At 37.4% G+C, this 60,948-nt stretch overlaps 4 protein-coding genes and 1 long non-coding RNA gene across 6 annotated transcripts; 4 read left to right on the top strand and 1 right to left on the bottom strand.

The window, feature by feature from the left end:
* The first annotated feature begins 3,560 nt into the window (after nucleotides 1-3,560).
* On the top strand, nucleotides 3,561-5,635 carry LOC147548605 (CBL-interacting protein kinase 5-like). The gene has a single exon (XM_086666765.1). The coding sequence runs from the start codon at nucleotides 4,006-4,008 to the stop codon at nucleotides 5,368-5,370; it is 1,365 nt and encodes a 454-aa protein (XP_086522891.1). The 5' UTR covers nucleotides 3,561-4,005; the 3' UTR covers nucleotides 5,371-5,635.
* Nucleotides 5,636-12,941: 7,306 nt separating this feature from the next.
* Nucleotides 12,942-13,751, bottom strand: LOC147548606 (uncharacterized). The gene has a single exon (XM_086668084.1). The coding sequence runs from the start codon at nucleotides 13,749-13,751 to the stop codon at nucleotides 12,942-12,944; it is 810 nt and encodes a 269-aa protein (XP_086524210.1).
* Nucleotides 13,752-36,457: 22,706 nt separating this feature from the next.
* LOC147548607 (shaggy-related protein kinase iota-like) lies at nucleotides 36,458-40,601 on the top strand. 2 transcript variants are annotated; one of them, XM_086666766.1, is made up of 12 exons: nucleotides 36,607-36,761; nucleotides 37,799-37,882; nucleotides 37,957-38,016; nucleotides 38,098-38,311; nucleotides 38,393-38,467; nucleotides 38,548-38,604; nucleotides 38,903-39,043; nucleotides 39,136-39,183; nucleotides 39,267-39,362; nucleotides 39,646-39,729; nucleotides 39,840-39,941; nucleotides 40,188-40,601. In XM_086666766.1, exons 4-12 carry the CDS (start codon nucleotides 38,120-38,122, stop codon nucleotides 40,281-40,283), a joined length of 891 nt encoding a protein of 296 aa, XP_086522892.1. In that variant the 5' UTR covers nucleotides 36,607-36,761; nucleotides 37,799-37,882; nucleotides 37,957-38,016; nucleotides 38,098-38,119; the 3' UTR covers nucleotides 40,284-40,601. The 2 variants fall into 2 exon arrangements, with proteins under 2 accessions (XP_086522893.1, XP_086522892.1); XM_086666767.1 differs by having other exon boundaries at nucleotides 36,458-36,761; nucleotides 37,957-38,311.
* A 785-nt stretch (nucleotides 40,602-41,386) lies between these two features.
* Nucleotides 41,387-50,317, top strand: LOC147548608 (uncharacterized). Its single transcript, XR_015238323.1, has 4 exons — nucleotides 41,387-41,682; nucleotides 41,863-42,230; nucleotides 47,698-49,603; nucleotides 49,725-50,317. It is a non-coding gene; the product is annotated as an uncharacterized LOC147548608 (long non-coding RNA).
* A 5,004-nt stretch (nucleotides 50,318-55,321) lies between these two features.
* Nucleotides 55,322-58,839, top strand: LOC147548609 (uncharacterized). Its single transcript, XM_086669939.1, has 8 exons — nucleotides 55,322-55,502; nucleotides 55,648-55,764; nucleotides 56,655-56,848; nucleotides 56,939-57,044; nucleotides 57,169-57,316; nucleotides 57,432-57,571; nucleotides 57,782-57,948; nucleotides 58,320-58,839. The coding sequence occupies exons 1-8, from the start codon at nucleotides 55,433-55,435 to the stop codon at nucleotides 58,611-58,613; spliced, it is 1,236 nt and encodes a 411-aa protein (XP_086526065.1). The 5' UTR covers nucleotides 55,322-55,432; the 3' UTR covers nucleotides 58,614-58,839.
* Nucleotides 58,840-60,948: the final 2,109 nt, after the last annotated feature.

The raw sequence follows: 60,948 nt of genomic DNA on the forward strand, positions 1-60,948 counted from the left end.
TTAAGGCAATAGTAGTAGAATTCAGAGAAGGAGAGATATGACCTGATTGAAAAACTGATTGAATATATGCCACCACCTCCGACCCTATTGTGTCCCAGTTGTGTTGAAAAAAGAAATGTGGCAGCCCATCAGGTCCCGGGCTCTTAATTGAAGCCATGTCCATAACTACTTGCTTTATTTCCTCCTCAGACGGAACCCTTGAGATGTAGCCCAACTGTTCGACTGTTAGTATCTTGTAAGAGTTGAGAATCTCAATTGGTGGCGGTTCAACTAATTCTGCCTTAAACAAATTCTGAAAATAGCCAATAAATTCTCCTTCAATCTCTTCTTGAGAAACTGTTCTATTACCATTTGCTAGAGTAAGATGCTGTATTTTATTTTTGTGCCTCCTAGTTGACATTGCCAAATGGAATGCCTTGGTATTCCGATCTCCATTGTGTACCCACTTTGACCTAGCTCTCTGTTCTGCTCTTATTCTCTGAATTTCCTCCAAGTGAATAATTTGTTCTTGTATCTCACTTTCAGTAGTTAAAGAGGCTTCTGTTGGGGTAATTGTCTGGATATCAGTAAGCCTTTTCTTAAGTATGATAAGCCTGTTTTTGATGATACCAAAAGCTTTCTTGCTCCATCTATGAATTTTTGAGTTAACTTGGTCCAGTTTCTCTAAAAGCGACCCCGAACTATTGTCCCAAGAGGTCTTGAAAGTGTCCTCATATTCTTCATGTTTTGTCCAAAAGTTTTCAAACTTTGCAATTGTTTTTATAATTTGGCCCTGGACTTTGAATTTTAGTAGGATTGGGGCATGGTCACTATTATAACGAGGCAAATGAAAAACCCCGGAATCCGGAAATTAAATCAGCCAATCCGAGTTGCATAGTACTCTGTCCAAACGTTCCTTTGTAAGGTGATGTGTTGACTGGTTATTTGTCCATGTGTATCCGGGACCATTGAACCCTAGATCAATCTAATTAGCATTCCGGATGAATAACTGAAATTGGGACAAGAAAGGAATATTAGTAGTACCTCCCCACTTGTCAACCCGTGAGGATAGGGCATTGAGATCACCAATGCAAATAAAAGGACGATTAATATGTTGGATTCTATGTAGAATATTATTCCAAAAAGGGGGTCTATCTTGCACCCTAGGTGGTCCATAGATACAAAGGATATCCCAATAATCTATATCGGTCTGTCTCTTGATAGAAGCATGAATCAAATTACTGTTAGAGAAATTAATAGTAACATCAATAGAGGTAGACCAATGAAGGAGAAGACCTCCACTTCTACCAATGGCAGGGACATGGTGGTAATGATCAAGATTAAATTTATTAAATAAATGAGAAAAATCATAACTAATAATACGAGTTTCAGAGAGGAAAACCAAGTCTGGTTTAGTGGAAATGAGGAACTGTTTTAGAGTTTCTTTTGTCGGGGTGTTCCTAATTCCCCGACAATTCCACGCCAAGAAACTCATGTGGTGGGCGGCATTTGGGTTGCCGGGACCCTTTCATCATTGTTGTGCAAAAGACTCTGTTTGACTGATCTCTTGTAATGGCGTTTTGGACGACCTTCTCTGTCATCGGTCATGGTGTGATCCCCATCGAATTGCTCCCCTATGATAGTGTTTGCAGATTGAGTGTCCTGTTGAGTGATCTTTATACATCCTGTGTTAACCGTCTTTGTAGTGCCATCCAAACTTGTAACTTTACTTCGTTTTGCCTGTGTCAAACTGGTTAGTAAAATACCAAAATTTGTTGAGATAGGATGCTTACCCGGATTCTTCCCTACAAATGTGGACTGATCTTGTTCATTATCAACTGCAATTCCAAAAGAAATTGTTCTATCTAGCCCAAAAGAATTGACTTCCCGGCCTTGATTTCGGAGATTGATGGGAACCTTGTAGTGTTCCTTGTAGTTTGGCGTCATAGCCTTAATGACCTTGAATCGTTGAGCATCGGATAGGTGATGCTTTAGTAGATCTCCCAGCGCCAACATTGCAGGACAAAATTTGACCGTGTGCCCCAAGAATCCACAATTTATGCAAAACCGTGGTAGTTTCTCAACCCTAACCTCGATAGTAATGAGTTGTGTATTCGAAAGTTTAAGGTTGACTCTAGGGGTCATACGTTCGAGAAGGGAATGTTCAACCCTAACCCTACCGTAAGTGCTCCATTTCATTGAGTCTTCTAATGTAGTTGGTACGTAATTGCCAATTGAAGCCGCTAACCTGTTAACCACGACATTGTTCATGTGACTAAGTGGGATACCATGGAATTGGGTCCAAAACCATGCCTTGTCGAATTTATGATCAGCGGGAGATATATCCCTCTGACATGATTGAAGAACGACCAATTCTTCTTGGATAACCCACGGTTGGCTTTCCATAGCCAAATCCAACTCGGTAGAAGTCATAAATTTGATAAGAAAAACATTATCTTGAACTTCTGTCAACGTGAATCGATTAGGACCGTGTATAACACGTGATAAGCGAAGCATGGCTTGACCAATCTCTATTTTCTTTGAACTCTGAATCCATGCCACCCCTGTCTTTATCACTTCATTACCCCACGGTTGTAAGTCCTCTCCTTCCACAGTGATGGGCGTTTGATCTTCGGTGGTAAGGGAGGCAAATTGTTGCAAAAAGCTATCGTCAGATGAATCCATATGAACAGCGAAAGAAATAATACTGAAGAAGAGATAAAACTCTTGACGTAAGGAATCCCTAAAGGAAAGAGAAGGGAGATAACAGCCTATACAAAGGCTTTATCTGAGTAAAAAAATGAAAAATAGGGAAGGGTTGTGATTTACAATAGAAAATTGGACGACCGAGATTTTTAAACCAAAGTTATGACATGGCACCAAAACCTATGTCATTTGTTATATAGATTTATTTATTTGTGTATTTATTTTGTATAATGTTTTGTGACTGTCCACAAGAAACATTCAATAAATTTAGCTTCTATAAAAAAATATTTCATCTAGGATTAACGTTAACAATTCTTGTATAAAAGAAAGATCCGCAAATCACTTAACACAAGATTTATTGTATAAAATACAAACATTACGTATTAAAATTTTCTTCAAATGCGTGTAACCTTTCCTTAGTAGGCTTTTTGGAGAAAAAGATTGAAAATTATGAACAGCTACAAAATATTGTGTCCACCACGACTTTTTTTTCTACATGGACAATATAAATTCATTGTCTGCTAAAGTTTGGTTGGCAATAAGTTATAATTGTTTGGTTGTATAGGTAACTGATTCCTAAATAGATAAATAAATAAATAATTTATAAGTAAAAGATAAATAGTTTTCAATTGAAAAATAATTTATAACAATACTAAATGAATAAATATTCTTAGAAATTATTAGGAACACAAAATTTAGATTGTGGCCTACCCAGTGGAGAAACCCACATAAACATAATGTTACCACCTTATTAAAGTGGGGTTCACAATTTTTTAAGTTATTATGATTTTTTTAATATTAAATTTATTAATATAATTTTGTCTACAAAAATTGTTATTTATAATAAATATAAACATCCATACAAAATTGTGTTAAAGCTGATCTGTTCAAATTGGAAGTGCAACTAACTTTTGCATATCTGGTAAACTTCACACCAGATCTTCACTATTTTTAGGGCACTTTCATCTCACAATTGGTAAGGACTTGGTTTTCTGTTAAGAAATAACTCATCAGAGAACCATAGATTCTTGAATTTTACTACATACTCTCTTAATCAATTTCATCTTCTTTCAGGAGAGATTTTCTTGATAAAACCTGCCTCACCAAAGGCAAGGTTGGAAAAAAAAAAACATTATATTTCTTTCTCTGTCTCTTCTCCTTATTCTCAATTCTCAAACCAACAATGTTTTCTAGTTTTCTTTCAAATCCATTAATGAAGACAAGAAGAATCAAGAAGAGGGAATTAAGTGGAGTTGTTCAATAACAACTTTGAGGTAAATTTGATCTTGGGTTTTTTTGCTTAGAAGGAAAAGACTTATAATGGAGAAAAAAGGGTCAATTTTGATGCAGAGGTATGAAATAGGTAGAGCTCTTGGTCAAGGTACCTTCGCTAAGGTCTACCATGGAAGAAACTTGAAGACGGGGCAAAGTGTCGCGATTAAAATGATTGATAAAGAGAAGATTATGAAAGTAGGAATGATAGACCAAATTAAGAGAGAGATCTCTGTAATGAAACTCGTTCGACACCCAAACGTCGTTCAATTATACGAAGTTATGGCTAGCAAAACCAAGATCTATTTTGCTATGGAGTATGTTAAAGGTGGGGAACTTTTTAACAAAATTGTTAAAGGTAAACTTAAAGAAGATGTAGCTAGAAAATATTTTCAACAATTAATCGGTGCTATCGACTTTTGTCATAGTCGTGGTGTATATCATCGAGATCTTAAGCCCGAAAATCTCCTTCTTGATGAGAATGGTAACCTAAAAATTTCTGATTTTGGGTTAAGTGCTCTTTGGGATTCAAGAAGACAAGATGGACTACTTCATACAACTTGTGGAACACCAGCTTATGTAGCACCAGAAGTTATTCATAAGAAAGGATATGATGGAGCTAAAGCTGATATTTGGTCTTGTGGAGTTGTTCTTTTTGTTTTAATGGCTGGTTTTCTACCTTTTCAAGATTCAAATATCATGGAGATGTATAAGAAGATAAGTAAAGGAGAATTCAAGTGTCCACAATGGTTCTCACCCGAAGTCCGAAAGCTTCTTTCAAAGATTCTTGACCCCAATCCAAACTCGCGAATCACTTTAGCTAAGATCATGGAAAACCCATGGTTCAGAAAGAATTTTAAACCCGTAGAAAGGATTCGAGAAGAAATGAGAATTGCAAGTTTTGGAGATATAAATGCTGCTTTTGGAAATGGTGGTACTTCAGAGGATGAAGGTGATTCAGAGACGAAAAAAGAAGAAACTACCAATCCTAATCCAATGAAACCCACTTGTTTTAATGCGTTCGATATCATATCTTTATCTCAAGGATTTGATTTATCGCGTTTATTTGAAAAAGAAAATGATACAAAATCGGAGTCTAGATTTACGACAACAAAACCAGCATCAACAATTGTATCAAAGTTGGAAGAAATAGCAGAAATTGAGAGGTTTAAGGTGAAGAAAAAAGATGGAATGGTAAAACTTCAAGGTGTCAAAGAAGGAAGAAAAGGGTGTCTAGCCATTAATGCAGAAATATTCGAAGTAACACCTTCGTTTCATGTTGTGGAAGTGAAAAAAGAAGCCGGCGATACTTTGGAATATCAGAATTTCTGCAACCAAGAATTAAGGCCTTCTCTCAAAGACATAGTTTGGACTTGGCAAGGAGATAAGCAACCACAGCCATTACCTGCTTAGGGTCAAGTACAAGTTTGGACTAAAACTAAGTTTTAGCGCCAATTAAGATCGTTTTACCTTAACGTAAGTTCTAGTTCCGTTCTTACATATATTCTTACCACCCGATTTCTTCTGTTCTTTGTCATTTTGTAATTTGGTTTTAATCTCATATATTCTGCAAAATGTAGAGCTGGAAATTTCTTGTAATTGGAAATTCAGCTTAAAATATTAGCAGGAATTATGTCTAGAGGTGATGATGATAAAGTAATTACCGACTTGCGAAGGTTATCATGTTTTGTTAATTAAATGATAGCACTGTAACACCCGCGCCTAAAAAAGCAGATATGAGAGAACTAATTTTTAAATCGAACCGGTTGTGCAATAAGATGTGCTGCTCCTCCTTCTCTTGAGAGGTCCCTTTTCAAAAAGAAATCCATGGATGACTTTTCCATCATTCAGCTCCGGTTAGCCTTCCATCATAGCTGTAATTTCTGTGTGAAACCTTCGTCACCGGCAAGGATGTATCCTTGCTTGCCAGGGTTCCAAGTGGAATTTGGGCGTGACAGCATGGAGGGGGTGCTGTGCGTAGTATGGTGGACTCTAGGGGTACTACTAATTGAGTAATCGAATTGTATCAATTGTTTATTAGATCGTTCTGCGAATCGTTTTGTAATAATAAGATCTCCATTACAAAATTCGATTAATGGAATGAGTGAAGTATCTGTAGAATGAGTGGTAGATGGTAGATGCTTTTCAATCCCAAAAAATCGATTCCTTTTCTTTTGACCGGCCTACCCAGCAACTTATTGGAAAATAGGTACCGAACGGGTCTATTAGATTAGGTCCTTTTCATTACCGTTCCGAGGTTGTACTGCTTTCTAGAAGGATGCCGTCCCCCAGCCCCGGTTGAAGATCGTGCAAGTTAGGTTGTATTGGCGACTTCTTTTTCGCCAGGTTTCATTCGATTTGTTGTGGATTGGATGATGGAAAAACCAGCAAGCGCTGACGGAACGGAACCATAAAGCCAAGCTTAACAGCAGCGAGCTCCGCTTTCAGAGCGAAGCGAGCCGCGCTAGCCATCCTCAATTCAGTGGTTCCTGGCACCGGCTAGTTGGGGCCGGGGATGGAATAGCCAACCGGGGAACCTGATATTGCATCCGATCCTAGCGATCTCAATTCATCAAATCCATCTTCGGGATCCGATCCATCAGCATCTCATGCACCTGCGAATGATTTTTCTTACATCTCCGCTCCCATGCCAGATGAAGCAATGCTATGTAGCAGCGCCCCACTTGAAAAAAATAAAGCAATCACTCTAGCACGTTGCACCCTTTTTCGCTCTGATCACTTGGTCAGTACCAATCCTAAGACCAAATGCTATCTCAAAGGAGTACATGCTGGTGCTCTAACACGGTGCAGTTCGAGCCAAATCATGTCCCGGAAGGCTATCCTAATTTCGGACGAGTCATTCCAGGTCCCCTTCCACTCATTCTCTTTGTTCCCATCCTAGCGATGGCAGGTAAGAACCTCCCAACTCTGGTTGTCCTGGTCTGACTTACAAGAGGAGAGACTATGCCGGATTTTAGTCTCAAATGTGAATTGCCAGGACGTCTCATGTGCCTAACACATTTTGGGTCATCTGGTTTTACTCTATTGGTTTCCATGAAAATAGAAGGATGAAGAGAGCAAAGGGAGGCTGAAGAGACAAAACCAATACACCAAGAAGGAAACGCTCGCTAACTTTAGCCCATATCTGATCTCCACAGTGAGCGAAGTTTCAAATTAACTCGGATGGTAGTAAGGTCTTTCTTCAGCTCTCGCAAGCGAGTGGCAGAATGGCATACCGAAGCACCACTACTTTCCATGAACTTTAGGGTGTGAAAGTAGCACTCCTTTAGCTATGTCTCTCCAGCTGACAAAGGTTCAAATTGATTCGGTTGGATGGAAATAAAGTGTTTCTTTCCCTTTAGCCGAGCCACCACCTCTTTGCAATGTTTGGGCCCTTTGGGGGACGATATTAAAACTCATAACTGCTCTACGATGTTTTGAAATTGATCACTTATATCGTCAGAGTAACAGGGTACTAGATACTTCAGCTAGTCCGTCAAACAACCTCACCGTTTAATGTGATTCAGTATACGAGATACACGGAGGGACTCAAATATAATCCTGCAAGAGAACAAGGAAGAGAAGTTATATATTCAAGAAAATTAGAGTATTTCATATGTACGTTTTCTTTTTGTGCTTATGGGTCTGAGCCTTGAGCCTTCTCCAAGCGTATATGAAGTGAACGTATATGAAGAGTCAAAAATTCAATAACCAAGCATCACCACATCATACACTAATGGAGAACAGAGAAAACTACTATAAAAGTAGCCACCAAAGTAGACCATAACCCTTTTAAACCATGGTCTGGTGGTGGGTGGTGGGGGTTAATGAGATAGCCAGATAAGTGAATCACGTAACAGATTTAGAAGACGATGATCCGACGTTCAACAAAAATTCAAGGTATATCAAGATATTCCACGGTTTCTGAAGATCAAGAAGATTGAGTTTCATTTATTTAGGATATCTCTTGTAATTATTAATAATGGTGATTGGTGAACTGGCTCCACCCAAGAAAATATATGACATAAGAGACTTGAGGATCAAGTTAACCCGACTCCACCAATTCTTTGCGGGCATCGGATTCACCGTTATTAATTATTAATAGGCGGTGGCAGATTGTGCCAAAAACATATTAATTGCCAAACAAAAGTATTTTTTCGTAATTCCATTTTGGCCCCCCTAAAGATGACCACCTCACCAAAATGGCCCTCTAAAGATGTCCAGCTTCTAATTTGACCCCCTTTTTTATTTTTTCGTTCACTTTTCAGTTAGACGCTAGTGACTCATAATTTTTTACCCAATCTACCCTTCTGACTATAGAATCTTGTTAGCCTCAAATCTTAAAGTCCCAATGATATTTATTATTAGTCAAATCTTGTCTTCAAATCAAACTAAATTTTTTAAAATTTTTAAAATATTTTCTTAACTTTTCTTCTCTCCATTCACATCAACTCCATTAATATGCAAAAAAAACCATCTCCTATCTCCATCAACAACTCTCCATTAAAATTCTAAAAGGCTTAAAAACACTAACTGTACAAAAAATCTAGAGGGAGAGAAAAATACTCCATTAAAATCCCATATTTCTTCATGCCTCTATTAATGAACACCTCCATTAAATCTAGAGAGAGAAAAACACCAATTTTATAGCCCAAGAATGAAGTAGTTGTTCATCATCATGAAGGAAAGGTTTCATCAGTTGGAAAGAAAAACAGTTCCACCATTAATAACATTGATAAGAGATCTAAAACACTTCCAGCATCAGAATGGCTTGATAAAAATGAAAGTGTGGGTGGTTATATCTTTGTCTGCAACAATGATACCATGCAAGAAAACTTGCAAAGACAACTCTTTGGTACTAACAAACCAGTACTCAATCGTTCAGTATTAATTAGTTATACCAGCTGCATGATTCACTCATTGTGAAGTGAGTAATCTCACGATTGTAATGGAGAAACCGAGAGGGGAGAGGCTAGAGAAATCGGTTTAACAGAGAAGAGTTTAGAGATTTAAATTTAATTATTATTTCTCTGTATATTTAGGGTTACATAATGATGTATATATATAGGTATACATTAGATAAGCACAAGGTGAAGATACATAAAGATACATCAAATCTAAGATAGCTAAGGTTGTTGTGATCTTTGGTGAGGCCGGTTGAGATCTTGCATGCGTGCATGGGTCGACTATAATGGTGCTCGGTTGACCGGTTGATCATATGGGTCGGATACCCATAATACTCCCCCTCAAGTTGGAGCGGAGAGACAAAGAACGCCCAACTTGCCAACTGTCTTCGAAAAAGCGTCAGCGCCTAAAGGTTTAGTAAAGATGTCCGCCAGCTGTTCCGTTGTTGGTGTATATTTTGTTGCAATGAGATTTGATTTAAGCTTTTCACGAACGAGATGACAGTCTATCTCTATATGTTTTGTTCGTTCATGAAAAACAGGGTTGTCGGCAGTATGAAGAGCCGCGCGGTTGTCACAGTGAACTGTCATAGGAGAAGGGTGATCAACTCCTAGATCCTTAAGGAGATATTTAAGCCACTGTAGCTCACAAGTTAAAGTGGCTAGAGCGCGGTATTCTGCTTCAGCAGAAGAACGAGCAACGGTGTGCTGTTTTTTGGACTTCCAAGATAACGGACTGGAACCTAACATGGTGAAATAACCCGTCGTAGAACGACGAGAGGATGGACAACCAGCCCAGTCAGAGTCACAATAACCAGAGATGTGAAGGGAACTGGATGATGAAAGGAAGATACCATTGTCCAACGTACCCTTGATGTAACGAAGGACACGATGGGCCGCATCCAAGTGGACGGAGGTGGGATTCTGCATGAACTGACTAAGATTATTAACGGCGAAGGTGATATCAGGCCGGGTAACGGTTAGATAGATTAAGCGACCCAGTAATCTGCGATAAATGGTAGGATCAGTAAGAGGGGTGCCATCAGCGGAAGTGAGACGAAGTTTCTGCTCCATTGGAAAAGGCGAAGGATGAGCAGCAGTAAGACCCGAGTCTTGAAGAATATCAAGAGCGTATTTACGTTGACATAAAAAAATGCCAGAAGAAGAACGGGAGACCTCGATGCCTAAAAAATAATTTAGGTTACCTAGATCTTTGATGGAAAAGACATTGCCTAAAAAAGATTTTAGCTCTGAAATTGCTAAGTCATTATTTCCGGTAATGATGATGTCGTCAACATATACAAGAACATGAATAATGACATTGGATTTGAAGTAAGAAAACAGCGAATAATCGGAAAGTGATTGAATAAATCCTTTTTGAACTAGGGCGGAGGAAAATTTCGAAAACCATTGTCTGGAAGCCTGTTTAAGACCATAAATGGACTTATTTAGCCGACAGACACGATTCTCCCCCTGAACGGAATAACCAGGTGGTAATTTCATAAAGACCTCTTCGTCGAGGTCACCTTGTAGAAATGCGTTATTCACATCAAGTTGATGGAGAGGCCAATGTTTAATAGCCGCAAGAGATAGTAGGACACGAACGGTTACAAGTTTAGCAACCGGAGAAAATGTGTCATGATAGTCAAGACCTTCGACTTGCGTATAGCCCTTCGCAACAAGACGGGCTTTGTAGCGATCAATTGACCCATCAGGTTTAAATTTGATCTTATATACCCACTTGCAACCAATCGGTCGCTTGTCATGTGGAAGGGTGACTAGGGACCATGTGTTATTAGATTCCAAAGCATGAATTTCTTTGGTCATTGCGTCTCTCCAATGGGGAAATTTCATTGCTTGAGAAAATGAGGATGGTTCATTTTTGGACAAGACGGAGGTCAAAAAAATCTTGTGGGTCGTGGATAGATTAGTGGCCGAGAGTGATTGGGATAATGGATAACGTACATGTGAAGATGTACTAGAAAACGGGAATACATTGGTATTGCAAATGTAGTCATCCAAGTGAGAGGGTGGACGACGAAGTCTCTGAGGCCGTGATGGGGTTTCAGGAAGATCGAGTGGAGGAGAGGGCTCCACGTCATCATGTTGGATCGGAACAACTGGAGAATCATCCAAGTTGGCGGGAGAAGCTACTGCTGAAGAAGAAGAGGTGCCTGCAGAAATGGGCGTGCCTGCAGAATCGAGGGTGCCTGCAGAATCGGGTGATGCAGCAAGCGACCCTGGTGACGTATGAGAGGGGGTGCCCAAAGAGGGTCCAACAGTGTTATCTGTGGGCGCCGCTTCAGAGGTCCCAACGGTGTTGTCTGTCTGGTCTGTAGGCACACCCGACTGGTCAGAGACCATGGTCGTTCCAGTCGTACGAGTAACCGAAGGGGCTTGTTTAGGAAAGATAAAGGAACCATCGTCCTCAATTGATATAAAAGGTGTCGGGTTAGAAAGTTGAAGAGGATTAGATGGTTGTGAAGTCATCGGAAAGGTTGATTCATGGAAAGTGACATCACGAGAAATGATGATACGATGTGATCGTAAATCAAAAAGTTTATAACCTTTCTGCCCATGTGGATATCCCACGAAAATAGCCGGATTGGCTCGAGGATCCAACTTCGTAGAAGGGGAAGGTATGCGGGCAAAGCATAAGCAACCAAATACACGAATGTGGGAGAAGGAAGGCGGGGTACCAAGTAACTTTTCATGGGGAGAATACCATGAAGAATTGGTGTTGGGAGTTTATTAATCAAATAGACCGCCGTTAAAACACATTCTCCCCAAAAAGAGAGTGGGAGATTGGCTTGAATTCGAAGAGAATGAGCGACCTCTAAGATATGACGGTGCTTACGTTCAACAACCCCGTTTTGTTGAGGGGTGTAAGTACAACTCCGTTGGTGGATAATCCCATGTTCGGAAAACCAACGTTGTAGATCATTGCTCATAAATTCATCAGTCCCAGTATCGGAATGGAATTTTTGGAGGAGAGGAAAAACTAATGTACCATTTCCCGAGTTAATTGTTTTGATTTTTGTTTGAAATTGAGTAACAACATAATTAAAAAAATGAGTAATCCAAGTCTTAGTCTCGGATTTGTTATGCATGAGAAATACCCATGTTGATCGAGAAAAGTCATCGATGAGTGTTAAGAAATATCGGCAACCGGAAGTAGAGGGTACCGAAAAGGGTCCCCATACATCCGCATGGATGAGTTGGAAAGGGTGAGAAGACGTAGAAGTGCTAATTGGAAAAGGTAAACGCGTTTGTTTTGATTGAGGACAAATAACACACGAAACATTATTTTTATTAATAATAATAGATCGCATAAAAGGAATACGGGAAGCAAAATATTTATAACGAGAAAGAGATGGGTGGCCTAGGCGCCAATGCCATAAATCAAAAGAACTAACACAACGACTACTACTAGAACAAGAAATAGAAAATATCCTAGGTTCCGTGTGGAGAAAATATAGGCCTTCATGACAATCACCAAGTCCAATCGTCCTTGTCGTTGCTAGGTCCTGAAAGACACAAGAAGAAGATCCAAATGTTACTACACAATTAAGTGATTTAGTAATTTCAGAAACAGAAATTAGATTAAATTTGAATGATGGAATGTGAAAAACATTACGAAGAAATAAAGTAGGAGTAAAACGAATTGATCCTATGTGACAAACTCGAACTCGAGTGCCATCCGGAAGTCTCACAAAATAATTTGGAGGGGCCAACGAAAAGTCGGAAAAACGAGAAAGATCAAAGCAAATACTTTTGGCCGCTCCGGAGTCAACGACCCATGGAGCGAAGAAAGACGACTTACCTGTCAAGTTGACTGCTGGATCGGTTTTGGCGGAGGTGCCTGTAGCCGGTTGCGATGAGCTGGGTTGTGCACGCTGCTGTTCAATGAGATTAAGGAGGTACTGGTACTGGTCCAGGGACATAGAAGTGGCTGAAGGCACCACCGAGCTTGGGGTGTCGTTAGAGACAGAACCCGCTAATGGGCTTGTTCTCTGTTTGGTCGGGTAACAGTGTAGCTTATAGCATGTCGACTGAAGGTGACCATGCAACTTACAAAAGTCACAAAACGGCCGGGGGTCTCTTCACCCTTTGTTTGTCAAACCGATCGGTACGAGACCCATGACGGCCATCATTGTGACCGACGGCGAAGGAAGCAGCCTCAACAGTGGTGGGAGAAGTGTTAACAATGGTTTGTTGTATCTCCTCTTGCTTGACTAACGAGTGCATCTTTAAAAGAGATGGGAAGGGATCCATCAATAGGATTTGACTCCTAATGTTCGAGAAACGGTCATGAAGACCTTGGAGAAATTCCATTGATCGATCTTGATTAGATCGATCAATGATTGACTTTCCATGTCCGCAAATACACGGATCAATGGTCATTAGAGAAAGCAATTCGTCTTGGAGGGATTTGAGACGAGTGAAATACGAGGAGACATCGGAACCCTCCTGTTTTAAAGAAGCAATCGCCCTTTTGAGTTGGAAAACTTTAGGGGCGTTGGTTTGGTGAAAGCGATCATGGAGGTTCTTCCATATATCCGCTGCAACATCATCATAGAGGACGGAATCACGAAGATTGGGATCAATAGAGTTAGTGATCCAACTTACTACCAAATCATTACAACGCTCCCAAGAATGGAGGTCGGTTGGATTGGTAGGTTTTGGAATAGTCCCATTGACAAAACCGAGCTTGTCTTTGGCTCGTAATGCTTTAGTCATCCCTCTAGACCATGAATGGTAGTTATCTCCACTAAGTAGAGGCATTATCATCACCGTAGTAGGTGAGTCAGAAGGATGAACGGCAAAAGGAGAAGATGTCGTTGAAATCGACATAGTTGTTTCAGAAGTGAATTCTTCAGGAGTCGTCATTGATTAAAAAAAATAAGGAATGGCTCTTATACTATGTGAAGTGAGTAATCTCACGATTGTAATGGAGAAACCGAGAGGGAAGAGGCTAGAGAAATCGGTTTAACAGAGAAGAGTTTAGAGATTTAAATTTAATTATTATTTCTCTGTATATTTAGGGTTACATAATGATGTATATATATAGGTATACATTAGATAAGCACAAGGTGAAGATACATAAAGATACATCAAATCTAAGATAGCTAAGGTTGTTGTGATCTTTGGTGAGGCCGGTTGAGATCTTGCATGCGTGCATGGGTCGACTTGGGTCGACTATAATGGTGCTCGGTTGACCGGTTGATCATATGGGTCGGATACCCATAATACTCATCTGTAAAATTAATTGATTTTTTTCATGTCTTCCTCCAAGGTACATAGATTCAGTGAGAGCAATAACACCAGGATTGCCTCTTTTCCTCTACAACTACTCCACCCACCAACTCCATGGAATTTCTTAGGCTTCAACCTTTGGAGGCACTAACATCGATCCTACTGCTTGGGAAGACAAAAAATGTCCAGGGGAATCCCTGCTCATATAATAATATTATACATACCCTAAGGGTAGATGTTATCATGCTACATTCAAATCCCAATTTATTGGGACTACATAATGCAAGAGTGGCGCATGATTTTCTCCATGTCATCACAACTGAATCTTGGCGAACGGATGGGATGAAGATTGTATCTAAACTGTTATAATTGTATTTCATTATTTGACTTATTCAAATTAAATTAGGTTAGATTAGTTTTGGTTATCTTATGTAACAATACAGAGAGATATTAGGTTAGATTAGTTTTGGTTTAAGAGGAGTCGGCCATAGGGAAAGAAATAGGAATTGAGTGATAACAGGTCTTAGGCTCTGATACCATATAAAATTCTTCCTCAAGTTGAGAGAAGATTGATTAATTCATTGAGTATATATAGATACATTGAGTGCAGAGATCTCTCTGTATTGTTACATAAGATAACTTAAAATCTAAACCAAAACTAATCTAACCTAATATCTCTTTGTATTGTTACATAAGATAACCAAAACTAATCTAACCTAATTTAATTTGAATAAGTCAAATAATGAAATACAATTATAACAGTTTAGATACAAACTTCATCCCATCCGTTCGCCAAGATTCAGTTGTGATGACATGGAGAAAATCATGCGCCACTCTTGCATTATGTAGTCCCAATACAATTATCAAGAAATAGGTACAAGTTTGACGTGCTAACTCTTCCTGGATGTACGGATGTACGGATTCCTTTCTTATTTGTGCCTATCTAACTCATTAGTAAATAACTCAATATCCTAATTAAGGATATGACCTTGGCTAGTTAGTGAAATCCACGACCTTCAAATTAAGGTTCTTATTTGCTTCATCAGATTCATTATTTATGAGGTTCTTCTGATTACGTTTTTCTAGATCTTATATTACTTTGACTATAAATTAGTATTTAATATTTTTCTCTCTCTAGATAGATTTTAATGGAAGTGCTCACTAATGAAGGCATGAAGAAATATGAGATTTTAATGGAGTGTTTTTCTCTCCCTCTCTCTAGATTTTTTTGTACAGTTAGTGTTTTTAAGATTTTAGGATTTTAATGAAGAGTTGTTGATGGGGATGGGGAGATGTTTTTTTTTGCATATTACTGGAGTTGATGTGAATGGATAGAAGAAAAGTTAAGAAAATATTTTAAAAATTAAAAAAAGTTAGTTTGATTTGAAAACAAGATTTAACTAATAATAAATAGCAATGGGACTTTAAGATTTGGGGCTAACAAGATTCTTTAGTCAAAAGGGTAGATTGGGTAACAAATGATGAGTCACTAACGCCTGACTGAAAAGTGGACGGAAAAATAAAAAAGGGGGCTAAATTAGAAGTTGGACACTTTAGGGGGCCATCTTGGTGAGTTGGTCATCTTTAGGGGGCCAGAATGGAATTAACCTTAATAAATATCATTGGGAGTTTAAGATTTGAGGCTAACAAGATTCTATAGTCAGAAGGGTAGATTGGGTAAAAAATGATGAGTCACTAACGTCTAACTGAAAAGTGGGGGGTCAAATTAGATGCTGGAAGTGTTTTAGATCTCTTATCAATGTTATTAATGGTGGAATTGTTTTTCTTTCCAACTGATGAAACCTTTCCTTCATGATGATGAACAACTACTTCATTCTTGGGCTATAAAATTGGTGTTTTTCTCTCTCTAGATTTAATGGAGGTGTTCATTAATAGAGGCATGAAGAAATATGGGATTTGTTATGCAGAATTGTTATTAATAGAGGCATTAACCTTTCCTATCCCTAAATCGTCTGGACTAGTAAACTATTAAGACTCATACTTTGTTATGCAGACGTATAAGTTTACTTGCAGAAGCTAACAAAAGCTACTTCAATATGTACTCTGACAACTTCATGAATTACGGAAACGTACAAGTCATAAAGTGTAAGTTGGAATGTTTAAAAAGTTCAAACAAAGTACAAACCGAAGTAAATTATCACCTTGACAAGAAAATATAAGCCATCCCATTCGAATGATGAAAATTTGAGTCAAGAATTTGATAACAATCAAAGAGTTGAAAAATGGTTTCTCAACTCAATCCATGGAACACATCTGATGGATGGCGGGTCCAGTGGGAGTAATCGAACACTGCTATGCATGATTCAATCAACGATGGGTTTAGGTCAGTCTTCCGAATGTTTTGGGATATATTCTAGAATCGGTCGTTTTCTCACTTCACCTACTCCGTCTAAAGCTAAGCCTGTGTGAAAAGTTTTACAAGGATACAAAATTAGCTAAGTCTGACACAATTTCTTGAAAAGAAATTTGGGCTTTTCCACAACCGATCAGAGAACAAAGTGTTTGTTGCTCGTGATGGTATTCTTCTAGTAATTAGCTTAACAATGTACTACAAGAATAAGTGGGAGAAAAATATAAGTCGAATTAGCTCAACCATGAGAAAAATCATGAGGAAGTCATGAGAAATGTACAGGCCGAATAAGTTCGACCAAGAGCAACAAAACTGTTAAGATCAGTTAATCGCGGTTCCTTGGAAAATGAAATAAAAGGTATAGATAGATTAACTCTAATTACCTACCGCACAAAATGAATGTGATTCGTAGGAGAACTCTCAAGAAGTTGAAAGTTCCTCAAAATGTGAATATCTCCAAGGTTTTTTTTTTTGTTGAGAAAAGAAACTAACAACAGGAGCCTAAGAGCAACATTGGTACAAACAGGCTGGAAGGTCATTTAGAGACAGCCACACCCAGGATCCCACATGCATACGACTCCATTTGGCTAATTGATCTGCTTTGTAGTTCCCTTCCCTGTGAATGTGAGTGTAGAGAACTTTGGAGAAATGTGCTTCTAGCTGATGTACTTTGTCTATGATTTTGTTTGTTTGCCAGGATATATCTGATGTCTCGTTGTTTAGACGTTGAACCATATTGTTGTTGTCACTTTCGATTTGTAAATACGGAATGTTCTTTTTCATGGACCACTGGAGAGCTTTAATGACCGCCCAACATTCGCTTTCTTCAGCATTTTGTCCTCGAACATTGCATGCCATAGCCGCAAGGAAATTTGCTTGGTCATCATACATAATACAGCCAATCCCTACTAATTCCTGTTCAGTTAAAAAAGAGGCATCCACATTAATTTTAATATAAGGCGGTATTGGTGGCGACCATGATATAATTCTATCAATTTTCCTATTTATGTTGTGGATATTTGGCACATAAGGAGAAAATTTGATCTGATCAATGATTTTCATGGGTACTATCTGAGTGTTGGAGAAGCATTTATTGTAGGGTTTTGTGTATCCTATACACTAACTAGTGTTGGAAGCGGAATCTCAAACATATCATGTTTAACACTAGATTGCCCAAGATCGTTATGCATAAACTAATCAATTAACTAGAGAGGGATAAATACCTTAACGCGTTTTTCCCTCGAACCATTCCAATAGCATGCAAAGATCAAGAGCTTCAACTGTAGCTCCTCTACTTGAGACACCGAGTGAATAGACTTGATCTCCCTTCCTTTCAGACGGCTAGGACTTACTAGAAGGTTGAGAAGAACTCTTCTTCTTGACTAGATTGATAGAACGGGAGCTTTTTCTCTATATTCCTCTCTCTCCAATAGCTGTATATTCAGAGAGAGAGAGAGAGAGCTGTATATTTTTCCTTAGAGAAAAATCCACACCTTTTCAGTTCTCAACTGACCCAATATATAGACAACCCCTAATTAGAATCTCATTTAGATTAGGTTTTCTATTTTCTGGGTCACAGAAAAGATAATTACCAAAATACCCCTTTTGGGGTATTTTGATAATCCCCTTAAGTGTGGCCGGCCAGGGCAGCCCACCATGGGCCTTATGTGGATGGCCCACTTACTCTGGTCGGCCATCTCATGGCCGGCCCAAAGAGCCTTCCTTCTATCTTGTCCCGAATCTCCATTCGGACCCTTTCGGCCTTTCCAGTTGAATCCCATCCAACTTTAGCCAGTTCCCGTCTAGTCAATTCTCTCCGATCAAGCTACCACTCTTATGTGTAACCCGTTGTAGGATTCGGTCTATGTTAGCTGCGAATCAACTCCTTGATCCGCCGATCGTAGTTGGCTTCTAGCAAAGCATTACGACCCCTAATTGGACCGGACTGGATGATCTTTACGTGTGGTCATCGTTATCCTAACTGAAAAATTGATCGCATTGCCACCTTGGTCGAACGACACTCCTTCGAAAGGACATCTCCTTCAGACCGAACAGATAAATCCTTCAGTCTCCCACTTGTACTTAGAACAAGTGCAATGCTCGATTCCCATGTCGCTTAGTATCTCATCTGATACGTCACACCGTTCAGACTTTCTTGATCCAGAGAACAACTGTCAATTCAAATGATTAACTCTTAATCCATTTGAGTGTGGCCACACATTTTCCAGTTGCTTCTCCTCAAGTGGCCCGGAGATACTTATTCCTAACTTAATAGGAGGACATCATCCAGTCTTGTACTCCCACTTAACTTCATGTCTATCCTGTCTCCCCCAGTATGCTGCCTTTATAACCTCCTTTTACGGCGCGGCGTTTGACAGTACCAAAGTTCGACATTCCTTACATAAGATGAGTGGAGCACTCATGTTTACGGAATCTCTCCAATCTTGCCTATGAGAGTTTGTGACGCCTTTTTCAACTCCTTGAAAAAACTCTCATCTTTGGGTTATCCAATGTAGATTCCCCAATCTACATCCATGTAATTGACTTAAATACCATATTCCTATAGCCCATGGAACTGCGCTATCAGTCAATTCCCATGCTAGTCTTCTTGAGTCATTGTTGTCCATGCAATGACCTGGACTAGGGACTCTATAATGAATCTATTCCATGTTCACTTAGTAGGGTTCCATTTACCAGATCACGTATCTGATAAACCTACCTGGAATTCCTCATTATTTTGGACCGTCATTAAATACTAAACCATTATTTAACGACAGAAATAACTCGTTTATTTCTTTTTATTGAATGTAGCTAATTGATTACATGAAAACCCCTTTTCATTAATCCAATTACAACTTAAAGCCATTCATCGATGCGCTTTATACCTATGCCCCTTCTATGACTCTCATACTTGGGCTGAGGCAGTGGTTTAGTTAACGGATCGGCAACGTTGTCGTCCGTATCGACTTTGCAAATGACCACATCCTTTCGCTCAGTGATTTCCCTAATCACGTGGTACTTCCTTAGGATATGTTTGGATTTCTGATGTGCCCTTGGTTCCTTAGCCTGGGCGATAGCTCCATTGTTGTCACAATACAGAGTAACCCCATTCTCTATGCTAGGAACTACACCAAGTTCGGAGATAAACTTCTTTATCCAAACTCCTTCCTTAGCTGCTTCCGAAGCGGCAAGGTATTCTGCTTCTCTGGTAGAGTCTGCTACAGTAGTCTGCTTTGAGCTCTTCCAGCTTACTGCTCCTCCGTTTAGACAAAAGACATATCCCGACTGCGATCGGAAATCATCTCTGTCTGTTTGGAAGCTCGCATCCACATGGCCTTCCGCGATTAGTTCGTCTTTCCCGCCATAAACCAAGAAGTGATCCTTAGTCCTTCTCAAGTACTTCAGGATATTTTTGGCTGCGGTCCAGTGTTTCTCACCTGGATTAGATTGGTAACGACTACACATGCTCAGAGCATATGAGACGTCTGGGCGAGTGCAGACCATGGCGTACATGATAGATCCTATTGCCGAAGCATAAGGCACCTTCTTCATGTGTGCTAGCTCATCAGGATCTCGGGGACACTGAGTCTTGCTAAGCGTCGTACCATGTGTCATGGGTAGGAATCCTCTCTTAGAGTCTTCCATCTTGAACCTCCCAAGAACCTTATCTATATAAGTCTCTTGACTAAGTCCAATCATCCTCCTCGATCTATCTCTATAGATCTTGATGCCCAATATGTATTCTGCATCTCCTAGGTCTTTCATTGAAAAGCACTTCCTAAGCCACTCTTTCACGGAGTCAAGCATAGGAATGTCATTTCCAACGATCAGTATGTCATCCACATACAGGACCAAGAAAACTAGGTTGCTCCCACTAACCTTATTGTATACACAAGATTCCTCTTCATTCTTCAGAAAACCAAACTCTTTGATTTTCTCGTCGAATCGAAGATTCCAGCTCCGACTTGCTTGCTTCAACCCGTAGATGGACCTTTGAAGCTTGCATACCTTTCCAGCATTCCCGGAATCCTCAAAACCCTCAGGCTGTGTCATGTACACATCCTCTTCCAGTTTACCGTTCAGGAAGGTGGTTTTGACATCCATTTGCCAAATCTCATAATCGTAATGAGCTGCAATTGCTAGAATAATCCTAATGGACTTAAGCATCGCGACAGGGGAAAAGGTTTCTTCGTAGTCTATACCCTGGACTTGTCTGTAACCTTTTGCCACGAGTCTAGCTTTGAAAACGCTCACGTTTCCATCCTTGTCTGTTTTCATCTTGAAAATCCATTTGCATCCTATGGGTTTTACCCCATCGGGCAAATCAACCAAGTTCCAAACTTGATTCTCAGACATGGATTCCATTTCGGATTTCATGGCTCCCAGCCATTTTTCGGAGTCTGGGCTCGTCATAGCTTCTGTGTAGGTGCTGGGTTCATTATCCTCTACCAACAACAACTCTTGTCGTTGAGATAACTCAATCAGCCTTGCGGACCTACGCGGGGCTTGAACAACAGGTGAGACACTCTCAACTCCTTGAGGGTTCTCCTGCAAATCACATTCGCTCTGTGCGGGAGGATCTCCGAGATCTACCATCTCATCCTCTCTTTCCTTTTCTATCGGCTCATAATAGTTAGGAATCGCGACTTCTGACATCGGTACTACGGTGTCAGTTTGTTACTCAGATCGAACCTCTTCGATCTCTATATTTCTCCCACTTGTCTTCTTGGAAAGGAACTCCTTTTCAAGGAAGACACCATCACGAGCAACAAACACTTTGTTCTCTGATGGGTTGTAGAAGTAATACCCCTTTGTCTCTTTCGGATAACCGACGAAGAGACACTTGTCTGATCTTGGTGCTAGTTTATCTCCTTGTAAACGCTTTACATAAACATCGCAACCCCAGACTTTGAGAAAAGACAACTTTGGAACCTTTCCAGTCCATATCTCATATGACGTCTTTTCTACAGCTTTTGACGGAGCTCGGTTAAGTGTGAAAGCAGCCGTTTCTAGAGCATACCCCCAGAAAGTGTTAGGAAGATCGGCTAAGTTCATCATCGATCAAACCATGTCCATCAATGTTCGATTTCTCCTCTCGGACACACCGTTCATCTGAGGTGTTCCTGGAGGAGTGAGTTGTGAAACTATTCCACAACTCCGAAGATGATCCTCAAACTCTTGACTCAAATATTCACCACCTCGATCCGATCGAATGGCTTTTATTTTCTTGCCAAGCTGATTCTCTACTTCATTCTGGAATTGTTTGAACACTTCAAACGATTCCGACTTATGCCTCATTAGATATACGTAACCATATCTAGTGAAGTCATCTGTGAATGTTATGAAGTAGTCATAGTTACCTCTCGCAAGTGTACTCATAGGTCCGCATACATCTGTATGTATCAGTCCTAAAGGTTCACTCACCCGATCTCCTTTCCCCTTGAAGGACGATCTTGTCATCTTGCCCACTAAGCATGGCTCACATGTATCGTACGATTCCAAATCACACGACCCCAGAAGTCCATCTGAATGAAGCTTCTGCATGCGTTTCATGTTAATGTGACCCAAACGACAATGCTAGAGATAACTTTGGTTAGAATCATGAGTACGAAGCCGTTTTGTGTCTATGTTCAGGATTTCGTCTTCTATGTTCACAACATAAAGACCATTACGCAGCTTAGCACTGGTATAGAACATCTCACCTTTGTATAAAGAACAACTCTTGTCCTTTATTATAGCGTGATATCCCTCTTTGTCTAACACCGACGCAGAGATGATGTTCCTTGATATAGTGGGTACATAATAGCAATTACGTAGCACTAATATCAATCCAGTCTCTAAACTGAGCTCGAAAGTTCCTACAGCCACAGCAGCAACTCTTGCCTTATTTGCGACTCGTAGAACCATCTCACTCTTTGTCATATACCTGACCTCCTTGAGCTCATCTAATTCTGAAATTATATGTGCTCCACATCCGGTATCATATACCCATGAGGGAGAGTCAGCCATATCTGCCAAATTGACCTCTATAACATAGGCACCGACTTCCACTTCCCTTTCTTGTAGCTCTATTACGCTTTCTTTCTTTGAAGCATCGAGAACTCTTCTCTGATCTTCCTCCCAATCTAGAAAGTCGTATAGATCTCTATCTAAACGTGAACTAATACTATTTTCCATCTCTACTCTACAGAAACAAAATAAGGATTTTGCTAAGTACTACATTCAATGTTTATGCTAAAACACTTTTTGCCATATTATTCAATGAAAACCCGTCCCCCTATGAATAATACGATTCCAAGATCCCATTCCTGTGAAGCTAAGCGTACTTTGGCACTGCCCTTAACTTCACCCTCCTGGGTAAGTAACTCCTTACTGATCATATCTCATATGACTCTTGGTTGATGAATAACACTTATGTGTTAAATTCATCCTTTTGCCTCGAAGTCCAAAACCCTTTTGCTGACTCGTTGAGAATAACCATTTAGACATGTAGACCTCTTCATAGGTCTACCCGTATTGTCCCGAGGTAAAAGATGGCACCCTGCTTTGGCATGACCCACCATCGATGAACAAGGGCGCAACAGGTGTCTTAATCTGGGTAGGCATTACTCAAAATTCTTTTTGGGGACTCTTACGTTTTTGTTTGCATGCATTACTGTGAACTCTAACATAATCATACACCACACAAAACGTAAATAAGTAAATGCGCGCGAGAAAATAAATCAAGCAGACATGATCCTAGTATGGCCCCTAACCTAAAAGATCTAATCTTCTTAGGTTCTTTGCTTGTTTAGCCTCCGTTCGCCTGGATCTCCATCCTCGAACATCCATTGAATTCTCCCACTCGAACCACGATCTCATCCTTTGGCTCTTCAATGGACTCAATTGTACCCTTAACTCTAATTACAAGACTCAACGATTCGCAGATCGTATAAAACTTGAAATTAAATTAATTACATCGGGCACCCATCCGTGCTTAAAAACAAGATAGAACAATTCTATGGCCATACTAGAACCCGCATTCACATCCATACATACATAATAATATGACATTCATAAAACACCCAAGTATGTATGAGATTCGCTTCCTTAGGTCGAATCTAGGTTTGCTGTGTTCTAGATAGCTTTTCGGGAGATACTACCGACATCTCTATGTCTAACGTGCCTTAAGTCTAACTAATGGCTCGTTTGGTTTTATCCTAAAAGATTTTGAAATCGTTTTGGAAAAACTCCGATTCAGGCTTTGGTTGGCCCGGGTCGCTTTCGGAAAAAAATATGGTTAAAGTCGGAAGAAGAAAACAGAAACCTCCCACTTAAGTCAAAGCCCAAAAGACCCGAGTCTAACTCCAAAGACTTAAGTCAAACTTGGTCAAGGGACCCTTTGACTAGACCCAGTCAAGTCTCGGTCAAGGTCCGAACCAAGGTCGAACCCGGATTGGCACGTTCCAGACCGTGCCAAGTCCCTCGGGTGGACGCGTCCTGGCCCTAGGCCAGACGCTTCCTAGCCCCGCAGACGCGTCCTAGACGCTCTGCCCAAGCCTATGCTTCTCGGACTCCCAGTCCGAGACAGCTTCTGGTCTCACCAGACGCGTCCCAGACGCGTTCTGGAAGGTCTAGTCCTGGTCGCGTCCGGATTCTCAATCTGAGACGCGTCCGGACTTCTCTGTGGTCGCGTCTGGAAGACGCGGCCTCAGGTGCCAGACGCTGATCCTTCGGGATCCCTGTCCGAGACGCTCTCGGACTCCCAGTCCGAGACGCTCTCGGACGCGTCTTTCTGTCCGAGAAAAGCTCGGACACGTCCTTATCCGAGACGCTCTCGGATTCCCAGTCCGGGAAGGACTGGGACGCGTCCTGAGCGTCCGCGACTGGCCAGACGTGTCCTGGGACGCGTCCTGGTCAGTCCGGCTCCTGGACAGCACCATCTTTTCTTCCAATTTTCAAAATTTTCCAACTTTTTGCTGCTGTTTTGATGAATCTTCATCCAAAACTCAGCAATTTGAAAACTCTTTTCAAAAAACCATCATCTTTAAAATTTTCATTTGAAAACTCTTTTCAAAAACACCAAATTTTAAAGTCCTCCCATTGAAACTCTTTCAATTTTCTATCCGATTAAGTCTAAATCTAATTTAAACTAATCAATTTCATGTCTAAATCCCTATTTAAACATAAAATCATCTAATCAATCAAGCTCGAATCTAATTCGACTAGTCAGAGATAGTTTCATGCAACCGGCTCGTGATGCCACTGTAGGGTTTTGTGTATCCTATACACTAACTAGTGTTGTAAGCGGAATCTCAAACATCTCATGTTTAACACTAGATTGCCCAGGATCGTTATGCATAAACTAATCAATGAACTAGAGAGGGATAAATACCTTAACGCGTTTTTCCCTCGAACCATTCCAATCGCATGCAAAGATCAAGAGCTTCAACTGTAGCTCCTCTACTTGAGACACCGAGTGAATAGACTTGATCTCCCTTCCTTTCAGACTGCTAGGACTTACTAGAAGGTTGAGAAGAACTCTTCTTCTTGACTAGATTGATAGAACGGGAGCTTTTCTCTATATTCATCTCTCTCCAATAGCTTTATATTCAGAGAGAGAGAGAGAGAGCTGTATATTTTTCTCTAACACCTTTTCAGTTCTCAACTGACCCAATATATAGACAAACCCTAATTAGAATCTCATTCAGATTAGGTTTTCTATTTTCTGGGTCACAGAAAAGATAATTACCAAAATACCCTTTTGATAATCCCCTTAAGTGTGGCCGGCCAGGGCAGCCCACCATGGGCCTTATGTGGACGGCCCACTTACTCTGGTCGGCCATCTCATGGCCGGCCCAAAGAGCCTTCCTTCTATCTTGTCCCGAATCTCCATTCGGACCCTTTCGGCCTTTCCAGTTGAATCCCATCCAACTTTAGCCAGTTCCCGTCTAGTCAATTCTCTCCGATCAAGCTACCACTCTTATGTGTAACCCGTTGTAGGATCCGGTCTATGTTAGCTGCGAATCAACTCCTTGATCCGCCGATCGTAGTTGGCTTCTAGCAAAGCATTACGACCCCTAATTGGACCGGACTGGATGATCTTTACGTGTGGTCATCGTTATCCTAACTGACAAATTGATCGCATTGCCACCTTGTTCGAAGGATACTCCTTCGGAAGGACATCTCCTTCAGACCGAACAGATAAATCTTTCATTTATCACATCTTGCTTTCCATATCTGCCAAAGAGTGTGAGCAAAAAGACCACTAATTTGTTCATCAAGTGCTTTCCAGGATATAATCTAGTCCAGAAGGTTAGTAATCTTGATAGAAATGATATTAAAATGGAACCAAATCACCTTTGCCAAGTCGCAATATAGAAGGATATGTATCATAGTTTCGTTTTCCTGACAAAATTCACAGTTAAATTTATGGCCCACATACTTGCCAATTTTCTCTCTTACCGGTAGGCTGTTAGTACAACATTTACAGAGGAATAGTTTGATTTTAGGCTGTATATGCATATCCCATATGAAGGCCCATTCCTTTTGTTCAATAGGATAGTGTTCAGTACGAAGATAGTAGTACATTGATTTAATAGAGAATTTACCTGATTTTGTAAGTGACCATTTTGGTATATCCTCCATCTGTTCCTGTAAATTAATGCTCAAAATAGAATTGCAGATATCACTGGTAAAACATTGAGTTAAAATCGTCAAGTTCCACGTATTATTACTAATCAGCTGAGAAACTACAGTGAGAGTACTATTAGTGGGATTACTAATGGGAGGTGGGTAATTAGGGATCCAGTAATCATGCCAGATACTAATCTTCGTACCTTTGTTAATATCCCAAAAGGTAAGTTTGGTCACTTTATCAATCTGTTTGGAGAGGGATTTCCAGAGCCACGAGTGGTGATTTTTTGCAGATTTAGGTTGATGCTCCTTGGTGAAGTACTTAGCTTTGAGAATCTCCGCCCACGGGGAGCCAGGATCTTTAAGAAGACGCCAGACCAGTTTACTAAGAAAGGCTTGGTTGTCCAGGTATGGGAAACGAAAACCTAGACCTCCAAGCTTTTTAGGGAGGTAGATAGCCGACCAGTTAATCGTATGAATGGAACGGGTTTTTCCCCACCAGAAAGCTCTTTGAAGAACTTCGATGCGATTGCTTATACCTTTTGGGATGGCAAAGCATTGCATTTGGTATCGGGGAACGGCCGCTGCTATTGTGTTGGTAACAACAGAGCGGCCAGCTGGAGAGAGGAGGGAAGAATGCCATTTAGAAAGTTTATTCTGGATTTGAGTAGTAAGGGACGAAAAATCTTTTCTTTTATTTGCACCAATGAAAAGATGAGCGCCAAGGTACTTATCGAGATTTGAGGACTGATGCACTTTAAAGTTACGAATAATCATACGTTTGAATTTCGGGTGGGTGTTTTTAGAAAAGAAGATCGTAGACTTATTGAAGTTAATCATCTGCCCAGACGCCTGACAAAAAATATCAAGAATGTGTTGAAGCGAGGAGATATTGACCAGAGAATTATGCCCAAAGATAATACAGTCGTCTGCAAAGAGAAGATGCTTGAGGTTTATGTTGGTGCCTGGGATAGGAAAGCCCTGAAAAGGCATGTTTAGTCTATTGGTTTCTAGAAGGCGACTCAAGCCTTCCATAGCAATTGTAAACAAGAAAGGAGAGAGGGGATCCCCTTGCCTAATCCCTCTACTGACGTTAAAGGTAGGACCCGGACGACCATTAATAAGGACGGCCATGGTCGAAGTCGAGAGGCAAGTGTGAATAAGACTGATCCACTTAGAGTCAAAGCCCATCCGCCTCATGATAGTAGTAAGGAATGTCCACTCAACACGGTCGAAAGCTTTAGACATATCAAGTTTGAGAGCAAAAAAACTTTTCGAACCCTTGCAGAGTTTGAAAGAGTGAACCACTTCTTGGCTAATGATAATGTTGTCCGAGATCTGTCTACCTGGAACATAAGCCGCTTGAAACGGGGAGATGATATTAGGAAGAACCAGTTTGAGGCGGTTAGCCAGAATCTTAGTAATGATTTTATAGGTGGTATTCAGAAGACTGATGGGTCGATAGTCCGCCGTTGATTGAGGGGTTTTGGTTTTGGGAATAAGGCAGATGTGAGTGTGATTGACTTGCTCAGGTAGGTGATTATGAAGAAAAAACTCAGAGACTAGCGTGATGATATCTGGTTTCACAGTATTCCAGTTAGACTGGTAAAAAAACTGAGGGAAACCATCAGCGCCTGGAGCTGAATCGGATTTAAGAGACTTGACGGAGTTATAAATTTCCGTCTCAGTAGGAACACAAGTGAGGACAAAATTTTGGTTATCAGTAACCTGATCAGTAAAAAGATCTAGAAGCTCATGAGAGAAACTAGGGTCAACAGTAGTGGAGATGTTACGCAGATTGGCAGAGAAGATGTTGGCTATATCAGAGGCCTCCTGGATCCAACAGCCATTGTTATCCTTGATGGCCGTAATACGGTTCTTTCTATTGCGATTAATGGCTTTAGCATGGAAGAACTTAGTATTTTGGTCACCTAGCTGGATTTGATCATTTCTGAATATCTCAAAGGTTGAGAATGTTCCAAATTGTTGTTCTTAAACCCTTAAGGTCAAAATAGTTTATCTTACAAGCTCAGAAGATTAAACTCTTACTAATAAAAGATAAAAGACCTGCGCAGAGACGGAAACCAACTCTAAATTTGGACTTGTAACCAAAATAAATCATGGAATCCACAACTCATCAAGTTTTGGAACTTGATAATTTGTCAATAGAGTAAAACCCAATCGACAAAAACATTAGTTTTCCAGAGAAGAAAACTGAGAAGGATGGAAACACTGAAGTTTCCCAAAACTAGACAAAGAAGAAAAGGTTCATACCAAGAGACAATGAACGAGATCCTTTTCGGTCTAATTTTGTCCACGCTGACATAGTAAAGTAAAAAATCATCCTTTTTAATGAGATTATGGAAGCAAGATGTTAACGACTTTAGGTGTTAAAACACACATGCTTCGAGAATCCGTCGATGGATTGAAGCGGACAAGAGTTGGAATCTTCGGTTCACACGAGGTAATCAAAGATGTTTGATTCCTGAAGAATGAAGAGAATCTTGAACCTCGTGATTTCAAGAAGTTAAGTGGGACTAACAGGCTTTATAGGTCTGGTATGCAGAGTACATACCAGAAATTGAGAACAACATAACGATGTTGAAACTAGTTAAGAACTGACTCAATAAAGGACCACATGCAAAAGGATGAAATGCTTTTGGACATCAAAGATCTAAAAGCATACATCTAGAGGATGATAGGATAATGTTAAGAAACTTGGTACGCTAAAATTCTTAAAATCCGAACACGAAAAACTCTGTAAGAGAAATTCGACCCGAAACTCATGACAAAGAGCAAAGCAAGACTCAGAGTCTAATAGGCACTGATGAGCAAGCACACATGAGAAAGATATTTATGCCCGAAACATAAAATCGGTCGTGTAGGATATGATTAGCATTAAGACATCTCAAACAATGAAAAGTAAATGAGACGTCGACATCCGAGTTCAGAAGAGATAGTCTGAACCGCTAATTAAGAACATCCTAAAAGGCTGTAAGACAAAGTAGTATAAAAGTTGAACAAGTCACACACTGCAAACTTCCAAACATGGAAGGAAAGTAGGCCTGAAAGTGTTTCAAGCCGGGAACTGTTGCAGACTCTACAAACGAAATAATGAAATTAAAGCCTTAATACTAGAAAGAGGTTACTAGAAATTATCAAAATTGATTGGTAATTAGCAAAGATTGACTGAGGTATATCCATAGTCAACTAGACTGTCACCTAAGACAAAGTATGAGAGTCATACATAAGCCTAAGGCATAAGGTATATTTGAGAATAACCTTGACTGTGTAAATTGAGTGGGTAAAAGGAGTTTTACGGAAGAGACTCAGATTTACAAACTCGCGTTATCGGAAATAAATTAGTTATTTCGTCGTCGTCTAAATTTGGTTTAGTATTTAAGCAACAATCCAAGGATAATGAAACATTCCAAATAGGTTTGTCAGATACGTGACCTAATGAATGAAACCCTATTAAGTCAACTTGGAATATTTCATTATCATCTCCCTAGTCCAGGTCATTGCATGGACAACAATGACTAACGAAGACTAGCACGTTAAGTCGATGAGATAGTGTTGTTTTATGGTCTATAGGAATAGTGTATTTAACTCGACTGTGTGGGTGTATTATTAGGAATATACACTGGATAGCCCACAAATAAGAAGTACATCAATCGCGATGAACGTCAAACGCTTCTCACTGACAAGATTGGAGAGATTCCTCAGAACATGAGTGCTTCACTCATCTTATGTAAGGAATATCTGACTTTGGGTCCGCCAAATGTCGCATTATAAAAGGAGGTTATAAAAGCGAATACTGGGAAAGACAAGATAGACACGAAGCAGAGTGGGAGTACAAGAATGGATTGTGTCGTCCTAATTAAATTAAGAAAAAGTATCTCAGGGCCACTTGATGAGTAGCAACTGAAAATGCATGGCTGCGCTCAAATGGATTAAAAGTTAGGGTCCGTTTGATACATGAGAAAGAAAATGGCTCTTTTCTGATAGGAAAGAAAGTGACTTTCTTTCTCATGTGAAATTCATATTCTAATGTTTGATTGGTTGTGGGAAAATCTAGGGTGCCTTTAAAAATTCAATCCACCTCCCTTTAATTTCGTGTATTTCCCCCAAAATGGCCCAAATAATTGTTTTCCCCAACACCCTAACTCCCAAATCATATTAACAGAGAGGGAGAGAGACAGGGTTCTAAAAAAAAGTGGAGAGGGAGATTAGGGTTTCCATCTATTAAATTTTCAAAGACACATTTTATCACCTTCATGGCTGTATCTATTAAATTGATAAACCCTAAAAGCATTAGCTTCTTCAACAAAGCTATAAAAAAACCCTAAAAATTTAGGTTTTTCATCAGTCAAATTTGAAAAAGAAGTACAGAAATGTTTCCATCTATTTACATAATAACAAGAAAAGATTTCATGGTTCATCAGTATCATTCATCATCCATTAATTGCTTTGACTCTTCATAAAACTAAAGTACCTACAGATTAAAGATGAAGCTTAAAGGAGAAGAAGATGAAGATTCAAGAACAACACCAAAAAGGAAAAGAAGAAGAAGAAGAAGAAATGTTGTTATTGTTGTTAATTCTTCATCATCTTCTTAAATTCTTCAAAATTAACACTACCATCACCATTAACATAACTAATCATTCTAGAACAATCACGAAGATCAATTTCATCATCTAGGGTTTAACCAATTTGGGGTTTTTTCCTGAGTCAAGAGAGAGAGTTAATAGATCAAAATCTCTAACCTTTCCATCAACTGTTGATGTAGTTTGAGAATAAGGTAAAAGAGGGATCTCAGAAATCTCTAACCTCTAAGCTTCCATCATCAACTGCGAAGATCCGTGAGATTAAGGTCAATGAAGGACATAAATCTGGATTTCTTGCTTGAGGAAGAAAGAGATGGAGTCAGAGAGTGAGAGTGAATGAGAGTTTCAGGCGAATAGAGAGACACGGGGAGGAGAGAGAGCGCAAAGTTGAGGTGGGTGAGAAAACGGTTTTACCACCTTTTGGGTGGTAAAATTTTTTAGCCTTTTTTCCCACCATATTTTACTACGAAAATCGACTTTCCCATCATTACTGCCCAAACAAACAGTGGAAAATCGATTTTCGTACAAAAATCGATTTTCCCGACCTGTTTTCCTATGTATCAAACGGACCCTTAATCATTTGTTTTTGACAGTTGTGTTTGGGATCAAGAAAGTCTGAAAGATGTGACGTATCAGACGGGATAGAAATTGACACGAGAATCGAGCATTGCACTTGTTCTAAGTACAAGTGCGAGACTAAAGAAGATGTCCTTCGACCAAAGATGCAAAGCGAGGAATTTGTTGGATAGGACAGTTGATGAAGAAGATCATCAAGTCCGAACGATTTAGGGATCGTAGTGTTTAACTAGAAACCGACTATGATCGTCGAATTACTAAGTAATTGACGGCTAACTTCAACCGGATCCTACTTCATGTTATACTAAAGAATGTCTTGATCAGGTGATATGACTAGAGGGTTGAGACATATATGTATGGGTAAGACCCATAAATATGTCCATAAGACCTAAAAGAAGTTTAGGCAAAGATAGTGCAAAAGGCCCAAAAGAAGGGTATTTGGGTTGGGCACCAAAAGACATGTTTTGGGGCCCATAAAGCGGTCGGCCAAATCTGCCCAAGAAGGACTTCATATGACCGGCCATGCTAGGGTAATAAAGAAATAGAAACTAGTTTCTATTTTTGAGTAAACCCTTAATCTTATTCAAAAGTGACTTTTAGGAAACCTGATTAGGGTTGGACTCTAACTTAGGGTTCTATATAATATCTCTTAGGACTTGAATAAGGTATAGAAGAATTCTCAAGGAGCTTTCTTACTCTGCAACATCAAGTAGAGAAAGAAAGTAAGATAATTCCCAAACTATCTATCTAGTCAAAAGAAGAAGTGTTCTTCATCAAACCACCATTGGAGTTCTAGCTAGCAACAAGGTGGGAGATCAAGTTGATCATTCGGGTGTCTTGAGTAGAGGAGCAACAATTGGAGCTTTTGGTCTTCACATTCGATTGGAAAGGTTCGAGGGAAAATTTAACGATTAAGGTAATCTCTAACTCTTATTTCATCATTAGCTTATGCATGAGATCCTGGGGGTACTAGTGTTAGACATGTTAGATGTTTGAGATCCTGGGGATGCATGCATTTTCTGATTGGCGAGTCTAAGCTTGCATATATCCCCTAGTTCTTGATTTTCCCTACTAATAAAAGAAGACAATTAGTAAAAAAAAAATGAATTTTTACTCCTCAAAGTTATTTTCTCAGTAACATTGTTTTTCATTTTGTTGTTAAATTACTAAACAACATTGTTGAGCCTAATATCGGTTAGCTACTTTAACCAAGTCAGGAAGTCAACAAATTGACAAAAAAAAAACCATCGCTAAACTCATCTGGAAGCGGATCCGACGGAATCCTACCACCTGAGCCCTGAAATGGGTAGTCGACATGAGTTTCCTAGGCGCCTTGAGTCCTGCTCTGGCATAGTGATAAGCCAAGAGGATATACCAGGTCAGCCATGGCAAGAGTTTTCACGTGGCTCTCAAACATATAGAAGTCTGAGGAAATCAACTCGACACCTTGAGCCCTGATCTAGTCAAAGTCTCGGAATAGAGAAATCAGTTGAGAAGAGCTCAATTATTCCAAGCTCTAGAATATCCTGCAAAGAGCTAAACGACGTTAGAACACACGAAAGCCCCACTTTTCATACACAAACCTTTACTTGTCAAAGGATTTGTCTGTGTGAGAAGATACACACTCATGGTATATTATCTTCCTAACGACCATTGACAAGTGACTTTCATCAAAGTCGGTGTCTTACCACCACATTAGCATAGCTGGGCATCAGGGCATATCAACCAATACTATACAGATATGCATATCGTTTCCCTAATATGGGACCGAAGGTTCTTTTGTTAACTCAGACTTTGAATTTATTTTCTCAAAGTGCAAAAATACCCTACTAACTTGAGCCTTAGAGTGATTTTTGAGTTTTTGCAGGTTTTGTTTCACCAATCTCAAAGTAAAGTTCATCATTTGACTGTGGATCTTTATCATGAAAAATATAACCGAGAATACCACTTTTCGACATCATCAAACACTTATTATGTTATGTTGGTGTTAGCTTACAAATTTTATATTGACAAACTTGGAAAAATATTTTAGGATTAAAATTTCTTTAAAAGGATCTACCAACAATCTATTTTTTTCTGTAAAACTTGTTAGATTCAATAGGTAACTACGTGGACTATCTCTTGCTCTTGAGAAGAATAAACATATTTTTCTCCTCTGTACTTTTTTTTTTCTTTGGTGGAGGAAAATTATTCTCATGAAATTCACTGACTTTGTTAATGTTGATTATCAGTTAGTCATTAGAGTCAAGAGAGACAAGAGACTGTAGAAGATAGATAAAACTAAACACAAATATCTTCATCGTGGTTTTCTTCCTTCTCCTCCTTAGTTAACTAGAAAAAGATATTGTACTCCGTTATAAAGACATCACACAAATTGAAGTAGTTGTATTTAGATATTTTTCCCTAATAGTTTTTCCCGACTGCTTTGGGATAACATGAAAAAATTTCGTGGTATAAAATTTAAAGAAAAAAATGTGTGTTTTATCAAATTTTCTAAGAAACACAACTTCTTCTTCTTCTTCATCTCCTCCAACGGTTGACCACCACCACCACCACCATTTCTCTCCCTATGCTAGCTCTTTGTTTTTCTTTATTCCTCAGTCTTTCTTCTTCTCTATCTCTTTTCTCTTTCTCACTATCTATGATAAATATGTCTTTTTTTTTAAATTAAACCAGAATTTTCATTCAAACATAGGAATCCAATCCAATACATTTTTCATGATTTCTACAACCCGGTACTTACAAAAGTAAATTACAACCTGAGATCTACAAAAGTAAATTACAACATGAAGCATAAAGGAGCACAACAATACAATGACAAGATAAAAAGACCTCACCGGTCACAAAATGAAAAGATTACGAAGATCATAAATAAGAAGACCCTAAAGGTCATAAAATTTTATTATACCTAGATATATCTAAAAATCTAACTAAAAAAATCTTGTGAATATAGAGTGGAGATAATTTTCGAACTGAAATTGGTCCAAAAAATATGAAATCATCCTGAAATCTCCAAGATAACCGACCGAATTCTTGATAATATCACCGCTCGCTTCACTTTTTGTTCTCTAGTGTCAATCTTATCACTTCATGAAGCCACACAACATCAGTGTCGGTTAATAGACCGAACTAGTGGAAGATAAGTCGAGAAAATTACAGAAATCATTAGAAAATACTCAATAACAGTTGATAATGGCAAATATGATGATTAAATGTCAAGAAAAGGAAGATGGATCTGCCTCCCGTATAGGGGCCCTATACGCTTAAAATTTTTTCCGTAAACAAAATGCTTCCGAGTGAAATCGAACCCTTGACTTCTTACAGATAATCTAAAGCCTTAACCATTAAGCTACAACTCAAAATGTTTTAAAGTAGTTCAGAATTTTATTATTGTTTGACAAACTGACATAAAAATCCAAACTATTAAGCCCTTCGCCATGTTGGGGCCCAAAGCGGCTGCTTTGGGCCCGGGCCGCCCTGCAACTTTCATCTTCTCTTCTCTGCATCAATACCTCTTTTCTCTACTCAAAAAACTCATACTTGGATAATAATAGATGTAAAACTAAGTAAACAAACGAAAATCAAAAACTTCTACTTAAATTGTAAATTGGTTTCAACAAAGGGAGGACCCTTCGCCGAAGAAAAACAAAGATCTTTTGGAAATTCTCTCTAGAAAACGGTTATGCAGGGGGGGAACCGGCCAAATCTCGTTGCTAAATCTCTCCTTTTTTTTCCTCATCTCTCTCCTCTTCCCCTTTCTTTCTATTCTCTTTCTTTTTTTTATTTGAATTTGTTAGCGGGAATAAAGGGCCCGAACCCGAACAAAGGAGACTAGAAAAAACTAGAGAAAAAACAATAATACATCAAAATGTCAATAGAGAAACAAATATACGAATAAACAATAAAGAATAGAGCAAATGTTGTCTTGCTAACTAGCTACGCCGAACTCTAATAACTCCTATTTTGTCGTCATCTACAATCTTTTGAAGGTCAGCAGGTAGATTATGTGGTAACATCTCGATATATCCCGATACTGGCTTCATTTTCGATAGGCAATATGTTGCTTGGTTGATTTATAGGTAAACATGTTGAATAGAGCATTCATCCATTTGCCTCCATAACTACCATAATTCTCGGACTACACGGATAAGTTGCTAGGGAGGCTTCTTTCCCTCATAAGACAAAATCGAAACAACAAGAGAGGAGTCTGTAGCGATCTTCACTCGTCTTTTACCAAATTTTGCCGCTAGCTTTAACCCTAGGCAAATTCCCTGCATCTCATGCATAATTACCGACCTCCTCTCTGACCATGTTGTTGCTGCTATTATAGGCTCACCACGTGAGGTTCTCAAGATCGCACCATAACCACCTGAGACATCATCAAATGCCCCATCAGTACTGATTAGAGTCTGATCCATACTAGGGCCTGCCCATTTACAAGTTTTCGATACTTTAGTTGATAGTGGTAAAGTCAGATTCCATCGTTCTAAGATCTGCTGAGCACTATCCAACCCATTCGGTTTACGTTTCCACGTCATTACCTTTGTCTTGATGTCGCTGACTATTTGTCTGAAAGGATTTGTTCTGTTTTTTCCTCCCTACGAAAGACTCGGTTATTGCGTTCGATCCAAATGTGATAGAAGAACCCGATAAATACCATGCTGCCGGGTCGTCCTGTAATGGAGTTGCCTTTGAAAGTGTAAAGTAGATGAAGAGTCCGATGAACACCTTTTTTTTTTCCAATGCTCTTATTCTCTTTCTCATTACCTCTGGTTAGTACGTATCTTTCCTTCTATATTTGCTTAATCTCTCTCTTTCTCAATTTTCACTGCTCGATAAGCAAACACTTTCCTGTGCCGAAACATTGAGGATATAGTGAGAGAGTCAATGCAATAGATGCGAGAGAAGCCGAGAGAGAAGATAATGAAATACTATGTGTTAAAAAGATAAGATTCACTGACAATTGCAGTTTGCCGCTCGACTCTTACTGGCGTGGAGAAGAAATGGTGGTAGCGTTTTAGGGGAAACAAAAAGCAATCCAAAATATTTGTACCCAATTTTGTTCTCCGACCTTTTTTTTTCTCCAAAACAGCGACCGATCGTTTTTGAGTGAATATAGAGGTTTTGTACACGAGCATATGAAAAGAAACTGTCAACCATTTTGATCCCTTACCATAATTCTTTCATTACTCGTGTCGGATAAACCGTTAACAGTTAGCTATAGCACATTGAAAAGAGAAAGCTTTGCGACTACCTGTAGTGAGATCATTAACAGAAATGTGTTGGGTAATATAAATAGACAGAAACCCAAATTTTCTGAAGAGATTTGCGGAAGAGCGACTGATTAGAGAGAGAAAGTGAATACGAAAGAGACTGTAATACGACATGGCCTCGTTACCGGAGGAGTCTCATCCACCGGAGGAAGTAAATGTTGGTGCTGGTGAACCTCGTCCTCCTGGAATGAATGCCGATGAGGTATAACTCCATCTTTTCTGGCTAGATTTCAAGTTTTTGGCTGTTCTTTCTTGTTCTTCTTGAATATTTTATTTCTTCGACTTCCGACTTTATATGATCTTCACTGATGCTCTGTTAAGAGCAAGTCCAACCCCAGCCTGTCTTAGGCCGAAAAAACCATTTTTTCACCTAAAATTATTGGCCTCAGCTCAGCCTCTAAAATTCAGCTCCAACCCCAGCCTCTCTTGAGGCCGAAAATTTGTTCATGTGGGAAACACGTGTGTGCACTTTTAGTTGGTGTGCGAAAAACGTGTGTGATTTTATGTATATATAAAATACGTGTTTGAACTATTTTTCGAAAAAAATTTATTCGGGGACCAACATTTGGTGGGATTTATTTTAATTACTAAAATATTTAAGTTTTTCTAGAATTTGAAAAAAAAATTCAAACTAATTAGAATTACAAAAATGCATTTTGATTTTGAAGTTTATTTTAATTTTTTAATTGTTTAATATTTTTTTTTTTTTTTTTTTAAAAAAGGGTAGATCTGGCCGTTGGATAAACCAACGGCCAGATCTGTCCCCCCAAGTGACCGTTGTCACTTGGGGTCGGTGTTCAGTCGCCCCTAATGTTAGGGGCGACTGAGCACCGAGCCCCAGCCTCCGCTCCAAGCGGCTGGGCTTGGAGCGGGGGGCTGAGGCCAATAATTTGAATTATTGGCCTCAGCCCGGCTGGGGTTGGACTTGCTCTAACTATTGCTATGTGTTTCACTTTTCTTTGATGTTCTTTTGGCTACTTATTGATTCTTGATAAGTTCTCTTTTAGGTTTTCTTGATCATTTTTATTGATTCTTTCTTGTTGCTTACATTTCAAGGGTTTTCTAATTTTTGTTCTTGAGGTTTACAATTGTATTTGACTATCTCTTTCTTCACAGTTATTGCAATTGATCTGCAAAGTGTAAGCATTCAAGGGTTTCTTGACAGAGTTTTAATATCTTCTATACCTCTAATTGTTAATTGCACCAGTTTAAGCTTTCGGTTTGGTCCTTTCGTTACAGGATATAAAACTAGAAGGCCCATTTGTCGAGGGGAGGAATTACATGGGTACAACAATTTTTGGAAATAACGGTGAACCCATCCAGGTTATACCATTGATATCTGTTTTTTCTTTACGTTTGAGTAGTAAAACTGAGGGTTTCTTACGTCCTCCCCGCAGACAATTACTTACGAGGCAATCAGTTTTCGGGGGTGTGGATCCTTTGGAAGTGTCTTTCAGGTATAGTTCTTGTAGTTTGAGGGATAGTCTGACAGTGTTGTCATGATCCACCACCTTCTCTGATATTTATTCTTCAATCAGGCGAGAATCGTAGAAACTGGAAATGATGCGTAAGATGAATCACCAAAATGTGGTATCCTTGAATCGCTGTTTCTATTCGATATCTATTAGAGATGAACTCTTTATCAATTTTGTCATGGAATATGTCCCCGCGACTTTGAATCGGGTACTGAATTTGTGCAAAACTGCGAATTGGAGGATGCCACTCATCTATGTGAAGCTTTTTATGTATCAGGTAGGTCGTGTTATCTACATAATTCATTTCTGTTGCAGTACTCGTTTAGTTTTGAGAAGTAAAAATGTTCTTCTTTTCCAGATTTTCAGGGGTCTAGCTTATATTCACAATGTCCATGGAGTTACTCACAGGGATCTGAAGACTCGCAATATTCTGGTAGGTGTTCATCTGACAATTTTGTTTTGAATAAAGGAGATACAGCCATTTCTTAATCTATAACGGACTCCGTTTTCCAGGTTAACCCTCTTACTCACCAAGTCAAACTTTGTGATTTTGGAAGTGCAACAATTCTGGTATGTTAATTCCGTTTTCTTAATCTATAAAGACTACATTGTTTGAGTTCAGTCCCAAGTGGTGGTCAATTGTTTAAAGTTTTTACTACATGGAGAGTTTATATACCTAATGCGGCGAGGCCGTAATTTAAGAGCATGGATGTTGTAGCTTGTAGTATAAGTTTCACTTTAGATACCTAAGGAGACTATTGCACGTGTTTAGTTCTTCCAGTTGTAAGTGATGACCACTTATATAGTTCTATTACTTGAGGAAAAACGTTGATTAAAAAAAATTAACTTAAGAAGTAATTGATATTAGGTCGGGGAAGAACCACACCAATCATACATTGGCTGTCGTCACGAGCGTGCTCCAGAACTTGTATTTGGTGCAACACAATATACATCATCTGTTGATATCTGGTCGGCTGGTTGTGTTCTTGGTGAGCTTCTTTTAGGCGAGGTGAGCACTTGTGAATATTTTACATCTTTAGCAGAATGATTTGAGTCTTTGGGTCTATTTGTGATAATCTTCTCTCAATTGCAAACTCTTAGCCTTTGTTTCCTGGAAATAATAGAGATCGGCGTTTTGAGATCATCAAGGTATAATACTGGTTTAAGTTGATTTGACTGCGAATTATATGATATGAAACTATTTATTGACCTTAATAGTTGTGCCCCTTCAGGTACTTGGTACGCCAACTCGCGAGGAAATACATCGTATGAATCCAAATTTGACAAATGTTAGATTTCCGCAGATCAAAGCACAACCTTGGCACAAGGTATACATTTCATACCTTTATATTTCTTTAATGTGTCCAACTCGAGTCCCTATTCAGATATCGTGATTCATTTTCTCGGTTTAGAGGCTTCCAACTTTCCACGAAGACAATTGGGTAAAATCACAGCTTTAGTGATTTTCACACAAGCATTTATCCCATTTGAAAGATAACCCCTAAAAGTTGATATGTCTAGTTCCAACTGGTAGATCACAGATAAGCCATAAATATCGGGACCATCTTTGAACTGAAGTAAGCAATGACTTTTGGAAGTTTTCTTATGCAGATTTTCCACAGTAGAATGCCTCAAGAAGCCATTGATCTTATTTCACAACTGCTTCAATATTCACCAAATCTTCGATGCACCGCGGTCAGCTTTACTTGTTCTATTCATGAACATTTTTTTGGCATTAGTTTTGATTGAAATCCATTTGCGAACTCTTTTTGCATTTCTGTCTGACAACCAATCTATTACTGCAGCTAGAAGCGTGTGCCCATCCATTCTTTGATGAGCTCCGGCAACCCAATGCAAGGTTACCACTTGGTCAACCTCTGCCTCAACTATTCAATTTTACACAAGAAGTATGCCCTCTGAACCTGCTGCATCTGTACTTATTGGCCTACTACTTTGAGCAATTGGATAAATTTGCGTCTTTAAACTTAGGATAAATTTGCATCTTTAAACTTAGGATTCTTCTTTTGAGCAATTGGATAAATTTGCATCTTTAAACTTATTGGCCTACTACAAGAAGTGTTGCCATTGGTTTTTGCTTTCTACCTAGTTTTATTGATCACCTTTTTTTATGTGCTGTCTTCTGATTGCTGCAGTTAACTGGAGCTTCCCCAGAGCTCATCAGCAAGCTGATACCCGAACATGTAAGAAGGCAGTCTGATCTGAATATCCAGCAAAACACTGGCGTGTAAATTGAGACAATGAACTAGTTTCCCCCACTCGTGGCGTTGAAAATCTTCATCAAGAGTCATATGGAATTTGGTGCTTTTGTACATTTATCTGTTCATAAAGATAATTAGGTCTCTCAGTTGTAATGATCAGAAAGCTGGGAGTATAGGAAGAGTTGGACAACAAGGGCAGGATTTTTTTTTTTCTCATTTCAGGATTTATCTGTTCATAAATGTAATTAGGTCTCAGTTCTAATGGTTTTTTTCCTATCCAAGTTTTGGTTCCAACCTCATATACCTGTATATTCGGATATCTTTGATGGAAGAAAGCAACTTCTTATATGTTTGTTTGTTAAAATTCTGATATTGTTTTTTAGCCATCTTCAATACCCAAGGTCTACCTTTAGTAAAGGGAGAAAATATGTCTCATTGTACAATGTGTATACTGCCAATAATTTCAAATTTCTGATTTAAAAAAACGAGCAAATGGTATGCATAAATATGCATCTATGCATAAATTTAGCATAGATGCATATTTATGCCCCTCTTTTAGTTGGAAATCAATAAAACATCATTTTTTTGCACTTAAAGGTACGAAATAACTCTATTGTTATTGCTTTTCTATCTCTTTTTCTTCGATCTCGACCATCGTCGATGTTTTGCCGACAAATGTTTATTTCTCGTGCCTATTGTTTTTTATGTTATATCAATCTTTTTTCTACTTTAACAACAACATTTATCTAACAGTTAAAATTAATAAACCACAACTATTCGACAAATAAATATAGTAAAATTCTAAGCAAAAATTTTAACTTCTCAATTATTCTTTGTTTGAGGTTAAAATACATGTTTTTAGCAAGTTTATGATGAAACCTCTTAGTCTTTGTTGTTTTTTCTATTAATTATAACTCGTATACATTTAAAGAATGCAAATGCAAATTGAAACGATAAAGTGAATGAAAAATCAAAATGTTAGACTAGAAATTTGAATTGAACTTACAAATCCGATAGGAATTAACGGGGCAACCAAAATTGGAGTGGTGTGTCGGCCGTAGGAATATGAGAGGAAGAGAAAAAAAATATAATAAATGTGAGACTATTTTCGTACTTTTAAATCTATATAATAAAACAGGTGGATGGGTGCTGACTGGGACAAACCCCTGGATAAATCCAACCGTCCGACCCACATCAGCACCATCATCAACCATTGGATTGAGTGAAATCTATTAGGTTGGCACCCGGGCACCTATAGCCCACGAACGGACATATCTTGTCAGTCCCACCGGACATATCTTCTCATTTCCCATCCTTCCTTGGTAAAACGATGACTTCTCCTTCATTTCCTTCCTTCTTTTGGTTCAATAGTTTTTCTGAATTTTCAAGTCTTGGATCGATATCCTATCTCCTCCTTGGTTCGGTCGAGGTACGATTTCTAATGTGTTCTTTCAATTTGGTTTGTTGCGACTAGAAACGATTTGAGGGCTTCGTTAAATTTTCCTCCTTTAGGGTTTCTTTTGTTTTTTTCTGTTATCGCGATTTGAGTTTCATGGATAATGATCTTCAGTTGGTAATTGACATTCTAATCTATTTTTTCTTTTAGTAGATTTGGGGTTCCAATTTCTTCTGTTTCCCCCAATTTTAGAGAGAGGTGGAGAGATTTCTCTGCACAAAGAAACAGATTTCTAGGGTTAGATGTTTGGGTTTTACAAAGGAGACCAGTCGAATCTTCACTGTTGAAACAAAAGGGCTTTTAGGGTTAAGCGTTTAAAGAGAATAACAAAGAAAAAGAGTTCAAAATCAAAACCTTAATCAATCCTCCAAAATCAGAGAAGGTATGTGATACTTTCTGAAATCTTCTTTTTCTTCCGCAAACCTTAATCTGATTTGAATTTCAGTTTGTTCTTGGTGTTTTAGAGAGATTATTTGATTAATGTTTGGTATTTGATGGTTTCTTGCTTATATTTTTTTGGTGTATTGTTATCTATGTTGAAAAAGGCGGCAATGGGGACTAGTCGCCAGACCCGGGACTAGGAGTAGTCGTTTTTTTTTTTTGTTAAAGGTAGGAGTAGTCGTTAATAGTCGTATTTAGGCGGGACTAGTCGTATAATATTAATATATAATGTTTTTTTTATATGTAATTATATATGCATAAATATAAACATTTGAGATCAATATGATGAGAAATCTTACCTTGATAGAGGTGAATAGAGGTTCTTCCAAATTTTCCAAGTGTAGACACAACTTTTCCTGAAAAAAAAAAGACTTCATTCAATATTCAATTCAGTAGCTCAATATTTACTTCACCATTGCAAATTCATGTAAAGAAAAAATACTACCAATCGCCATCACCAATTACTAATACAATAATATCATTTAAATAACATAAACTTAAGTGGTCCATAGTTAAAGCAAATTCAAAATAAAAGTGGTTCATAGAGGTCTTAACAACTAGTAAGCTAAAAACAAACTACAAACGACAACAAGTGATTAGTAGCATTGATCGAATACACTTGGCGGTTCAATCTGATCAAGTAAATCCATATATCTTGCCCCTTCAACTTCAATATCTTCATCTTCAGACTCATCCGCGTCTACAAGTTCCATTTGAGTGCCCGATCCAGAAGGAGTAGAAGAAGTAGACCCCCTCATTGACTTGCTCCTCGTTCTTGGCCCTATATCAGTCACCCCTTGAGCCGCTCGAACTTGTTCCCATGTGAGGGTGTCGCCTGCATGAACAAAATCTTGAAGTTCTTCCTCATTAGGAATTATCCATTCATCATTATCGTCAACATCCCTTAGAATAATAGGATCAATTCTAACATCTCTCTTTGGCCCAATAGCATTGTCCCTAGCTAAATTTCGAACTAGCAACTTTCTATTGTATTGTATGAATATAATATCATTCAACTTTTGTTGGGACAAGCGATTCCTCTTCTTTGAATGTACCTTAATAAACAAGATTATAAATTAATGAAAAGAAATAAGATTATAAATTGAAATATGAATAAGACTAGAAATTGAAATACTACTTACATTATCAAATGCAGCCCAATTTCGCTCACATGGTGAAGCACTACATGTTTGACTCAAGACCTTCTTTGCAAAATCATACAAAATAGGCAACCCCCCCTACCATATTGCCTCCACCATTGATCTGCGCCAAAAGAAGAAAACTTATAGCTACATAAGTACAAAAAAGTATAGCGTAAAGAAGAAAACTTACATGGTTCCATCTTGTCGACTAACTTCAGTGCCAGTGGGTTTGATAGGCCACTTCCATCTCTATAATGGAGCATTTCAATTTGCATTTCCTCAAGCTTATCAGCATCTATTAATTTATGACTGGCAAGATATACACTGTTCATGACTTGATTAGTCTCAACTTTTTCCCAACCTTGACCACAATAAATTGCCGGATTCAGATAATACGCAGCTCCATGCAGTGGATGATGAAGTTGATCAACCCATCTTTCATCAATAATACCCCAAACTTTCGCACATGCGATGTGGTCATCTCCAAGGTTCTTCTTGATCTGCTCCTTTGCTCTAGACATCGCCTCGTATATGTAGCCCATACTCGGTTTTATCTCAGTGTCCACCAACCTGACAACATCAACAAGTAGTGCCAACACTCGACATGCAAAATATACATTTGCCCAAAATGTACTTTTACCCACTATCCTTGCACATTTCAGTCCATCCGCTTTTTTTGCAAAATCTGATTTTCTGAATTGTTCGCTTACAAACAATGTTTGTATAGCACACCTATTCATATGAACACTCTTCAGAGTATAAAAAGCAGTGGTGAATCTAGTAATACATGATCTATGCAACTCTTTCCCGAGAGTAAGTTTCCTCATCATGTTTAATACTCTACCATGGTTATATATAAACCCCACAACAGTTTTGGAATCAGCTAAAGCACTCTTTATCTTCGGTAAATCATCATCAATATTCTGAAGCATTAAGTTCACACAATGTGCAGCACATGGAGTCCAAAACATATGAGGATGTTCTTCCACTAACTTCTTGCCTGCTAATTTGTAATTCGCAGCATTATCGGTAATAAACTACAAAAGAAAAGCATAGTTAGATTGTATGAGCAAGATTAATTAAAGATGATATCAAATAAAGTAATAAAAATCCAAAAACATACCTGAACAATGTTTTTCTCTCCTACAAATTTAATCACATCATTAATCATGCCCACAATGAGATTCGAATCCTTAACATACTCAGATGCATCAATGGAGTTCAAAAAAACTGTTCCTTTCGGACAACTCACTAAAAAATTAATCAAACACCTACGTTTTCCATCAGTCCAAAAATCTGACATTATAGTACATCCAAAGCTCTCCCAATGTATTCGAAAAGACTCAACATAGGCGTTTGTTTCCTTCAACATCTCCTTGACCATGGTTGTTCTAATATGGTAGACAGAGGGAGCTGGCATGAATCTTCCATATTCTCCAACTGAATCTGTGAAGTTTTTGTAGCTATCTAATTTTACAGCATTGAAAGAAATCCTAGCCTCATTTGCCCAAATGGCATATTTCTTCCAAGACTTGTGCATCAACTCTATTTTATGAGGATTGTTTCTATCTAGAGTGTCTTGTTTCATTTTCTTAGCATCAGCCTTAAAATAAGCATCCATAGAACCTCTAACATTGCTTGCTCTCTTCTGACTTTTTCCTTTCGCATTAACAGTATTTGATTCCTTCACCAATACTTCACCCTCATCTACGACATCTTCATCATATCCCTCATCATCATCATCATCACCCAAAACATCATGGTTTCGAATGATATTACTAATTCTAGCCTTTTCAATTTTTTTCTTTCCATAGTTATCCATTTGTTCTTGGATTTTCTTCTTTATCTCAATAGTAACTTTACCTTATGGTAAAGTATTTCCTTTCTTGCCAATAAGATGTTCCTTAAGTCTATTGATTCCCCCTGACAACTTCTTCTCACATAACTTACACCATACCAAATTTTTGTCATTAACATTCCTACATTCTCCCCATTCCCATGCTATGTCGTTGGAATTTCTTTTCACCGGAGCAATGGTAGGGTGTCAACCGACCAAAATATTATTCTTTCTTCCAACACACTAAACTAGAGTATAAGGTTAGAATGGGTATCGATCCCACAGAGAGGTATGGTTGTTATCTAATTTTGACTACTTAAATAAATGGGGGGATTGTTGCGAAAATAAAAAAATAATAACAATACGAAGGATTTTTTTAAATACTATGGTAGAGTAAATTGATTAGAGAATTCATCTTCCGTCATCGAACATGTTGTTAACCAAACTTAATATCTATCTTAATACTAATAACCTTAAAGCATCCTATCTCAGGTCTACTCCGTCAAAACCCCTAATTTCATCAAAGGCGCAGGCCGCCACTCTTTAAATTCTTTCCGTTAAATAACTCGATGCAAGTTGCTTGAATTTAACCTAACGGAAGTAGTGGTATCTATGGGTCGAGGTTATTCTAAGCAATCCGATATATAAGCTATTCAGATTTAACCTAGGTCATGTTTCACACATAATCGCTTGGCAACATCTCGTCGCTTGCAATTATGTTATGCTACGTGTAACAAAGGTGTCCGCCTATTGCGGTTCGAAACCCTAGTTTAGCTAAAGATGTGATTTTAGGTCATCTAACTCATGATATTAAACGAACAAAAATCCAATCCTAAAATATATAAATTGTAAAACATGAATAGTATTAATCGATTAATACTTAAGAGAGGATAATTTAATTAACAACATGTTCATGACATAGACTACATCTCTAATCAATGAAATTATTAGCTACTCATATTTGTTCTTGGAATTAAACTATAATAGAAGAAGAATTCAAAGAAATCAAACAACGATCAAAAGCTATTGATACCGACACCAATGGAGAACACACGTTTCTTCTATTCTCCTCTTTATCTCTGTTAATGATTTTAGCTGTTGCCTTCTAACTCTTTTTATTTCTCTCTCTTGATGCTCCTAGCTGCTGCCTTCTCCCAAAAAGAAAACACCACAAAACCCTTCTTTCCTTTCTTGCCCTAAAGATCTTCACGCCCAAATAAGCAACTCCTTCCCTTTTTCTTTTCTTTGTTTTAGTATAATATAGGAAGGGCCCCACACCTTCCTATTTTGTAGTTATAATATACAATACTACAGTAGTATGTATACTAACCACGACTGCTTGGACCACATGCCCGGCCCGCGTCGCACTCCACCGATTGAGCTGCTTCGGTCTCGTTCTTGTGGTGCTCATAGCTTCTTCATACGATATCGGAATAACCTGATTCTTTCGCCATTGGATTCGTAATTCAATTCCCTATAATCTCACGCGAGAAATTCTTCAAATAACTTCTTAACTGTGACGTTAATCAATTCTTCCTTTAACGCGCGTGACTCCACTTCTTTTTCGAGATGTAGCCTGAAACGATACATAAATACCAAAAGTAATGATAATAACGGATAATTCACACAAAAACTAGAAAATATGTATAAGAAAATGATAGACAAAACATGTAAATTATGCACCTATCAAGCAACACTACTAGCACCAGCAGATCCAGTACTCGCAGAATTCATCGCTTAAGGACTTTACCGTTTCAAATTAACCAAAAAAGGAACAAAATCAATTCATTAAGAGTACAATATCACAAAAAATCAGATTATAAACCATAAAATAAGTTAATTATGAGTATAATATCAACAAAAATCATACAATAAACCATAAAATCAGTCCATTACGAGTATAATATCAACCTTAAACCCTAAAATAACCTCATTATGAGTATAAAATAGTACAAATCATACCCTAATCCCTAAAATATCAACCTTAAACCCTAAAATAACCCCATTATAAGTATAAAACACAAAAAAACAAACCCTAAACCCTAAAATCAGTCCATATTATCCATATAAATCACTATAATGTAACCATAACAAGTCAAACCTAATTGTTATAAACATTAATGAAGTATAACAACTCAAACTTAACATTAAAATCAGTTTATATAGAAAAAAACTCAACTAATGATTTCTAGAGAGAGAAAGAGTTGTAAAAAGAAAAAATGGAGAAGATAGAGAGAGAAACTTACTTGGAATCAAGTTTGGAGAAGAAGATAACTTAAAAAAGTGCTTCAATGATGGTTGATTGGTGTTTGGAGAAGAGGGAAGAAGATAGATGGAAGAACCCTAGGCTTTCTCTCGGTTTGGAGAATGAAAAAGAAAAAAAAAAACAGGCTGCTACTATAAAGCCCGACTGGCCCGACTAGTCGACCCGACCCTAGTCGGGCCGAGTCGGGGCTTTATTTATAATAAGTCCCGACTAGGGATGTGGTCCCTAGTCGAGGCGCCACAATGGCGACTGGGGACTAGTCTGGGACTAGTCTAGGACTACTCCCGACTTTTTCAACATAGAATTGTTATTTTGGATTTATTTTCTTGAACAAAGTAGGTTGATTTCTCATGAGATGCTTGAGCTTTTAGTTAGTGTTCATGGTGTAAGTTTCGAAAACTTTGTTGTTGGTTTTGTATTATCTATAGCGATAATGAATTGACTGTAATCTTTTCCTAGACCTTGAATGCTTTAAACTGACAACTCATATCATGTTCATAGATTTAACTTGTAGCCGACTTATTTGTTGTTGTAAGGTAGAGAGACCTTCGTAGTCCTTTTGGGTAATTTATTCCTCTTAAAGATATTTATTTGTCAAGAGATTACTATACCCGATATGCAAGCACTTTGATTTGAACTAACGAGCGTTTTTAGTTGCCTTTGATGCAGTGAAATCTATGAAAGGATCTGGCACAGGTTGCCTTCACTTCGACCTTGTGAAAAGGGTATTACGAGATATACATTGTGCTTGTCAAGAATCAGAAGAAATCCTGCATTAGATCTCTGAAACTGTTTTTACACTTATCCCATTTTAGATGTATTCTTAGCATTAATTTGATTGACTTACATAATTTTTTACTTAAAAATAGAAAGCTCTTTAGTTTTCTGAAACTTGACAACATATTTTGCTGTACAAGGCTTTTATTGAGCCAGATCTACAGATAACCCATATAAAGATAGTAAACAAGTTCAATCCATTCACAGGATCTCAAAACCTACATACATTTTGAAGGTTAATCCGACTTTATTCCTTTTATGTTCATGATTATCTAAAATTCTAAATTTCAGAAGTTCCTTCATCAATGATTTAGTGACTACTCATCTTCCTGTTACTTGTTAATGTTATCTAAATCCATTGAAGAAATGGCTGGTATTGATGTACTTTGGCAGTGATAAAACCAGAATTGTAAAATCACTGTTGACAAGACCCTCATTGAGGTTACTCAAAAAATCAAGTTCATATTCATATGTAACTCTAGGTAGTTGGTAGGTTCATGATCTGAGGATGGGTTTTGGTTTTCTTTTTCTTTTCTTTTTTTGGTTTTGGTAGGTGTTGTTGAATGGACTTGACTATGTCTAATTGTTTTGATTGCTGGAATGATTCTAAGGTTGTCAATCAAGATGTTATTGATGCATCCAATTGTTCATTTTTAATATTGGTGGTAAAGGATACTGACATATAACTAACAACAGTGCACCTGAACAAAAAAGATAGGTAACGTCTGATGAAGTGATGCTGGAATATTATTAGCACCAATTTCTGTCGAGCGATCGCGAGGTTTTAAAGACAAACACATAGCAGTTCTCTTGCAACAAAGAAGCTTTCAGAGCTTGAAGCCTCCGGAATGGTACATCTATTAGTAAATGTTAATGCTATTCCAAATTTTACAGTTCATTATTTATCTCACATTATTATTTTTCGATCTTATCATATGTTACTTAAGTGAATCTTCAATTGTAAATAGGGTTAAGATTGATTGGTACTTAGTTGTCTAGATTAGTTTATGAATTAGAAAAAGTCACTAAACTACATTTAATTATTGTTTCTCCTTTCAGTAGGATCCTCACTTTTACCTTCATAAAGTACATGTTTGTCGTTCAATTTTCGGTTCAATTTCGAAGCATAGATGGTCTTAGAAATCTTAGGTTTTCATTATTCTTTGTTAGTATGTGTAATTTGTGCCATTTTCATAGACTTCCAAGAATGATTTCATGGTATCTAGCATGAAATCTTGGGTTGATAGAAATCATTATTGGACTTCTGGAGGAATACCAAGGGTCTAGCATGAAATAATGTAAATTTGCTCTACATTCACTCAATTATAGCTAATTTTGGTAATTTTTTCTAATAGATGATGAAACTGTCTACTAATAATTTATGACTCCCTTAGAATCTCCTTCGCGGTGCGCCAGTCAAGCTCAGAAGAGGTACTTTTACTACCTCTCTTAACTTTAAAAAACCAGGTTTAATTCATGAATGTTATCTTTTATTACTCACTATATATTAAATCAGCTTGATTATTGATAATTCTAACTTTTTTCCCTTAAGGTGTATGTAAAGATATAGGGTGTGTCTTAAGAAGATTATTAGCTCCAAGGACTTCGATGGGGAAGGGTATGATGGTAACGTTAAACAACTCATAGAGATAACCATCATCAACAAACAACTCAGGAAGCTTCTTTTCAACTCCCTATACTTTCGTCATTTGGGTTATGAATAACCAAGTATTTCTTTGTTTTTTAACTAATGAACGTTGGAAACCAAAGATGTCGCTGAAGGCCCTATTGTAAGCTACATTGAAGTATCTAACACATTACCTATTCACAAGCAGTCAATAAGGCCATAACCATTCCTTTAGTATATTTTGTGTGTGTTCTTTCTTTCATCAACCAGTTGAACCATTTGGCTACTGGTAAAAGATTTTGACATGTAATCGTGAAGATTGGCGAAGTTTGTTTTATGAGAAGTTACCGACGACTAATTTTGTAATATCCGGTTTGAGCGTTTCTGAGTAAACACCCTTAACTTCGCGTTGGACTCGTTGTAATAAATAAGAGAGGTAAAATACAAATATCCAGTTTTGTACTTCTATATAATTGTACATTTTGAGCATTTTCTTGTTTGAAGTAATTGTTCTATCATTTTGTTTTTGAGCATTTTGCAGCTTAATGGAAGTTTTTCCGAAAATAATTTTAGGAGTTCATCATGGCATAACAGTAAAAAATAATGCCAACAATTGTAACTTTCTTTCACGCACACATATTATAACTTACTTCAGAGTTTCTGGCTCAACGAATTTTTCCGTGCCGGAGGCACGGGCTATACCCTAGTAAATAAAAAAAAGAGTGAATTAATGCTAAATACCCCATACTAGAATGCAAATGCAAATTGAAACTCGTATACATTTAAAGAATGCAAATGCAAATTGAAACGATAAAGTGAATGAAAAATCAAAATGTTAGACTAGAAATTTGAATTGAACTTACAAATCAGATAGGAATTAACGGGGCAACCAAAGTTGGAGTGGTGTGTCGGCCGTAGGAATATGAGAGGAAGAGAAAAAAAATATAATAAATGTGAGACTATTTTCGTACTTTTAAATAAAAAAAGAGAGTGAATTAATGCTAAATACCCCATACTAGAAAGTGTTGCCTCATTCTTGTGTAGTTGAGCTAATTCACCACTATGCAAGGGAAGCTAGTATAAAATAAAATGTCTACGCATTCAGCTCTCGAAATGTATGAATGCATTCTTTAAGTGAGCATTCAAACGAAGGGTTGTCCAAATAAATGGAAAAAAGAAGAGTTCTTGAGTGAACGTCTAAAAATAGGGGGGGTGTTAATTAGTCATATATCCACGCCTACATCGATAAACACTACAAGACCAAAATAAAATATGAAATAGAAAATAAATTTGAAAATGTATCTTTTTGTAGACTCCAAACTTCAAGCCATTTATTTTCTCTCATTATTGCCCTTTTACAAAAATATATTTTAACCTATATTAAACCAAAGGTTTCTTGTGGTTGAGTTAATAAATATATTCTTTCTATAAATTTTAAGACAGAAAATTTAGGGTCAAAATTATTCTCAATATTTATTTCTAAAATTTATAATTGTCAAGACCAACATACCAAATCAATATTTATTTCTAAAGATCCACATGGTCGTCGATTACTTCTCTGGAGGAGGCGCTGTTGTAGTTTCGTTTTCTTTCCTTGTTTTCTCAAAAAAAAAAAAAAAAACATACCAAATCAATTGTTCTTGTCCTAAAAACGAGATTCTCTTCTCTCTCCCTATGTTCTTACAACGTTTATATCTCTACAAACAATTTTGTCTTCTAAATCGTTATAAAAATTATATATATGTTGATTAAATTTTGGATTTTTTAAAACATTTATTTAATTCCAACAATACATTTAAGTGTAACATTTTATGTCACTTTTTTCGTAAGAAAAGAAGTTGGATTTTCCATCACTGCAATCTTATTTTCATGAAGAAAACATAATGTAAACTGATATTTATTTTGCTGACATTTTCAGTAATAATCTAACATTTTATTGGTTCTGTTAGCATAATATGTGTGGTATATGTTATGAATTATTTAGAATAAGTGGATAAAAGTTTGATTATTTATCTAGCATCTTATTGATTTTAACAACATTCTTAGATGTAACAGAAATTCAATTTTTTTCTAGCATTTTATTGATTTTAGAAACACAATTATATACTAAAAAATACTTCTAAGTTTTTAAAACAACTTAGGCAATGAATCGACGTAACAACATAATAATAATAATAATAATAATAATAATAATAATAATAATAATAATAATAATAATAATAATAATAATAATAATGTAACATATGTTTTCTGACTTACTTCTATTATGTTAACTAAATTTTTAACATTTCTCTAAGATTTTCTTGATTCCCCTGTATTACTTAAACTAGGAGAACAACATTTTAAACATTTTTCTAGAATTTTCTTTATTCTTATTATGCGTGATGCTTTTACATTTTTATGGACAATTATTCAATCATTGAATGGATTTCAGTGATGCAAATTTTTATAGTTGTTACCTTAAATGGAAAATAACTTAGACAGAGATGCATGGGTTTCAAATTTCACCCACGTCAGTCAAGAGTTTCAGGGAAGGGTTGAAGCCTTCCGAGATGGTATCGGTCCTTACTCTATCAGTACGAAAAAAAGCTAAAAATTTATAAAAATTCGATCTTGTTTTCCAGCATTTTACTGATATTAACAAGACAATTATATCTTAGAATAAAAATTTAATCTTGTTTTCATTTAAAATATGCATGTAAACTGATAACATAATATGCGTTGTTAAATTTTTTTTTGTTACATATTTTCTTGTAGCATTTCTTTGATTTTTGCATATATTTTGGCAACTCTATCAACATCTTCTAAACTCTGAACAATCCATAATATTTTTACAAACATAAATAAGTTTGATTTTAACTACAATAGAAGTATATAGATTTCTCACAAAGTCTTACATTTTTATTCTTTTATGTTGATGCTTTCATGTCATTCAATGTTTTTTATTTATTATGTAAATAAACATATTACCCGATTATGATATAGATGTTAGCACAAAACTCTAATGCCTCTTACATTTTTTTATTCTTTTACATTAGTCCTATATGCACCCATGTCGGCCAAACATTATATGGATATACCCAACATAATAAAAAAAATATTGCCGACATTGTTGTGACATTTCTAACATTTTTATGATATATTCTAGCATTTTCCATTAACTATTAACATTTTTAACGTATTTCTCAATATTTGTACTAAGACTCACAACATAATCCATTACACGAACTAATAACTTAAAGATTTTTTTAATTATCTTTCAACTGATCCAGTAACAACCAAGTTAATTCAACCTTCTTCCTTTACACTTGTATAGTTGAATCTTTGGTTAACACTTGTGAAATTTTCTTATAGTTGGATTTGCCCATATATTCATCTACGTGAAAAATCACATACAACCACAATCTCGTTAGTAAATTCGTAAAATATATTAGTGTTCAAACAAGTATTTGTAATTGATGGAATGATAAAATAAAAAAAAAAGTAAAAGAATCGAAATGTAAAACTTTACGGAATATCTGTACAATTCTATTACTGATAAAGCCATTTCGAGAGTAACGCTGTTATGTTTTAAAATAGGTTATGTTTTGTCAGAGTTTAGAAAATGTTAGTAAAATTATCACAATTTATGCAAAATCAAAGAAGTGCTACAACAAATTTGATGGTGTCGCCGACTGCATAAAAAAAATCGTTCATTCAAAATTACAAATCGTAAATGATTTTCAGGTTAGGTCAGAAAATTATAAAATGTCAATAATGCTATTACAATCAAGAAAATGCTATGAGAATATACAAAATGTTTGCAAAATATCTAATTACTTTCCATGTGAATTTTCTGAAGCAAACAAGATTGTAGAGAGACAACAGTGGGACAAGATCTGAAAGATTTTTGTAAGAAAAAGATTGATATCCTAAATTTAAGAACAACAAAACTATGCACGGTGCAAAAATCTATCGTTGAATAAAAACCGAGAAGGCGAGAATATGGTAAAAGAAAGAAATTTAATCCATTGAGCATCATGTTTGTCTAGGTTTTCTTCAGGTGAAGACTAAAAAGCGTGGATGATTTTTCTCTGCGATTTCTCTAGGTTTTGTCTCGGTGAACTGAAGAAGAGAGAGTTATAATATATTTTCTTTGGTTTAAAAGATTATAGAAACATTCATTTAAAAGGAAAAGACAACTTTTGTAAGGATGGAAACTTCTTAGTGAGGAATTATTTTCATAAAAATGAAAAGACAGTTATATCTTCTAATGTAGGTAATTAATTCAACCTGGGATAGGTTAGGTAGTAGTAGAGAAAAGAGAGGTTAGACATGTTTCTCACTTTTGTTTTTGAGTTTCTTACTTTTGTTTTTGGTTAAAAATTGAGTTTCTCACTTAAGTAAATCATTAGAAAAATATATTTAACAACAAATTTTGTAGCAACTTCGTACATATATTAATAAAAATTATAGTAAATTTTAATCATTCGTCCATCTATCTTTTCTTAAATAAATTATACTATAAAAGTTTAACCTTCCAAATTAGTAGTAAAATGATTAAACAATACATCTTAAAGAGAACCGATAAATACCGATAACGACGAGTACCATCATTTATTTTATAGATTCTGGTGATTGGGTTAACCATCCAAAATGAGGGAGGAAATAGGTTCCCCATCCTAGGTAGTCAAAAAATGAAAGGCAGGTCAAAAGAGTCAGGTTGGAAAAAAAAATGACGAAATGGCCCTTGGAAAACAAAGTATTTACTGTTCGTGCCATCGAAAATTACAAAATTGCCATCGAAATTTTCTCGGAAAACGATTTTTTTCTGAAAAAGAATCTGACAACCCGTCCATCAGAATCTGTACTGTTCAGAAATTTACGGAATTGCCACCGAAAAATTCCCGGAAAACGAAATTTTTTTGAAAAATTGTCTGACGCGCCGGGAAATTATTTTATTTACTGGAAATTTTCTTCTGTACTAGACACTTTTGTACCGGAAAATTTCTTCTGTACTAGACACTTTTGTACCGGGAATTTGAAATTTCGTGTGAAATTTTCAAAAAATTTTAAAAATTTGAATTTTCTTGTGTACGGAAAATTATTTTATTTACCGGGAAGAGATGGTTTGCTGGGCGAGAATTTGAAATTTCGTTTGAAAATTTTAAATTTGTACGGGAAATTATTTTATTTACCGGGAAGAGATGGTTTGCCGGCGGGAATTTGAAATTTCGTTTGAATTTTCAAAAGAATTTGAAAATTTGAATTTTTTGTGTACGGGAAATTATTTTATTTACCATCCAGTTTTTTTTTTGTCAGGAAACGTCAGCATATCCCGTCCAAAGGCAAGAGTGGGATAAAAAAAAAAAAAAAAAAAAATCAGGAAACAATGAGCTGTCCTGACATTTGGACTAGAAACTCATTTTTTGGCAAGGTTGGATTTATTTTGATTTTACCCCCCCAAAAATTGGACCTTTCACTCAAAAATCCTTCTGGATCATTGTATTGTAAGAACCAGAACCAGAACCAGAACCAGAACCAGAACCAGAACCAGAACCTCTAGAAACGGACCAGAACGGACCCGTTAACAACAACAACCCATTCCGACTGAACCAACTTCCCCTTTGTCAACAAACCCAAACAAAAGCAGTATGGCGAAAGGGGAAGGAAGAAGAAACTCAAACCTCAACATTGCCATCATACATCCCGATCTCGGAATAGGTTAAATTCATATCTAAATTTTTTATTAGCCAATTGAAAGGGGATTTGATTTAAATTTTTAAAATGGGTCTAGGGTTTAATTTTTGAAATTTCATTGAATTTGTCTTGGTTTGATTAAACCCTAGAACTTTTATTGTGTTTATAGGTGGAGCTGAAAGGTTAATTGTTGATGCTGCTGTTGAACTTACTTCTCATGGTCATAATGTTCGCATTTTTACTTCACACCATGACAGAAATCGATGTTTCGAGGAAACCCTTTCTGGTATAAACAGAACCCATTTGAATTGAAACAATTTTCTTATTTAAGAAAACCTCCAAACTTAATGTAGAATTTTATTGTGGATAATCCCAAACCTAATTCCAATTAGTATTTTCATTGTAGAAGTACCAAATTTCCGAATTTAATCCAATACTGTAATTATCATTTGATTAAGATCCGCGACTCATAATTGAGAAATGAATCATTTATATAAGAACAAAAAAGTTCAATTCTTCGGAATCGTGTTCGCGGATACAGAATTGAGGTGGGTGGTAAATTTTCTGACAAGTTATAGCACTGAACCTCAATAGGCATGCACTTGTTAACTATCGAACAGACGACAAAGTAAAAATGCAGTTTGGTGTATGCTCCAGACATTCGGTGATTTTAGAACTTTAGGGGCTTCTGATCTGTAAAGAGTTTTGTAGATGCATTGTCATTAATGGCTTTGTTATGGTCTGAAAAGCTCTATTTTAACATGGGCCACGCCGCTTTCCAAAATTTTATCGCCTTTTTGGATGACCGTAGTGCACCTCATGTATGATCATTCAAACGGAATAATTTTGTACATAAACCAAAACTTGAATGTTGTAAAAGGACTTGAAGACCTGCTTACTTTGAACGAGAAGAAAGCCGGGGAATGGACAAGTATAGATAACACTTGAATCATATTTTCTACGTTATCTTATATTCTTATTTATTTATACTCATTAGCCAACTAACATAATCTTGATTGCTGTTTCATGAGACTAGGAAGAGTAAATTGTTAGTACACTACATCGCTATGAATGTGCCTACTACATGTGCGGACTGATGTCTGATTACATAATATATATGTACCGATTATGTTGGTTTCTCATTCTGTCGCATTTTTAATGTATATTTGTTTTCAGGTATATTTCCAGTTACAGTATATGGTGCTTTTCTACCCCGGCATATTTTCTATCATTTCCATGCAGTATGTGCATATTTGAGGTGCATCTTTGTTGCTCTATGTGTGTTATTAACGTGGCCATCATTTGATGTCGTATTGGTTGATCAAGTCTCTGTCGTAGTTCCTTTGATGAAAACTAAGAAGTCAACGAAAGTAACTCCTCATTCTCTTTGTCTAAGTTGTTTCTAAACTGAGCCTACCATGGACAAAGGTTTTAACATACATTATATATTCTCTCTCCAGGTTCTATTCTATTGTCACTTTCCAGATTTGTTGCTGGCACAGCACTCTACAATTCTAAGGAAGATATATCGTAGACCAATCGACATGGTTGAAGAAACAACTACGGGTCTGGCTGATGCCTTACTTTTTAATCTTAATTTGAATAAAGTCAGAAACTCTAGATATACTAGTCTATTTCATTTCACAGGTTAAGTGGTTTCTGTAACGATTCTGCTTTTAAAAATCTACAGGGATGGCAGATCTTATTCTTGTTAATAGCAAGTTTACCGCATCCACTTTTGCCAGAACATTTAAATCTCTTGATGCGAAAAGAATTCAACCTGCTGTTCTTTACCCAGCAGTCAATGTGGAGCAATTTGATGTACCTTCTGCTTATAAGTAACCAACATGCTTGTATATCTCTTGGTTTTTTTTAATTCTTTAAAGCATGAGATACACGAGGAGGATTCTAACTCTTTTGGCTTTAACTCAGACTCATTGTTCATTTTTATAGCTTGAATGTCCTATCTATCAACCGTTACGAAAGGAAAAAGAACATTGAATTGGCAATTTCATCATTTGCGATGCTCCATGCCCATGAAGCAGATGTTCTTAATGGTCATGACTTGTCAAAGGCTACTCTGACTGTTGTGGGTAAACTATTTTCTTTTGCTATTTCAATTGCCAAATTCGAGGATTACATTTGATATTCAAGGGCAATTCAACGTTCTTGTCACTGATTTTTCTTATTGACTATTTATTCCGATCATAACTACCTGCTTTTTTTACTATGTTGGTTCATAACATGAAATATACTCTGGCTTTTGATCAAGAGGATGAATTATGAATTATCTGTTATTTCAGGTGGATTTGATAAACGTCTCCGTGAAAATGTGGAGTATCTGGAGGAACTTAAGAGGTTAGCAGAAAAGGAAGGGTTATCAAATCGTGTGATCTTCATTACATCCTGCACGACAGCAGAAAGAAACACACTCCTCTCCCAATGCTTATGTGTGCTTTATACTCCTAAGGTACCTCTATCTCTCTTTCCTTTTCTCGTCGTGTCAGATGATTCAAACAATATGCAGTGACTCGAATGCATAATGGCCCATGGCCGTTACAACTGAAAAAAAGTATATTTTCATGGAAACAAGGTATTGTAGAAAAATGGTCTTAACTTTTAGTACGTAAGAACAGTTAAAACAGTTTACATTTTAAAAAATTACATAAACTCTTATTAAAAAATATAATTATTTATTGCTTTTGATACAGTCCCTATAACGGTGTAATTGCCCCGTGGAAGAAAAATGGATCTTTAAATAACAGAAAAACTGTGAATGAAACCAGTGGGGTTTGTAGAGGTTTTATCTCTTTCTCAAAGTCTAATGCTTAACTCATGTAGGACGAACACTTCGGAATTGTACCTTTGGAAGCAATGGCAGCGCAAAAGCCTGTTATTGCATGCAATACTGGAGGTCCGGTCGAGACCGTGATAGATGGAGTGACAGGGTTCCTCTGTGAATCAACTCCGAAAGAGTTCTCCTTAGCTCTAGCAAAGCTCATTAGCGATCCAGACATGGCGAAGAACATGGGTGGAGAAGCACGACGTCATGTCAGTGAGTCATTCTCTACTAAAATTTTCGGCCAACGGCTAAATCAGTATATAACTGACATCGTCCGAAGAAAGAACGAGTGAAGAACGTTTTACAAAAACAGAAGACGCATTTACATGCTTTACGATAGAGAATGTCTGAACTGCATTGGAGAAACTGAGACCTATTAATGTGGTTAGTTTCAGATCCTAACTTCCAAACAGGAATAGGGTATGGTCCATTTTTAGTTACAAGAAAAGCAATATATCACATGTAGAAAATTGTGAACTTCCCATTGATGGAAAGCATTTGGTAAATAAAGGGTTTGAAAAGATTGAAGTGTAAAAAAAACAATAACAAATTGAAGCATAAAAGACCAATTAATGAAGGAAAAAGGAACAATTTAAAGCCATGTGTTTAGCCATTAATAGGAGCAAAATAAGTTGATCCATGACTCTACTTTTAACTATGATAAATGAAAAGGCCTGTTATTACAATATTATGATTTCTTATCTGATAAAATAAAATGAAGGGTTATGGTATGTTGAGGGAACTTTTAAGTGCACACAGTTATTCCCATTGGCACTTAACCTTTGTCTTGGTTGACTTGGTTGACTTGGTTGATTGACTTAGACCAAGTCAATGTTTATTAACACCCATAGTGGACCCACCGCCACCAGCGACATCCGCCATCAGAGGAACTACTCCCTTTCTCTGGTTCGGTCTGGTAAGTCATTCTGTCCATCCCTCTTTCTTTGTTGCTCTATCCTATCGTTCTCTCAGTGTCGACCGAGTTCTCTCAGTGGCGACCGAATGTGGGGTAATTGTGGTAAATGCTGAGCCAAATATTGGGTAGCTTCGACCAATTCAAGAACTCAGCAGATTGACCATGAATACACGCGACCAAACATTCGTCGAAACTATCAGGGTGGTGGATTTGGCAGAACTTTGCCACCTGGGCCCCGATATGGGAGGGCATGAGCGTCTTACAGACCTTGAACAATGCCTTCGTTTAGAAGCAAGCGAAGAGGTGAATTCGAACCAGCTCTACCAAGAGCTCTACTTAGGTCTCGGAACAGTAGTGGGGAATTTGCATAAGCTAGCTCGACACTTCGAGCCCCACACTGTCTCAGAGGCGAAGGGGGAAGGTAGATACAAATTAGCTTCGCAACCTGGAAGTAAAATCGAAACCATAAAGTGTCATTTAATCATTGTTTGGATTAAACTTGGTTAAGTTTAATGGATTATCACTTTATATAATTTTACTAGTTTGAGATTTTATAGTTTTTCAGAATACAAAAAGGACAGGTTTGATCTATTTTTCCCTGTTTTTTAAAACCATTGAAGCAAGATGAACAAAACCAAAGGTGAAATTGGAGTTGAATTCGGTGGACTTGAATCGATATTTGTAACAAAATTTGGTCCGAATTCAATGATTTGAATTGTACTCAATAGTTCTGGGGGCTTTTGGGAACAGTAGAACTTGAGCCGATTTTATTACCAAATCAGCTGGACTCCACCGATTTTAAATTAGAAAAAAAATGTGAGAGTGCCTATTTTAAAGGGAAGTGTTTTTAACCATGTTCTAGAATATGAGGGTGCCTATAACCGGTAGCCCCAAGCCCCAAGCCCCCAACAACACTTACTAGGTGAGCGCTTAAAACTGTCATTGTAAAAATCTGGTAAGGACAGAATTGTATATCCCATTATTGGATAAGTTATTTGATTTAATTCTCATTAACATTATTTTAGTAATCTTAATTTAAAGGTAGATTCTGATAAACAAAAACAGGACAAAGAGATAACATGTTCTCTTGATTACCTTCCACAAAGACCAAAAAAAGTTGATAGAAGAGTAAGTGTAACTAATCATGGGATGGTCATTGACCTCCATATTTGAAAGAACATTTAGTTGGAGTAGAAATCTGTCAACATCTTAAGAAGCTTTATATGTGATACTGAAATCAAATTTGTTATGCTTTATATTAAAGCCTCAAATATCATATCCATCATAGATAATTATGTAACCTCTTCTCCACATACTCTAGATAATCTCAAACAAATTATATTTGGACGGCAACGAAACTTTCTTCTGCTTTTTCGTTTTAGGATTACTTCTCTAATGGCCACAAATTTTGTGACTGGTTTACTGCCTAGCTTCCTATTTTATCAAATATACGCAGATGATTCTCTTTTTCAAATTCCATTATAACACCGTTAGCTAGTCATCACCTCTCTCTCATCCAATTCATCGCCTCTCTCTGCCACCTAATCTTCTTGCCACTTCGTCATCTTCACCGGTGAAAGTCGTCGACCGACCAATTTTCTGGACGGCAACCTTCAAACATTAACATTTAAAAAAAAAACTCTTTCGCGGGAGCATTTAGAGAGAGAGATAGAGGAGAGAGAAATTTTTTAAAAAAAACTATTTTAGAGAGA

The sequence above is a fragment of the Eschscholzia californica genome, unplaced genomic scaffold, assembly GCF_041429995.1.
Source record: "Eschscholzia californica isolate CP2 unplaced genomic scaffold, dmEscCali1.0.p SCAF_3, whole genome shotgun sequence".
NCBI classification, from domain to species: Eukaryota; Viridiplantae; Streptophyta; class Magnoliopsida; order Ranunculales; family Papaveraceae; genus Eschscholzia; species Eschscholzia californica.

What these genes read in the sequence shown, in the direction of transcription:
- LOC147548606 (XM_086668084.1), bottom strand. Translation starts at nt 13,751, where the DNA reads ATGACGACTCCTGAAGAATTCACTTCTGAAACAACTATGTCGATTTCA.
- LOC147548609 (XM_086669939.1), top strand. Translation starts at nt 55,433, where the DNA reads ATGGCGAAAGGGGAAGGAAGAAGAAACTCAAACCTCAACATTGCCATC. An exon ending in ACATCCCGATCTCGGAATAG is followed by an intron (nt 55,503 to 55,647) that starts GTTAAATTCATA and finishes TTGTGTTTATAG; the next exon opens with GTGGAGCTGAAAGGTTAATT. An exon ending in GGTTGAAGAAACAACTACGG is followed by an intron (nt 57,045 to 57,168) that starts GTCTGGCTGATG and finishes AAAAATCTACAG; the next exon opens with GGATGGCAGATCTTATTCTT.
- LOC147548605 (XM_086666765.1), top strand. Translation starts at nt 4,006, where the DNA reads ATGGAGAAAAAAGGGTCAATTTTGATGCAGAGGTATGAAATAGGTAGA.
- LOC147548607 (XM_086666767.1), top strand. Translation starts at nt 38,120, where the DNA reads ATGATGCGTAAGATGAATCACCAAAATGTGGTATCCTTGAATCGCTGT. An exon ending in TGAAGACTCGCAATATTCTG is followed by an intron (nt 38,468 to 38,547) that starts GTAGGTGTTCAT and finishes TCCGTTTTCCAG; the next exon opens with GTTAACCCTCTTACTCACCA. An exon ending in TTGGAAGTGCAACAATTCTG is followed by an intron (nt 38,605 to 38,902) that starts GTATGTTAATTC and finishes AATTGATATTAG; the next exon opens with GTCGGGGAAGAACCACACCA.